General features: G+C 30.3%; 2 protein-coding genes and 1 pseudogene across 3 annotated transcripts; 2 read left to right on the plus strand and 1 right to left on the minus strand.

Moving 5' to 3' along the window:
* Window positions 1-21,558: 21,558 nt before the first annotated feature.
* LOC127266501 (uncharacterized) lies at window positions 21,559-22,826 on the minus strand. Its single transcript, XM_051296758.1, has 4 exons — window positions 22,113-22,826; window positions 21,851-21,940; window positions 21,710-21,778; window positions 21,559-21,636 (listed from the first exon to the last, which is right to left on the minus strand). The coding sequence occupies exons 1-4, from the start codon at window positions 22,824-22,826 to the stop codon at window positions 21,559-21,561; spliced, it is 951 nt and encodes a 316-aa protein (XP_051152715.1).
* A 10,181-nt stretch (window positions 22,827-33,007) lies between these two features.
* On the plus strand, window positions 33,008-45,653 carry LOC127266632 (protein NRT1/ PTR FAMILY 5.2-like). Of its 2 annotated transcripts, XM_051296953.1 has the most exons (4): window positions 33,008-33,257; window positions 39,593-39,810; window positions 43,486-44,048; window positions 44,588-45,653. In XM_051296953.1, exons 1-4 carry the CDS (start codon window positions 33,101-33,103, stop codon window positions 45,447-45,449), a joined length of 1,800 nt encoding a protein of 599 aa, XP_051152910.1. In that variant the 5' UTR covers window positions 33,008-33,100; the 3' UTR covers window positions 45,450-45,653. The 2 variants fall into 2 exon arrangements, with proteins under 2 accessions (XP_051152910.1, XP_051152911.1); XM_051296954.1 differs by lacking the exon at window positions 39,593-39,810 and having other exon boundaries at window positions 33,142-33,257.
* A 2,692-nt stretch (window positions 45,654-48,345) lies between these two features.
* On the plus strand, window positions 48,346-49,524 carry LOC127266502 (uncharacterized; annotated as a pseudogene).
* Window positions 49,525-61,359: the final 11,835 nt, after the last annotated feature.

Genomic DNA, 61,359 nt, shown 5'->3' on the forward strand with positions numbered 1-61,359 from the left:
TTTTTTATTTTTTACATGTTACAGTAATTATGCAGTATATCGAAACTTGAGGTCGACACTAAAAGAAAAAGTTGACAGACTAATGCTTAACATATGTTCTAGGGTCCTTTTATGTCTTTTTCACAAAAGATTGTTTAGTCATGAAAAGTCAAACTTTGAAGGAGACTATAAAGAAGATAAAATGAAGTTACAGTTTTATTAAGGCGCAATTAATTCCCTAAAAATGGACAGTCAAACAAGGCACAAAACCAACATATGATGAGTGTTTGAATATGAACTGTGGGAAATAGTCTATGAAGAGTAGAAAACTATTTTTTATTTTCTCTCTATCTTTTGTTTTTCATACTCCGCATGTTCAAGAAGATTTTGAGTGTTCATGACAATTTGAAACTCAACTGATAGAGGATTTAGTTCTGCGACCAAAGAAGAAAATGAACATATGAACACACTTACCCTCAACTAGAGAGGAGGTTTGCTAGTGTTTAATTGTGATTGCTAGTTTCTTGTGGATGAATATCTCCAAAGAGGACTGTAGGAGGGGATTGTTGATACTTGATATTTCTTGAATTGTAGAGTCAATTATATACTTGGTGATAGATTTATTAGACATCTCCTGAAATTGAATCCGTAGATGTAAGTTGTTATACAGAACTAAATCATGATTAGCTATAGACAAGTCTTGTTTGCACACACACAACTGTTTTAACCATGAAACAATTGCGAGTTTTTCAAAAGTGCAAACCCTTTGTGGTTTGTTAACTCCGCGGCCATTTAATTCGAAAGAATTAACCTCTTAAGCAATTTTGTATTTTATTTATATCTAACAAAAAATATTACATTAAATATAAGTTTCATTTCATATAACATAACATCAAATATACTCATTTTTTAATTTTTCATAAATTTTATCTAAATAAAGACAATATTTAAAATATCTTACACCAACTTTCAATTGAAACAAAAACAATGGAATATTAATATTGTGGATTTTGTTTTGTTACCTTGAATAGTAACAGAAAATAATATGTAGCATTTTCTATAAATATTATATACACAAAATCATAGTAAAAATCATAGTAATATAATATTTTCATCAAATTTCTATATTCAATTTTTAATTTTCATAAAATTTAAATTTTAGGATATAGGTATGCAATATTATCTATTTTTCTTGTAATACAAGCTGAGTTAAAATAAATTTCAGCTTATATGTTGTAATGAAACAAATGCAAACGGATTTCAAATATAAAAAATTTTGATCAATTTATTTTCTTGTAATATTTTAAGTAAATTTTAACTTATATCTTTAATGAAATAAATACAATCTGATTTCAAAGATAAAAATTTTCAACTAGTTTATTTTCGTTATAAAATGAGCAAAGTTGATGTAAATTTCTTCAACTTATATGTTTTAATGAAACAAATATAAATTGATCTCAAAGATGAAAATTTTCAATCAACATATTTTTCTTGTATATGAGTTGTGTTAAAGTAAATTTCAACTTATATGTATATATATATGTATGTATATTTTCCAGTGAAAAAAAATACAAACTAATGTTATAAAGATGAAAATTTCAATCGATTTATTTTTCTTGTAATATGAGCCGAGTTAAAGTAAATTCAATATATATATTATAATGAAACAAATATAAATTGATCTCAAAGATGAAAAATTCCAATCGATTTATTTTTCTTGTAATATGAGTCGAGTTAAAGTAAATTTCAATATATATGTTATAATGAAACAAATATAAATTGATCTCAAAGATTAAAAATTCCAATTGATTTATTTTCTGGTAATATGAGCCCGAATTAAATCAAATCTCAAGTTACATTTTAATGAAATAAATACAAAATGATCTCAAAGATGAAAAATTCTAGATCTCCTTATTTTTCATATGATATGAGCCCGAATTAAAACAAATTTCAACTTATATATTGTAATAAAATAAATACAAATTGAAATTTTCCAACCATTTGACTCATTACCAGCTGCAATAAATAATAATGGAAAATAAAATCCCAAATCCGTACAAATACACCCATAAGCATTTTAAATTAACTTTTCGAAGAGATAATACTCCATATTTTACATGTGCAAATTGTTAAATGCTTTAGAAAATCGAGAGAATATCACACTCAAACATATATGTGTGTATATATATATATTATGTGTATGTATGTGACATCAAATATCTTAATTTAAATACTCCTTCCGTCATTCAAATATATGACTTTTCTTTTTGGGTTATCATCGAAAAATATTCTCGTTTCTTTTTTAAGTAAAAAATCATTACACTTTTGTATTTTTTTTACTATAAAAGGAAAAGATAACAATTATTACTCACTTTTATTAAAACTCGTGCCGGTCAAGTGAGCACACATTTGCATGACGGAGGGAGTACAATAATAAACTGCAACATTTGTAATTGTGACTCGAGATATTCATCAATAATTAGGTTGATGTGACCTCGATAAGTTTTGTTTGGGATATGAGAATACACAAAAATAAATAACATAGGGATATCTTTTGATAGACTTGACCATATTTTTAATGAAAGCTGCACAAATATTATTAAGAAAAAATTATTGGTTACATGTTCACGAAAGAACATTTATATATATATATATATATATTGATGTATTTGACTCTGTGATGAGGTATTTTGGAAGTTTTTGGACTTTATTAATTTGATTTATTAAAATAAATAAAGAAATACTGAACATGATAGTTACATAAAAACTGAAGTAATAATTACTACTCTTTCCGTCTAATTTAAATTATTCTTTTTACTATTTTGTCTCTCCCATTTCAAAGTATTCATTTTTTATTTTTTAAAAAAAAATCATACACTAATATTAAAATACCGTTAACTTTTTTATTTAAATTACAAACATACTATTATACATACAATTACTTTATAAAGTTAAAGAACGAAAATATTAAAAACTCTTACACACATTCACTAACCAATAAAATATTATTATTTTTTAATTTACTATAAAATCTCAAAAACTTCGTAGAATTAGAATAGAGAAAGTATAATATATCGAGAGAGATAGACTAGGGAATAACGTTATTTAGCATGATATAAATGCATTTTATAATAATAATAATAATAATAATAATAATAAATCAATCATATCATATCGGATGCAAGTATAAAACAAAATAACAATATAAAATTTTGGTATATAGTTATATAATTCCAACTTTTTTTAATCAGTTTTTCAATTTTTTAAAAATTGGGTCATTTAATCTTACATTTCTATCTCTTTCTTAAATAAACAAATAAATATTATTATAAATCTAAAGTTTCTTATACTTTATAAACTACTTTACATTAATTAGGTATAAATTTATATTATTTATTTTTTTTTCTATTATACATATATAATATACTTTATTTAAGAGTATTTCTTAAAAACATTTAAAATGTAATTTTCAATTTATTTTAATCAAATAAATGTTACACTATAATTCAGCTTACAACCAAACATTTCTCGATTGCAAAACCTTTCGATTTGGAATGATTTTTTCAATAATTTGAATAAAATTAAATAACAATCCTATAGATTACATGAAAATAGACTTTATAAATATAATTCCATTTCACTTTAGGGCTTGTTTTGTACATGGATATTATTATCATTTATTATTATTATGAACCAACATAACTTTCATGATTCTCATAAGTCTGGATAGATAGATGCATAAATACATGTATCGGGCTCCTTCTGGTGATGATTGGAGCTCTCCTGATTAGTTGTAGTCAATACATTGTAATATACATTTAAGGGTGTGTTGGTTTGCGAGTTTGGATTTTGAGTTGGGGATTTAAATAGTAAAAATTTTGAATTTGAATATTTGTATGATGTGATATAAATAGGTGTTGATGTGATATTTTGAATATAAAATTAATTTTTAGTATAATATAAAAAAAAATAGATATTTGATTTGATGTTTTTGGGGAAAAAAATAGGATGAATAGTGGATTTAAAATTCAATCCCCCAAACAAATACGAGAATTGTGATATTAGAGATGGCACTTCGGGCCAGCCCGGTTTTTTGTGTCGGGCCAGCCCGATCCAATTCTAACCCATATTGGGCCAATGACGGTGATAATTAAACCCACAATCAAATATAGATAAAACAACAATTTTACCATCAAGTCATAGTTCTAATTTTATCATTAGTTTATTAGTTAATATACATATAAATATTTTAATTTTTAAATATTAATGTTACAAATCCGGGCCGGGTCAGACACAATCCGACTTTCATAAGCTCGGACACAGTCCGGTTCATTAGCATATTAGGCCAGGCACAACCCGGAGATTTTTTAGCCTAGTTTTTTAGACTCAAGCACAATTTTATTTTGTGCCAGATTCGGATCGGGTCCTCGAACCGTGCTTATATTTGTCAGCTCTAGCTCTAGGTGATATATATTGTATGAATTATTATCATGTACAGTTAGTTCATATATTATATTAACATAAATTAAATGTTATCTTTTAGTATTGTGCTAAAAATGTGATATACAATGAAATGAATGGTGATATATATTGTATAGATTATTATGGTATATTGTCAATTCATGTGATACATTTATATTATATAATTAATAATAACTGTGTATATTATTTGTCTATTTGTTATATGTTACATATATATATATATATTTGATGTGTTGTCAGCGTAGTAACAAATGATATTTCTCAACCTTAACCGTCCCAATTATACATATTGTTAGAAAAATCTTTTTCCTATTTTGACATACCATACAAAAATGCCCCAAGTTGTTTGATTGTCACAATAACATAGGAACAACAAAGGAAATCACAATAACATAGGAACAACAAATGAAGCTATACAATATAAAATATCGTAAATAACTTAGCACTTCTTTTCTTATTGATTCCAAATGCGGCGGCCTTCCAAGGCCAAGAACTTGGAGGTAATATGAGGGAAAAAAATCTATTTAATAGAAAACTACAGATTCTACGAGAATTTTTTGAACATAATAATAAATAAGTAAATAATTTTTCAACCATCCATTTTATAATTTTTCAGAAACAAATTGTTATTGATTTTTATAAAAAAACAAAAAACAAAAAAAAAAGGCTATAAAATAAAAAAAATTATCAATTACTTTTTATTGAAAAAAATAATATTTAAGATATTTGACTTTTTTATCTGTATAAAAATTACATAATTAGATTAACATTTACCATCAAATATAAATTTTGAACAAATAAGGTGTTTTGTGCGTACTTTAATTTAACATAAAAGTTTCACGTAATAAATAAAATATAAGATGATCCCTTTAGTCAATGACACAATATTTTAGGTATTGTAATTTAATAGGTTAATTATAGTAGTTATAATATTATTTTATTATTTTTTATATAAGTGGTGGGGTTAATATTTAAAAATAAAAATTAATATATATAATTGAAAAAAAAAAGGTGTTTAAATATTTTGAACACTATATCTTAATAAAAAATATATATAATATTGATATCATTTTGTAGATAATAAAATTTTATATAATATAAAAAAATATATTTATCAATTTATAATTAACATAAATTAATTTTATAAAAAAATGAGATGTTTTAAATATAGATAAAAATATTTGTTTGTTGAAAAGAGAGATGAAAATAAGAGTTTTGAATAGATTTCATGTGTAAGGAGGTTTGAAATTTAATTAAACTAACTTATATTTGTTAGGTATGTTATGTATGTTTAATAAATTTACCAAAAACAAAGTATAAAAAATATGTTATATATATATATATATCTCATTATCACTTTTGTCTTTTTATCTCGCTGGCAAAATATATCTTACATGTTCGCAAAAATCGTCATTTATGTCATTTGATCGCGCGTGGCCGCACGTGACTGCGTGGTGTGAACGTCACCAACGGTCAAATGATAAAAATCACGACTTTTGCAAATCTTTAAGATATATTTTGCCAGAGAGATAAATAAATGACAAATTATAAGTGGGTATAACTGACTGAAAAGAAAAAAAGATCATCTGTTGTAAGACGGATGGAGTATAATTTACCCAAATATTAAATAAGAGAAATTTGCAATAAATATCTCGTATCTATGGTCCATTATCACTCTTATTCTTTATTGTCACCTTGGCCAACTATATCCTATATGTGTCATTTTTCGCAATTTTTGTCCTTGTAGCACTATCCCACTCGTACCGACACTGTTTTGACCTTGACGTGCCGCTAGATGAAAAAAATCGAAAAGGTGACATATGTAGAATATATTTTGCCATGATAAAAATTAAGATATATCCTACAAACGTTACTTTCTCGCGATTTTTATCTTCGAGCTCAAACCTATGATTTTATGAATGCCAATACAAGTTTGTAAGTTTCAAACATAAATCTCATTGTTTATTAACTTTTTCCCTCTAAAACATATCAAATTTGATATATATTTTTTTATTTTTATATTAAACCAAAAATTAATTTTAAGTTTAAATATTATACCTATACATATTTATATCAGTTTAAATAATTATTAATTCAAACTTTTTCTTTATCTAAACTTTCTCAAATTAAATTTTTTTCAAACTAAACCCAAATAAACACACCCGATCAAAACCTCAAACTTAATTCCCAAAACTAAAGCCAACAACTATTTTATTTTATTTTATTTATATACAATAATTCAAGACACTTCTTATAAAGAAATATTAATAAAAAAAAAAATTACTTACCAAAAAGTAGATAATGCGGGAGATGAAAAAAAGAAAAGAGCATCCGCGACATAGACACCCAAGACAGGGGTCATATATATAATGGTGCCAAGCCAATTGGTGACATTGTTGGCGGAGGTAACTGTGCCCTGCTACAGTTTCGCCGTCAAGTATAGAAATAGATTGCTCGAAATTAATTTCGTATGGGATTATCTACAAGGATATGATGTTAGTTTGTTATGTTGGCAGTTAGTTAGTTAATGTGTTTCAATGGTTGTTAGAAAAAGTTGTTGTAGACTAGAGTTTGATGCCTTTTAGTTCTTTACATAACAAGTGTAAAACTATCTTTCTTCAGGATGAATCGATAAATTAAAAAAAGCTGTTGCCACTTTCAGTTGGAAGAAAATAGGTCATGATGCCATCTTTCTATATGTTTGTATATGTTGTCATAATAATGCAGTTTACATTTTGCTATGCTATTGCTGTAGTAATGTTTATCTGGTAGCACTCACTCATGAAGCAAAGTGAAGTGAAGCGTCGCCGCCATTCTTTACTCCACCTCCACCAGAATGAATATTGCATTGTTATTCACAAACTGCCGATATTGTGACTGGCTGCAAGAAGCTTTCCAAATATTCCATCCAACTGAGAAAGAGGAAGCTTTATGTTTATGTTTTGTTTTGTTTTCCCACAGCACTGCAGCAAGCATATTCATCATGTATTTGTTTTATGACATTCGTTCATTCATTCATTACTTACTGCTTATGAGTGAGTGAGTGAGCGAGTGCCTCCGGATCCTCATATATCTCATAAATGATTAATTAGAACAAGCATACAGATACATACATACATAAGTCAAGGCCTAAGTACTTATGGACAATCCAATCCAATCCAATCCACAAATGGTACGTACAAGAAACAAAATCAGATCAGATTAGATTGGCATTGGGCTCCCTTGTTGTGATGTTGGAAGTAAAGGCTCATTCAAACTTGGTGATTACTGAGTCAACCTGAAATTCTGCAGTAGTCAAGTTATTTCCTTCTTTTTAGTGAAGTAGTTAAGTTGTGGAACAACGTAGTTATTTATAATTTCTCTAATTCTTGCATTTTGGTTTTTCATAGCAGCAACGATAAAAGCAGTTCATTTCTCTCATTTGTGATTCAATAAAGATAATTAACCTACAGATTTATCGTTCTCTTTTCCTTGAATGTGTCTAGCTAGATTATATTTTCCAACAAAAGTGGTATCAGAGCCAGGTTCTTTGAGCTAAACTTTCTATTCATCTTCTTCTGTTTTCTCATTTCATTTCGCAATGGCTACAAATTTCAGTTCTATTAGCATGTCCCAACCACAAATACCCATCTTCAAGGGAGATTCATATGAATTTTGGAGCATTAGAATGAAGACACTGTTTCGATCGCAAGATCTGTGGGACTTCGTTGAAACTGGAGTTTCAGAAACGAGCAATGATGAAACTCGTCAAAAGGAAAATCAGAAGCGTTATGCGAAGGCGCTTTTCTTCATCCAACAAGCAGTGGATGAGTCAATCTTCTCAAGGATTGCTGCAGCCACCACAGCAAACTAGGCACGGACAATCTTGAAGACTGAATACCAGGGATCGACTAAGGTAATTACTGTTAAACTACAGTCACTTCGTAGAGACTTTGAGACGTCTTGTATGAAAGGCAGTGAGTCCGTACAAGATTATTTGGGAAGGGTCTCAGCCATTGTTAGCCAAATGAAAGCATATGGTGAACAGATTGTGGAAGAAACAGTTGTTGCTAAAGTTCTCAGAAGCTTACCCCCTAAATTTGACCATGTTGTGGCTGCAATTGAGGAGTCCAACGATCTCTCTAAGTTTTCTTTTGATGAGCTCATGGGCTCTTTACAATCTCATGAAGCTCGAATCAATAGAAGTTCCACAAAAGAACAAGAGAATGTTTTTCAGATAAAGGAGGAGAACGATGTCTCGAGTCAACAAGGCCGGGGCAAAAGAGGTGGATTTCGAGGCCGGGGCAGAGGTCGTGGGCGAAATTCGTCTCTGCATTGTTCATACTGCAATAAATATGGACACACTGATAAATTTTGTTGGTCAAAACCAGAAGAAGCGAAATATGCAGAAGAAGAAGAGCATGAGGATTTTCTGTTCATGACCGTGACAAAGATTGAGGAAGCTGCAAGTAATTTTTGGTTTGTGGATAGCGGCTATTCTCATCATATCACAGGGGATAAATTGAAGTTTCTGGTTCTTGATGAGTCAATTAGATCTCATGTTCGATTAGGCGATGACAAGGAACTCCCTATCGAAGGTGAAGGAACTGCTGTAGTTTTCATGAACAACAAAAAAAAGGTTTATAAAGGATGTTCATTATGCTCCAGGATTGGCTCACAATCTGTTAAGTGTTGGGCAATTGATAGAATCTGGGTATTCGGTTGAATTCAAGGACGCCAAATGCATAATTAAAAGCAAAGGTACTGATGCAGTTTCAGCATGTGCTTATATGGCAACCAATAGGATGTTTCCTCTTGATTTTTCCTCCAATATAGTTTTTATTAAACAAGACTTTGGAAGAAAGTGAATTGTGGCACTTACGATATGGTCATCTAAATTACAATGGCCTGCAGCTATTAAAATCAAAAGAAATGGTTGCAAATCTACCATCTATAGTGCCTTTGAAACAAGTGTGCAAGGGATGTGTTCTAGGCAAGCAAGCAAAAAAAGCCTTTCTAGTAGGAAAAGCTAGGCGTGCTACAACCGTGTTAGAGCTAGTGCATGCGGACTTGTGCGGTCCTATGAAAGCCGAGTCATTAGGGGGAAGCAGATATTTTCTCCTATTTACAGATGATTGTAGTAGAACGAGTTGGGTATATTTTTTACAGCTCAAGTCTGAGACCTTCGAGCATTTCAAAAAATTTAAGGCGTTGGTGGAAAAGCAAAGCAGAAAGTTTTTGAAATCTCTTAGAACCGAGCGCGGCGGAGAGTTTACTTCTAAAGATTTTGAAGCATACTATGAGGAGCATGGAATCAAGCGGGAACTAACAGCTCCTTATACTCCAGAACAAAATGGAGTGGCCAAACGAAAGAATCCTACCGTGATTGAGATGGCTCGTTCAATGATGAAATCGAAAGAATTGCCAGATACTTTTTGGGCTGAAGGAGTCGCTACTGCCGTTTATCTCCTCAATATATCTCCTACGAAGGCAGTGTGGAATCAAACTCCATATGAAGCATGGTATGGAAACAAACCATCAGTGAGTCATTTAAGGGTTTTTGGTTGCATCTGTTATGCTTTGTGCACACCTCAAAAACATAAATGGGAAGAGAAATCACAGATGTATATCTTTACTGGATATAGCTCACAGTCTAAAGCATATAGACTCTATAATCCTACAACTGAAAAGTTTGTCGTGAGCAGAGATGTAGTGTTTGATGAACCAGCCTGTTGGGATTGGGAAGTTAATATTCAGACTTCAAGTGGTCATGGCATACCTGGAGATGAAAAAAATGCAGAAGACACTTCACTAACTAAGTTACAAAACTCAACATCAGTGGCTGAAGGTTCATCACCAAGCTCAACTACTTCATTCGATGAGTCTTCTCCATTATGCAGAAGTGAACGTAGTCGAATTCCTGGAGATAAAAAAAAATGCAGAGGATACTTCACTCACTAAGTTACAAAACTCAGCACCAGTAGCTGAAGGTTCATCACCAAGCTCAGCTATTTCATCTGATAAGTCTTCCCCACTACGCAGAAGTGAACGTGGTCGAATTCCTCGACGCCGTTTTGAGATTGAAGGTGAGTATACATCACTATTTGCTGGAGATCCAAATTTTGTTACAGAGGCACTAGCATATCAAGAATTGAGGAATGCAATGGAAGATGAATTGGAAGCAATTGAAAGGAATCACACTTGGGAAGTAGCTGACCTTCCAGAGGGTAAAAACGCCATTGGTTTGAAATGGGTATTCAAGACAAAATTTCAAGATGATGGTAGCATTCAAAAACACAAAGCCAGGTTAGTGGTGAGAGGCTTTGCACAACAAGAAGGAATAGATTATGAAAAAACTTTTTCGCCGATTGCACGGTTTGAAACTGTACGGATGATCTTGGCATTGGCAGCTCAAAAGGAATGGAAGGTTTTTCATTTTGATGTAAAATCAGCTTTTCTAAATGGTGATCTAAATGAGGAAGTGTATGTGTCTATGCCTCCGGGTTTCGACGACTCGAGTTATCCGAATAAAGTTCTTCGACTTCGGAAAGCACTCTATGGACTGAAACAAGCTCCAAGAGCTTGGTACAGTAAGATCGATGATTTCTTTCATCGACAAGGATTTGAAAGAAGCATGCATGAACCAACACTCTATATAAAAACTCAAGGTACTTGTGGTCTTATGATAGTGAGCTTATATGTTGATGATATGATTTATGCTGGTTCATCCTCTCATCTTATATCTGAATTTAAGAAGTCTATGATGAACATGTTTGACATGACGGATTTAGGGGAGCTCAATTATTTTTTGGGACTTGAGATTGTGCAAACAGGTGCTGGAATATTTATGTGTCAAAAGAAGTATGTTGCAGATACACTAGAGAAATTCAACATGACTAGCTGTAATTCTGCCGCTACTCCGATGAACCTAAATGAAAAACTTATATCAAAGGATGGAACGGGCCTTGTTGATGGCAGTTTGTTCAGGAGCTTAATTGGACGATTACTTTATGTAACACATTCCCGTCCCGACATTAGTTTCTCTGTTGGTGTTCTATCTCGATTCATGCACAATCCAACCAAGCATCACCTTGGAGCAGCAAAGCGGATTCTTCGTTACTTGGCAGGAACAAAGAATTTTGGGATTTGGTATTGCAAGACAAAAGAATTCAAACTAAAGGGATTTACCGATAGCGACTGGGCCGGTGCCGTGGAAGATCGAAGAAGCACATCAGGGCATTGTTTTATCCTTGGAGCCGATGCCATCTCGTGGAATTCAAATAAACAGCCCACTGTGGCATTATCATCCACCGAGGCAGAATACATAGCAGCGACAGCATATGCCTGTCAAGCAGTGTGGCTACGAAGAATCTTGGGAGACTTGAGGGAAGACCAAGGGGAACCTACTGAAATATACTGTGACAGCAAGTCAGCAGTAATGCTTGCTAGGAACCCGGTATATCACAGTCGGACTAAGCACATCGAAATTAAACATCGCTATATCCGTGAGTTGTTGGCTAATGGAGAGGTAAAGCTAGAAAGTTGTGGAACAAAAGAGCAGATCGCTGACTTGATGACAAAAAGTTTACCACAGAAAAAACATGCAGCTTTGTGCCTCGAGTTAGGTGTTTGCGAGTTTGAATGAAGGGGGCATGTTGGAAATAAAGACTCATTCAAACTTGGTGAGTCAACCTGATATTCTGCAATAGTTAAGTTATTTCCTCTTTTTAGTGAAGTAGTTAAGTTGTGGAACAACGTAGTTATTTATAATTTCTTTAATTCTTGCATTTTGTTTTTTTCATAGCAGCAACGATAAAAGCAGTTCCTTTCTCTCATTTGTGATTCAATAAAGATAATTAACCTGCAGAGTTATCGTTCTCTTTTCCTTGAATGTGTTTAGCTCGATTATATTTTCCAACAGTGGTTCTACATCCCAATTCCAATCCGAATCCCAATCCCATCTCCATCTGATCAAGAAAGTTGGTGAGTCGAAGGTGCTTAGCAGCCCACTGTTGGGGAGTTTCTGCTCTTTGGCTTCTACTTCCCTCTTCAAGGCTGCCAATTGCTCCCTGTATTCGTTTTCCATCCCTTCAACCATAGCCTTCCTCTTCCCTTAGCGCTTCCACTTTCGCCTCTGTATCTTCCATTTTCTGCTTTCTTCAGTTGGCCTTGTCTGATTCCAACTGCACTTGAACCCTTTTGAGTCTCCACGCAGCTTCTTTCCTGTGGGCCGCCACTGCTCGCTGCGCTTCATCTAACTCTCTACAGCACTTTCTTCTATCTGGAGCTTGCAGCCACCGACGGAATGGGAATGGACGGCGAAAGGCTCAAGGTCACAGATGGTGATGGGGAACTCACCAGCCAAGACGGAAGGACTAAGGAGGAGGAGAACCCGATGCTTCATCAAGATATCCATTGCTTGTGATGTATATTGTCTTTCTGGATGAGAATAGGCTTAGATCGTTGATGTTTTTCTTAGATTGGGGTTTGGTTCGCATGATTGTTGTGTTTTCTGTGGATGTTGTTTTTCGTTTGGGTAACCTGAGTCCAAGATAGTTGCTTTCGATATATAAAATATCCTTAAAGTTTTCTGGTTGATTTGTATGTTTCTTGTGAATATAAAGCTTTTCGATCTTGAATGTACAATAACAAGTGGTATCAGAGTTTTTGAAGCCTGTTGTGTTTACTGGAAAGTCTAAAATCGAGTTTTAATGGTGAGCAATTTGTTCTCATTGTAAAAACTAAGAGGTTCTTTGTAAATAGACTCAAAAGTGTTTTTTCGAAATCTTGTTTGGGAGCACTGTTAAGTGAAGCCTGGTTTATAGTGGCGTTTTTCACCTCCGTTAAGTTTGTTTTTCCTTGTCAAGGTCTGAAATAAGCCTTGTAGGAAATTAAAATTTGAAATCATCATTACATGGTTCATTTGTATGGTTTTTTTTTAGTTGTACCATCCAAATTTTACTAATTTGTGTCTTAAGTGTGCAGTGAACAAGGTTTTGACAAGTGGAGTTGCTTGGATTACGAAAATAAAGTCAAAGGATTGTTCGGAGCAAGGAGCCGGGTAAATTTTCGTTTTAAATTTCAGCAGTAGACGTGGTGTTGTGTGTTGTGTATGTTTTGTGGTTGATATGTGACTTGTTGTGGCTGTTGTGTGATTTGTTGTCAAGTCTTGTTTGATCAGTTAGAAAATTGTTTTTTCTGTTGGAAATATTAACTGCTCAAGAAGATGGTTTCGAAAGGAACTGACTCTCGGATTGGTTGATATTAATAAATTTGCGTTGTGATTAGTTCAAATTTTGTTTTAGGTGTGTAGAAATCCGAATCTGCTTGTTCCTTAATCAGTCTGTGTATGACTGGGGCTGTTTATGTGAAAATACAGTGTGGTTTTCTTTTAAATTCTTAAAATGGAAAATCAAACTTATTTTAATATACAACCCTTCGATAGAAAAACCGATTTTTTTATTTGGAAACAAAAAATAAGAAGTGTCTTTCTAACTTAAAGATCAATAAAAGCCGTTGAACTTGATCAAGCAGCTGATCTTCTTCCTGCTAAGAGGAATGAGTTTGATGAACTTGCATCATCATGCATTATTTTGAACTTAACTGACCATGTAATTAATAAGAACGGGTTTATGAATCAACTAAGGACCTGTGGGACAAATCAAACAATATGTTTACTGAAACTTCTCTCCGAAATAGGATACATCTTTTAGTAGTGTTTTTTAGCTACAAATTAGACCTTTCAAAGACAATAGATGAAAATTGAGATGTTTTTACCAAATTAATTCAAGACATGAAACTGACAAGGGATAAAAACATAGATAATTAAAGCTCTATAGTTTTGTTAAATGTTATTCCTAGTTTATATTCAGATTTAAATCAGCAATAAAATATGGTAGGAATGTAATTACACTTGATGCGGTTATAAATGATCTAAAAAGTAAAGAAGTAGACTTGCAACTTTATAAAACTAGTAAACAACCACATTGTGAAGTCATACATGTTAGGGGTAGATCTGACTCTTCTTTCAATAATAATAAGCAAGGGAATAGTTCCTATAATAGTCAAAATTGAACGGCTAATTTTTTTTTTTCTTTTTTATTTCTTACGTTCTTTTCTTCTCTTCTTCCTCGTGGCATTTTTTTCCTTCTGCTCAAGGTAATGAGTTCGTTTGTTTATCAGGTTTATGTTTATTTATATATATATATAAGGGTAAACTGTTTTTTGGTCCCTTAACTGAACCTTCTTATCGTTTTAGTCTCATAAGTGGAGCCTATCGCAAACTAGTCCCATAAGTGAAAATTTTTCGTTGTTTTAGTCCTCCGGCACCGGAGACGTCCGGGTGGCTCGTCGGAGGCTACGTGTCTGCCAAGTCACTTGACGGACATGTGGATTTTTTTTTTTTTTCATTTTTTAAAATTTATTTTAAATTTTATTTTTCTTTTTTAATTTTTTTTATTTGGTTCAATTGAAAAAAATTAAAAAAATAAAAAATAAAATAAAATCCACGTGTCTGCCTGGTGTCGCTGACCGGCGGGACACATAGCTTCCGGCGAGCCACGCGGGCGTCTCCGGCTCCGGTGGACTAAAACAATGATAATTTTTCACTTATGGGACTAGTTTGCGACAGGCTCCACTTACGAAACTAAAATGATAAGAGGGTCCAATTACGGAACTAAAAAAACAGTTTAACCTATATATATAATTATATATATTAAATTATCTTATTACTATTATCGGTATTATTATAACTATTAATAATAATATCATCCTTATCTATATTATTATTATTATTTATTTATCTTTATATTTTATTATATATATTATTATATATTATATTGTATATTTGTCCATATTGATATTTATTCGTTTAGCCGTCTTTTCAAACATAATTAATATACAAAATAAGAATAAAAATTATTCCATAATGTTAATTTTTTGATCCCAAAATAATATAAAAAATATTTATTTGCTATAACAATATTATTTTATACACTCCGAAATCGGGGCACTACAATTCACTCCTTAAAAATATTTTGTCTCCAAAATCTAAACTCAATGGCATAATAGCGCTATTTAATTAAACAACTGTGGGTATGTTTTGAACATCTCTGTTCTACTTCCCACGTGGCCTCTTCCACTCTTGGGACCACATTACTTTCACCATATGAATATCTCGGTTCCTTATGGTTCGAACCTTTGTGTCCATGATCCAAAGAGGTCTTTCCTCATACGAAAGATCCTCATTTAGCTCTAGCTCATCCGGAAATAAAATATGAGAAGGATCTACGATATACCTACGTAATTGTGATACATGGAACACATTATTAATTCGTTCTATAAAATCTGTGTCAACCGATAAGCCCAATCCCCAATTTGGTCGATAATTTCATAGGGTCCAACATAAAGAAGACTCAATTTTCCTTTAATTCTAAACCTTCTAATACATTTCATTGGAGATACTTTCAACAGGAAAAAATCTCCACTTTGAAAGTGACCCTCACGTCGGGCTTTATCGGCATAACTCTTTTGGCAATCTTGAGTTGCCTTCATCTTCTCTCTGAAAACTCGAATCTTATTTTTTGATTCTTCAATCATTGGACAAGCTCTTAGCATATCTTCCAGAATACGGATAGTTCTCTCGATTGACCATAAGTCATTGGATGGAATGTAGTACTTATATGCAATTGAGTACCAAAGGCTTCATGCAATTTTTGCCAAAATCAAGATTGAAAACGTGGATCACGATCCGATATGATCACCTCAAGAATATCGTGTCATTTAACCACATGATGAACATATAATTTGGCCAACTTCTGCATAGTCCAAGTCATACGTATTGGGATGAATACTGCTGACTTGGTCAATTTATCTATAATCACCCAAATTGCATTTGTTCCCGATTTCTCTCTTGGAACTCCTGTTACAAAATCTATTGCAAAAGAATCACATTTCCAAAGTAGAACGTCTAAAGGTTGTAGTAACCCCATTAATCTATGATATTCTGCTTTCACCTTTTGACAATTTATACATTGAGCAACGAATTTGGGTGTATTCTTCTTCATGCCCTTCCACAAAAATGTTGGCGTAATTGTACAGCCACACCCACAGCCACAGCCCCTTGTGGATGTGGTGTCGGTCTCAGTCTCAGAGCTAGCAGAGTCCTGTAGAGAGTTAGACGAAGGGCAATGAGCAGTGACGGCCCACAGGAAAGAAGTTTCGTGGAGACTCAAAAGGGTTTGAGTGCAGTTGGAATTAGACAAGGCCAACGGAAGAAAACATAAAATGGAAGATACAAAGGTGAAAGTGAAAGCCCGAAGGGAAGAGGAAAAGGCTATGGCAATTGGCAGCCTTGAGGAGGGAAGCAGAAGCCAAAGAGCAGAAACTCGCCCAACAATGGGCTGCCAAGCACCTTCGACTCACCAACTTTCTTGACCATATGGATTTGGGAATGGGATTGGGATTGGGATGCAGAACCACAACAACAGAGACCAATGCCAATCAAATCTAATCTGATTTTGTTGTACGTACTATTTGTGGATTGGATTCAGTCCGCTTAGGACTTAGGACTTGACTTATGTATGTATATATGTACGTCTGTTTGCTTGTGCTAATTAATCATTTATGAGATAGATACATGTGGAGGCACTAACTCACTCACTCACTCGGAAGTAGTAAGTGATCTAAAAATTAAGTTGATCTATATTTTACATAATTCATTCTATATGATTTCTTCTTTTGAGTTTTCATTTCATCTCAATTTCTCCCTCATATATGTTACTATATATAATTTAAATTTTCATTATGTATTCTAAAAATCATCGTAAGTGGATGTACAAAACATTTGATCCAAATACATGAGATTGTGTCTAGAATTTCAAACAAAAATTTTACAGTTCGGGAATGAGCTTCACAACGGAAAAAATGAATAAAGGGTGATACAATACTTGGTAAATATAAATTAATTGTCAGATATAGTAATGGTTGATCTTTTAATGAGAGATTTCAACATAAATTATCAAATATGAGTTTTTCATGGCCAAGTCCTACAAATTTCACTGCCAATAATAAGGTACTAGTTAATGAAGATCTTGAAAGAAGTATACACATTCAATCTCATAGTGACTCAGGGCCTTCAAATTTGAAAACTAATCCTGAGATATCCATTAAACATGAAGAATTCAAAAATATAGATATGACAGGTAGATTCATCAATATGCTCAAAGATGCTGACAAACTACTTTATACAGATTATAATGGAGAAACGCAACTATCTATTGTTACAAAATTGATGTACTTTAAGATCACCATAATATCTCAAAGTCAACATATAATGATATATGCAAGGTATTTGGATGGACATTTCCCGAGGTCATCAAATGCATACCGATTTCTATCAATCAAAAAAGTTAACAGAAAATATAGAGTTACTTACTATTAAAATATTATTGTCCACAAGGATGCATGAAATTTTGGAATGATTTGGGTTTACAAGAGTGCAAGTTCTGTGACGGGTCACATTAGAAGCATGATTGATGGTGAAAGAATGTTGCTACATCACAAATGAGATATTTTCCATTAAAAGAAAAATTGAACATTTTGTACGAGTTTGTTGATACGGAAAAAGTTATGATGTGCCACTATCTTTATCAAAGCGAAGTTGGGTCGGGTCGATAAGCCATCCATCAATGCAGAGGCATAGAAATATTTTGATTGTACATACCCCAATTTTATATGAGATTCATAGAATATTCGGTTAGAATTTTGCACATATGGTTTTGCACCTTACAGAGCGTATGGGACAATGTATTCATGTTGGCTGGTCATTCTTATCCATATAATTTTCCACCGAGGACATATATGAGGAAAAAGTATATGTTCTTATCCATAATTATTCTAGGACCGAGTAATCCAAAGAAGTTGATTAACGTAAACTTACAACTATTGGTGTAAAAGTTGTTGCCTTTGTGGACAGATGGACATCAATTTCAGATGCATGCAGAACTCTTATGGAGAGTAAGCGACCTACCTTCCTACGGAATGGTTTCAAGATGGAGCATGGAAAGAATGTTATGTTGTCCGTTATGCATGGATGAAAAACTAGCCTTTCACTTGACCTATGGGAGAGACGTATACTACTTTGATGGTCACTATCGTTTCTTACTGCAAAATCATTCTCTTTGTCAAGGTAGATGAAGTTTCATTAGGGAAAAAATTATGAACAATGTAGCTCGTGCAAGACTCAATGGTCATACACTATATGAATGGGGTTTCTAAAATGACTTCAGTAGTGGTCAACCCAAATTGTCCAGAGCACGCAGGTTTTGGGGAGCATCATAAATGGAGAAAACAATCTATCTTATGGGATCTTCCTTATTGGGAAGACCTTCGCATACTCCATAATTTGGATGTCATGCTTGTGGAATAAATATTTTTGAAAATATCATACACACCATACTGGACTTGTTCACTATCGTTAGATATATCCTTTTGAAAGGTAAAATCAAAATACTAATGTTGGAGTTGTTGATAATAGAACATAGATTATATTAAATAATTTTGAGTTAGTTTCTAATTGTAGTACGTATGTCATTCACTCGTCAATATTATTCATTATATTTTTAAAATATGGATTCTAACAAAATGTAAATATGTTTTACTTTATAGTTCAATTTCAGATTTGATTGAAAATATATGAAGTAATTATGTTCTTGATAGTAAAAAAAGACAAATAGTTTGAAGTATTTATGGTATAATCTAATATTGAGTTTGTTTTATTAACACCTCCCTCTGTCCCATTTAAATTGTCCACTTTAGGTTAGGTACGGAGTTTTAGGTATTGAATAATTAATAAGTAATTAAGAAATGTATTAGTAAAAATAATTATGCATGATTTAATAAAAAAATAATTATAAATTAAGAGGGGGTGTATTCAATTGGAATTTTAATGGATTTTTAAAAATCTATGAATTTATGTGGATTTAGAAAATCCATAGAATTTATATTGAGTTTGATAGATTTTAATAATTGATTTAGATTGATTTTTATAGATTTAATTGAATTTTTTTTATTTATATGAATTTCGTAGGATTAAATAATATTTTATATATATATATGATTATATAAATTTATATCAAACAAAAGTTTTATAAATATAATATATTTATAATTGAAGTTACTTTATTATACTTTTATAAAATAAATAAAGAATATATAATTATTAATAATAGAGAAATATTATAACATATACTCCTTCAATTCCTTAACAAACTATTCATTTTCCATTTTAGTCCATGTCATAAAAAAATATTCATATCATTTTTAAGTAATTATACTATCTACCTAACATTACAAATACGGGGTATTCGCAATTCCCGTCCCTATATTTAACCGTCTTTTCAATTTGTATCCCTATAAAATTAATTTCGTAAAAATTGTCCCTCTTTTTTGCTAATCTGCGCAAAATCTAGTCTAACCACTAATTAGAAGAATATTAAGGGTAATTGAAGAATGCCGTTGACGGAGTAAGCATGTGCCACCCACGTGACCCCGTATTAGACCGAACCGGTTCTCATTCCCGATTCGGTTCGAACCGCTCCATATCTTCTCCAGACCGATCTCATTCCATTTCTCAAGAAATCCGCGGATTGTAGAGTCCCCAGTCGAGGATATTCCAAAGTTGGTGTGTAGATGTGGATATGAGCTCCCATTGCTTACTTCATGGAGCACAAGCAATCTAGGTAGGAGATACAGAGCTTGTCCTAACTATGCGGTAATTTTCATTTGTGTTTTTTTTAAAAGAAATTATTATTAATTTTGTTCTTCATTATGAAAATATTTTAATTGATTTTAATTTTGTAGAAACGTGAAAATTACTGTAGTATGTTTGAATGGTGGGATGAGGAACCCACAGATAGATATAAGGAAGTGATCAATGCATTGGTGTCTAAAATTCATCGGCTCGACAATATTCAGAAGCGAAAGAACGTCATCGACGTGGATGACGATGTTGTTGAAGTTGAAGTGCAAGAAAACCAATTGATGAAGAAGCTAAATCTATTGGAAGAATAAGTTAAAATGATGAAACGCCAGAATAACAAACCTCCGTCGGTGCACGTTGGCTATGTTAAACAGCATAGCGGTTTAATATTACTTAATATGGGGGTTATTGCGCTCATTTTTCTGGTATTCGGCTTTATGGCGATAGTCAACACCACCTCACCTCCGAAATTGGCTATCGCCAAAGGGTAATATTAGTGATAATGTGTTGTGTGATCCAGGTGTTGAATTGTTGTTGTTATATCGTAAGTTGAAATGTTGATGTATTGTGTCGGTCTATTGTGTTATTGTAATATTTTTTGCTTGAAACTCAGCTTTGGATTCTCGTGTTGGAAGGAGCATTGCTTGTTATTGTATGAAGAAATGTTGTAGTCGTAATATATTTTGCATCTTTAAGTTTGATCATGATCAATTCGTTTGTATGGAATGTGATTACAAATTGGAGCAGCTTGTGTTGTGTATAGGGGGACCTATGTTCATTTGGTATGGAATGTCAAGAATTATGCAACAATTGATGAACTTGTGTGCATTGCCAAGAAAAAATAAAATTTACTTAAAAGTACATCACATAAACAAATGTCAATACCTAAATCCCCAAATATTTCAAATTGCATATCACATTGAAATACCAACAATCGATAACGTTCCCCATGAAAACATAATTCCCAAGAGTTTTCAAACATATTGATTCACAAGATGAAATGCAAATTAAGGGCAGTAAAATTTTATTAGGTGCATGAAGTTTCTACTTCTTCTTTTTGGTGGGTTTATCTTGCTTTCTTGGATTGGCTCTCTTTTTATCATTTGAGGCACCTCCTGCCCTTGTTTTTTATGTTGGCTGGATGTGTGCTTCGATTGGTGCCACGATTGTCGTGCGGCCACCATCTACTATATTGGAAACACACGATTGCAGGTTGGATAAGCTAATGAATGTGTTTCCTCCTTTAACAATAACAAGTGTATGAAAGGTGTTGGAAGTCGAAGGCATCTACAAAATAAAGAGAGTTCATTTAGCACCAGAGTTGTAATAAAAATTGTATCTAACATTCCCAATAAATGTTACTGTACTTTAATTGAAGCCATTTTTTTCCTTGGACTGGTGCGGATTTTCGCATTTGAAGGAGCAGTGGTGGTAGCCTAGAAACACAAACAGTAGACCAGACAGTGAACTTGTGAAATGAAAGTATATATAAGCAGACCATACAGTTACCTGAGTTGGTGTTTTTCGCTTCCTTGGCCTAGTGCATGATCTTGTTGTTGATGGAGCATCACCAATATCCTGTAAACATTGAAAGCAAAAACGACGGTTATCAAGTGAAATGGAATTGAATTGAAGTTTTACAAAGCATACCATTGTGAGATTATCCGACTCCCTAATAGAAGGCTGCGAGGATGCGTCAAAGCACACTGTGTTTTGAACATCTCCTCCCAAATCTTCATCCTGAGCATTTTCCAGTGGCTCACTAATAAAAGCTCGTTTTAGGCAAGTTATGGAGTTGTGCTCAAAATCTTGACACGTTTTGCACCTAATTTTTTCTAGGTGCACCCTTGAGTTTATATGGATTTTTTAATTTTGGAGAGGGTTCATTGGGTTCTCTGCGTCGCATGGTTACTGGTCTTCCAACATTTTTCTTTTCAACCGGTGGGAGAGGTGCTTCCTTGACTGTTTTTTCCCATAAATCAAGTCCACTCAAAGGTAAGATTGGATAAGCATATGACTTCTTGTATGTAGATACAAAATAGCATTTATGGACATAAGCCAATGGATCTTCTCCTCTACACCAAATTACAGATACTGCATGCTTACATGGGATGTCTGTTAAGTCCCATTTTCTGCAACTACATGTTCTATCCTTCACATTAACTGTATATTGGTCAAAAGATCCAGTAATCTGAAAATTCCAATCATCACTTCTCATTGGAATGAATTCAGAAGCCTCATCCATCATTTTCTTCATTATTTTCATTATTTTCGGACAAAGTGTATCGTCCCATTTTTCAGCTTTCTCCCGATTCAACTGCATCCTCACCATCAACAAGTTTCTTATCTTCTCTAACATGGAAATAATTGGCTTATCTCTCGCTTCCATAATGAAACTGTTGAAAGACTCACATGTATTGTTAAGAAGCATGTCGCATCTAGGATACACACTAAAGTGTGACCTAGACCAATGATCTGGACTCTTATTTGCTAACCAATTAAACACATCTTCAGAAGCCTTTTTCATTTCCTCCATCCTTCGTTTAAACTCCGGAATTGTGGTAGCTTTAGCTGCTGCCCATAACAGCCTCTTCACTGCAATGTCTGTATACCCATCACGCTTCATGTTTGTAAGTTAATGTCTCACACAGAACCGATTCTCAGCCTGGGGCAGAATGGATTCAAAAGCAAGAATCAGTCCCTTTTGCTTATCACTCATGGACGTCCAATTATTTCCATCTTCAATATCAAAATCCTTCTTCAATCGCTCTAAGAACCACAACCAACTATCTTTGTTCTCAACCTCAACCACAACGTATGCTATAGGAAAAATATTGGCATCAATATCCACAGCACTTAACAACTACCCTCCAAAGCTATCCTTAAGCCAACAACCATCCACACCCACCACCGGCCTACAGCCTTCAAGTAAGCCTCTCTTGCATGCAGAAAAACAAACATATATCCTTTGAAACCGTTGTAATCCGGACTATTCATCATCTATAAGTTTCAAAGACAGAAAGTGCCTGGATTACATCTCTCAACCTCATTACAGTAATCCCACAACAAGCCATATTGCTCCACATTAGACCCGTGCAACAAGTCCAAAGCTTTCCTCCTATCTCTATATGCCTTCGACATCGAGACCTTACACCTCAATGTTCTACATATTTCATCCCTAAAAGCACCATGATCCAACTTCGGATTCTCCTTTAGCTTTTTCATAAATGTCTTCCCAATCCAGGAAGACTTAATACTTGTGTTGTCATAAGTGCATCCACATTTGCTATGAACTTCATTCATGCTACGCAACTGCCATGCTTCATCACCCTGCACCTTGGACACGAGCACGAACCACCCACACCCCTGTTTTTTGCATGTGGCTCTCAACCTACTCTTGTCAATCTTTGGAAATTTCACAATCATCCCCCTCCTAAAACAATGGCTTTCAATGGCAAACTTAGCCTCAGCCCTCGACTTAAACAACAACCCCAATTTCAGCTCTGGATTTTCACCACCAGTGTTTGAATTATATATTTCAAACTGGTTTGTCCCTTCCTCTTCACTTCCATCACTTTCCATCCCACTATTTAACTCACTATCACTACCCATGACATCTGCCTCACCATCCTCTTTTTGCAAAGTGTTCAAAACATCTTCAGCAACTGTGGAATCATCCATAATAGATTTTTCTTTCATCCTACCTTCAGTGTCAACCCCGAGTACCCCACTCTTTAACTCAACTTCATTATCTGAGTCATCAAAATCAGAATCATTTTCTTCCATTTCACCTTCTACACAATCACTAGCCCGAGGAATTTCACCACCTAAATCTTTTATTCCACTAATTAGATTGGACTGAGGATCTTGGCTAAGCCCGATATCCAGATGTTCTAAGTATATTTCGAGTTCATAATTATCTGGAATATGTTTTGTCATCCACAATATATCCTTATCATTTTCCAAACACTTGCATTGTCTATCAAAGTTTTTATTGTACTTCAACCAAAATCTAACACTATTTGCGTCTTTATATCCCAATTCCTCTGCATATCCCCACATTTCCAACACACTTAATTTATCCATATCAACAAAATCAAAATAATCATGTTCTCCCCCTAAATATTCCCTACGAGGCTTATGCCTCATCACCCCGCCAAAATAAATTTTCAAAGTAGCAGAAGAATCTTCATTGAACATCGCCCCTACATTTTAGTAATGCTAAGTGGTTTAACATAACGTAGTATATTCATTCAAACCAGTAGAACAAAAGAACATAAATCAACACGTAACCACAATGTTATTTACTGGACATAAATCAATTTCTAGCACAATAGAATCTCTTTTTTTTTTACCTTATTTTATTGAAATTAAAGCCTTTCATAGATGACATCATATAAATTAACCACAATCCTACCACAGACTGAAAATATTACAATACGTAAACCTTAAACATATTTCAAATTAAGGGATTTCAACTTACTGTAATTGGGGGTGAAATCAAGAGCCTTGCTTGCTTCTACGCACCATTGTCAACCACACACTAGAATCTACGCCTCAACGAAGGAATTGAACAAACGAACTCCTGAACTAACTCCCCCTTGAATCTAGCTCGACTAGGGATGACAATGATTGATGGGAATTAGGGTTTTGCAATTATAAATATGAGCGGAGTATCGGTGGGGAAAATGGGGTGGCGATGCTCGAAGGACCTACGGCTTCTCGTGACTGGATTGAGAATGGGGGAATGAGATCGGTCTGGAGAAGATATGGAGCAGTTTGAACCGAACCGGGATTGAACCGAACCGGGTCTAATGAGAACCGGTTCGGTCTAATGTAGGGTCACGTGGGTGGCACGTGCTTACTCCGTCAACGGCGTTCTTCAATTACCCTTAATATTCTTCTAATTAGCGTTTAGACTAGATTTTGCGCAGATTAGCAAAAAAGAGGGACATTTTTTACGAAATTAATTTTATAGGGACACAAAATGAAAAGACGCTTAAATATAGGGACGGAAGTTGCAAATACCCTTTACAAATACCTTTACAACTTACAATATTTTATACAAATGTCATTACTTTTATATCATACTAGTAAGGTTATTTTAGTTATTGTTACTTTATTCCTACTACATATCAATATAATACTAATATACTTTAAAATCTTTGCAAAAAGCAAACGAATATCAACTTAAGGGACAAAGGGAGTATAACACTACTACACTGTATATGATTAATTTTATAACTTTTAGTATTATATTATCATTCAATATATCAAATTATTTTCATATTTTTTATCAGTTAATATTATTAATTATATACTCCTTCCGCCCCATTTTTCTGGTGCGGAGTTTAAGAAAAATTGTGTTAGATAGCTAATTAGTTTGATTAGTTTATTTAATTTTATATTATATTGTTATTGTAATTATTTTTATTAGTAAAATATTAGAATAAAAATTGAAATAATTTATTATTATTATTTTTTATGATGAATATTTATATTTTGAAATTAATTTTGGACAAAAAACTATTGTATCAAGAACAATAATTATATATAACAAAAAAACCAATAAAATAATAATTTAAATATAATTAAACAATAAAAATAATATAATTATAAATTTTTAATTTGAATAATATTTTACATAAAATTATTCCACAAGTAAATACGAAAAATAAAATATAAATTGAATTTAGTTATTGATACTGATAAATGCATTTATGGATTTAGTCAGTCTCACAAAATATTAAAAACAATCAATAACTAACAATAAAAATACAAGAAAATTTTAAACACTAAAAGCTGGTAACCTTTGTTTTTTTATTTATTATTGTTTTTGAAAAATAAAAAATAAAAAATCACATCTCATTATTTACTAATTCTTCTATCCAAAATATTAAATCAAACAACCTAACAAAATTTGTTTGAGACACTTTAAGGTTAATCTTATTTAAAAAATACAATATGTACACATCAACATAATATATAATCTACAAGCTTATAAAAATTTAATAATATGAAAAAAAATAAAATTATATTGTCATCACACTTCTCACCGTTATATATACAAATTGTATTGATTATAGATCAATATGTGCAATTAGATAATAAAAAAATAAATTGACTTTAATAATTTAAAAATAATTAATAAAATAAAAAATTATATATAAAAAATTTAAAATAAACAGTATATCAAATTTGTCAAATTTGATTGCTGATACGAATTTTTTGTCATGACATACTAAATTTTATATTGCATATCGTATGCCATATAAAAAATTATAGTTTGATATTTTACCATTCGATATCATATTCATAATTTAGTATAGCCGAATTTATTACTCTTAACTAATTTTCCAAAACCAAATCAAATAGAATTTTTTTTTATATATTACATTAAAAAACAATTAAAGATTTTAAATATTACAACAATATCTATTTATATTTATATTAAATATTTATTTTAATTTTTATTATTCAAATTTCTAATTCAACTCTCAAATTTTCTCAAATTTACAATCAAATATAAAATAAAGCTAGACATATTGATAATTTAACTAAATTTAATTAAATTTTTAATTTTAATTAATATTATATTAAAAAAGTGAACTAATTTTATAAGACAAGTTAAAAAGAAAAAAATATATCAATGCTGTAGAAATGAGTGCGTAATTTATTTGGTAAAAGTAATTAGATTAATTAATATTTTAATTTTATTTTATGCTATTAATTATTATTCCCTCCGTCCCAAACACTTTGCAATATTTTAGTTTTGGTATATCTCAAACACCCTGCAACATTTCCAAAATAGAAAATAATTAATTATATTTAATTTATATCCCACACTTTGTCCCCTCACATCATCCAAATAAAAAAAGAAATAAAATATACATTTCTCTTTCCATCAAATCACCTAATTTCTTAATTATCCTACTTAATACTATCCACCTAAAAACTCGTGTTAAAAACAAATATTGCACCTAGTTTGGAATGGAAGGAATACTAAGTAAAGAAAATGGACTAATTTGGCGGGATAGCCAAAAATGAAAAAGTGAACCAATTTGGTGGGATAGAGGGAGTAATTTTTTACATAAAGACTAAATATGTATATAAATAAAATGAGAAAAATATAATTTACCATTTTAAAAAATTAAAATAAGAAAGTAATTAAATATAAACTAACGATTCAACGATATATATTATATCTTATATATATATATATATGAGATTGTGCGAATCTGCCACATGAATTGTCTTTTATGTCTTTCTCGCGAAATGACTTGTTAGCCCTTCACAATCACCCACCCTTTCTTTGTCTTGCTGCCACCGCTGTGCCAATGGCGCGTTACTCCTCCTCCACCAACCATCCATTTGTTTTTGTCCATTTTCCAAACGACTCTCTTGTGTCTCCTCCTTGCCCAATCGATTCTTCATCGACTTTCTTCTTTTTTCGAAATTTACTAAAAAGATCATTTCGTTGTCATTTGCATATTTTAAATTTTTTGGAATAGAATATGTATGTCTTCCTATTTTACTTAGGGTGCGTTTGACAATTAGCAAATAATTTTTAGTTGTTAGCTTATTCAATTAGCTATTAGTTGTTAGTTGATTTAATTAGCTGGTTTGACTAGCTGATTCAATCAGCCATTTGTATTAAAGTGTTTGGTAAAATAACTGTTTGACATTAGCTGTTTATATATAAAATTACTATTAAGGACATTGATATACTATTTTTTAAAATATTTAATTTTGTTCATTTTGGTTTGAAATTTATGAGAATTTTTGTTATTAATTATTGAAAATTATAAAAATATTAGAAAATATTTATTTTTATTTTTATTATTTAGATTTGAGAAAATTATTTTTACTAAAAAAATAATAATTTTTTATTGAAATTATATAAAATATAAAATAATAAATCTTTCGTATATATATTTTTATTATGTTAAATTATTGTTTTAATATATATAAATAAATTAATAACTTTTTTTTATTTGATTTAGTTTAAAAAATTTATATATTTTACAAATAAAATAATTTATGTGTAATAATTAATAATAGTAATTATTTTAAATTTACAAAAATAAAAATATAATTTAATATTAAATATATTAAAAATAATTAATAAATACAGCTATAAAAATATATTTATATGTAAAAAAAAAAATTAAGTTTTAAGGGTAAATAAGGAATAATCAAAATTAAAATGAAAAATTCTTTCAAAATGCTGGGTAAATGAGGTTTTCAGAAATTAGGTTTTTAATCCAAAAACTATTTCAAAAAGCTAATTTATCAAACACCTAAATTAGTTTTTTAACTGGTCAAACAACTAAAAGTTGTTAATAAGCTAAAAGCTCTGTTTCCCAAACACCCTCTTAAGCTGAAATCATTTTATGGAAATGAGCGTCTATGGTTTAGGCTTAGATTTCTCTACTTTCAATCTCCCTTCCAGCCACTAGCATTTCTGGTCTCTCCAAGTACAGTAAGTGACCTAAAATTTGCATCACGTTTTAAGTTAAATGTTAAGGTTGTTTTACTTTGATTTTGTTGCAATCGAACTTGTTTACTTGTTTTACATGTGTATGTATATGTTTTATACGAAATTATTTTTATTGTACACACCGTCGCGGCATCGCGCGCGCCGGGTTCTAGTATAAATATATATGTCACTGTCACCGATAATATAGTGTATTTGATCATTGAAAATAAGAACGACACCGGAATAACAATATATTGCATTCGATAATTAAAAAGAAAAAACTACAATAATACATATTTATTATTATAATAATATTTTTTTAATATTATATTTATAATATAAAAATATATATTTTTTCAAAAGAATTTGATAATAATTTATTAATATATTTTAGTTTTAAAGTAATGTATTATTTTTATTAAAAAAATATAATAATATTAATAAGTATTATCATACTATATTATTTATCACGTATACAACAACAACAATAACAACAACAACAATAATAATAATTTTAACAATCCATCAAAATCTCTACTTATCATGAGAGATTTGATGTTATACAAAATTTTCATAATTTTTCATCAAAATCCAATATAAAGTTTATGATTTGTTGAATACTTCAAATTTTAAAAGATTTTTAAAAGACTTGATTGAATACCTCCAAGAATGAATACCTCCAAATTTTAAAAGACTTTTAAAAGTTGATATTGTATACACCAAAATTTTAAAAGTTCAACAAAATCTTACCAAGTCTGGATTGAATACACTCATTTAATAAGATTAAAATGACTAAATAGATTAATTAAAATAAAAAAATTATAAATTATATATTTTAAAGTGTGATTAAAATATATAATTATATTTCAAAGAAAAAAAATACAAATTATGTGAGACAGATAAAAATAAAAAAAAATAAACAAATTAAGTTATATAGAAAGAATATTTTATTATTGAACTAATTTAAGCGATTAAATTTCAACAATATTTTTCTAGATAGGAACCTCAGTATGAATTTGAAATTTATAATTTATTTTTAAATAAAGTTAGTAAGCTAGTAAGAAAAAATTAAGGCTACACTAAAAAAGAAAATAATGCATGTGGATTGAATATAAAATTTAGGAGAGAATGAATGAATAATGGAGTTCTAAAGAATATCACTATATGGTTGCTTGACAGCAGTTGCAAATCAATATCATGGAGCTGCTCAATCTTTTGGTCATATATGTTTGAAAGATTATGGTAACATTTAATTTAATATAGTTTATAACTATAATGTTCAAATTTCATATGTATTTGACAAAGATTTTATGATATTTATTTTGCATATCGACAAATTAGAATACACACAAATGAAAATAAAAATAAAGGTTAAATGAAAATTTAATTCGTGGTTTCATAAACTCTGCGTCTAATCCCATCGGCGGTCCTTATTATCGATATTTGACCTAAATGGCGAATAAATTTTAGAATGTCAATTTCTAAACCCCGAAAATTAAAAATATATTCTATTTTGTTATATTTAGTTTTTAAAAAATAGTACATATACTCCAAAATAGTTATTTTATCAGGTTTTAAGAGCTTATTTTTATTAATTTTTTTAGGCTAAATATAAGAAAAATAAATATATTTTTATTTTCGGGGTTTAGAAATTGAGATTCTAAAATTTATTCGCCATTTAGGTCAAATATCGATAATAAGGACCGCCGATGGGATTAGACGTAGAGTTTATGAAACCATAAGAGAATTTAACGCAGTTTTAGAAGTACGAAATATTTGACGCAATTTCGTGAAACAACAGGTGAATTTTGTGTAATTTAGCCAAAAATAAATAACAAAGTACCTATTAAGATGTTGCAACTTTGAAGTATAATTATTTTTAAAACATATACTTTTCATATTAAAAATAGAATACTCCATCCGTCCTATAACAAGTATCCATTTTTTCATTTTAGTCTGTCCCATAACAAAGTATCCATTTCTTTTTTTAGTAACTGTACTATCTACTTAACATTACAAATACCCTTAAAACTTACAATATAACACAAATGTCATTACATTTATATCACATATACTAATAAGGTTATTTTAGTCATTTCTACTTTATTCCTATTATATCCCAATATAATATTAATATTTTTAAAACTACGTGTGTAAAAGCAAATGAATATTTACTTACAGGAGGGAGGAAGGGAGTATAATAATTTGTAAATTTTTAATTCCAGAAAGAGCTACAAAATTAATTTAAATATAATTTTCTTTTATTTTGCTATTTTAAGAAATAATATTTGATTTAATTTGAAAATTAAAACATGATTATATGAATATTAAATTTTATTATTTTAAAATAAAATTATATGAAAAGTAATTCAATTGTTTTTTATATTTTTGTATTTTTTTTTATTTTTTATTTTTTGTCGTGGAAAGCTCAACAATATTGTTAAAATTTTTGAAACAACAAATTGTCATGGTCTTTTCTGACAATCGGTAATTAATCCTTATCAACACTACTATTGCTAAGGCTATCTCCAACCCATTAACTTCATTTATCCAATTTTAACTCCAAATATGTAGTTGCTACAGTAATTTTATTCAAATCATAACTCTATTTTTCACTATTATTCTTTAAATATTTAATTTTTCCTATTATTTTAAATAATTTTTTTATTTTTATAATTTAAAATAAAATTTTAAAATTTTTAAAAATAAAAATTTAATTTAAAAATCAAATTTATAATTTTAAAAATTAAAAAAAATAAATAAATAAAACAATGCCAAAAATTAGCGTTGCTACAGTACAACACCAACCCAGCGCCACTATTGGCGCTGAGTTGGAGATGGCCTAACAAGATGGAATCAGTTCCATGATCTTTCTGCAACAATTTTCTAGAAGTGAGCTTTTTGAAAAATTTGGTAATAATAAAAAGTTTATCTAGGATTGTTCCTCGCGATAATTTTTACATAGAACGAAATTCTTTGTCAAACCTAATCTAAACTCTAGTCTAAATTATAGTGACAGTCTAATGCTTTGTCTAGTTACTAGCCTCTACGGAGAGCCTGCAGAATGATGACACATGAGGTAAGATAGGTGGGGGAGGTTTCGGCTGGTGGTGTACTTTTTAAAAAATAAAATAAAATATTATTTTTAGTTATTACTCATAATATTCTATAATATTTAAATTTCAATTAATTTAAAAAATTATATCAATACATCGGTTTTTCAAATAAAATAATATTTTTATTAACTTAATCATTACAAAATTTAAACTTCAAAACAAACACACAACTTAAAAATTTTTACTTTAAAATCTTTATAAATTCAAATTCAAAATTCAATCCTCCAAACAAACACACCCATTTAATATGAAATTTAGCGAGAGAAAAAATAAATATGTAATTCGATTTATTTTAAAAAGAAATTATTGTATAGATGAAAATTGCCAATTTTTTTTTAAAAAGATACGTTAAGCCAAATCCAGGTCATTTGCGTAGCTCTCTTCAATCAAACTGGTTGGGGAGTTTGTCGAAATTTGAAATTTTACTAATCACTATTTTTTTTAAAAAAAAAAATTATTAAATTAAATATTTATGTTTTATTTTTTATATTTTATTAAAAATTAACTTTATATTCAAAATATTCCCTCCATTTCGGTGCAAAATTGACATTTACTTTTTGCATGTAAATTTTTTAATATTAGTATTATAATGAATTGTAGTGAAAAAGACACCTATTAGTATTGTGTAATATAAAAGTAATGGTATTTGTGTAATATAGTGTAAGTTGGAAGGGTATTTATTATGTTAGGTAAGTAGTACAATGACTAAATTAGGAAATGATAACCTTATTTTGGGACGGATAAAAATAAAAAATGACAACCTTTCAATGGGACAGAGTGAGTATCACATAACACTTATTCATATCACGTCGTACAAGTATACTCCCTCCGTCCCGGAACTAAATATCCATTTCCTTTTTGCACGTAATTTTAGAAATATTAGTATTATATTGAGATATAGTAGGAATAGAGTAGAAATGACTAAAATAACCTTATTAGTATGTGTGATATAAATGTAATGACATTTATTTAATATATTGTAAGTTGTAAGGGTATTTGTTATAATGTTAGGTAGATAGTACAGTTACTAAAAAAAAATGAATATTTTGTTATGGGACGTACTAAAATGAAAAAATTGATACTTTGTTGTGGAACATATGGAGTTTTAATTTAAAATTTTTACTATTAAAATTCAAACCCAAAACCAAACCCCCCTAACCAAAGACACCCTTAAATCTCTCTCTCTCTCTCTCTATATATATATATATATATATAGATCTATATATCTGTGTGAGATGCGAAGGAAGACAGAGAAACAGCAAAGAAGAGCTGTAAATTTGGTAGAAAGAAAATAATTAAGCAGCCATGAATGGAAGTAGAAATAATAACCGTAATGGTGTGCCGATTGAAGAAGAAGAAGGAGAAAAGAGATTATACACAGAAGATGGGACTGTGGATCTCAGAGGCAAACCTGTTCTTCGATCCAACACTGGTCGATGGAAGGCTTGTTCTTTCATCGTCGGTATGTATACATATGATATGGATTCTAATTTATTTCTTTTTCTTTTTTTCACAATTTTTAAAATTTTTATTATAGTTTTTTTTGGCAAAATTGTCCATAACTCTCATGTGGTTTCGAAACTCTACATTAAAAATGGCATGGTTCTCCCTAATTATACTTTAAAAAATATTACATAAAACCACTTTGTGGTTTCGAAACTCAGCATAAATCTCCATTTTACTTTAAAAAATTGCATGACGCTCACTTATACTTTCAAAAATATTGCATAAAACTCCCCTGCCATGCAAAACATATAGATAGGAAATCATCTTGTTATCACATGAGGAAAGTTTCATGGTTGTGGAGTTTCATGCAACGTTTTTTAAAATATAAGGAGTTCCATGCAATTTTTAAAGAAGAGGGGGAATTTACGTTGAGTTTCGAAACCACAAGGGAGTTATGGACAATTTTGTCTAATTTTTTAAAATAAACTTATTATAGTAAGATTAATGGCGTGGTTATAAAAAAACAAAAAAACCAAAAAAAAAATAAAAAATAAAAAAGGAACAAAACAGAAGAAGTTTTAGCTTTCTTCACACATTAATTTTTTTAATAATATAAACTTTTATAAATATTATCAGAAAATACAATATATATCATTTATATTTTATTTACTCTAAAATTAACAATTTAACATAATATATATATAAATATTTTTACAATACAATTCATGGTATCTAACATACAAAATACATTTATTTTAAATATATATACTTATACAACACAAAATAAAAAATGGTATGTTTATTTGTATTTGGTTTTTGGGTTCTAAGACCACGAGCATTGGGAGGTTTGTCTCTTTTGTAATTTTTATTATGTATTTTTTCAAAAAAAATTAATATATTATATATAATTATTAATTTTATATTATTTATATGATTTCTATATTTTACATAAAAATTATTCTTTTAAATTAAAACACAAAATAAAACACATCGGGAGATCTCTACTATATCCCAAAGTTAGCAAAAATATGATAAATAATTGAATGAGTTTTTTTGAGTTTGTGTGCACAAAATTGTTTCCACTCCCTCAAAAAATTTCTTTATATATGTATATATAATAATAATATTTAATTAATTAATAAAAATCTAAAAAATAATTTTTATTATTTTTATTTTATATATAAATTAATTATACGTATAATAGCATATTTATAATTTATGTAAAAAATAAAAATATTTTAGTATTAATATATAAGTACTTATAAAAGATAATAAAAATAGAGAAATATTTTTTATATTTTTATATCATATAATATTTTATTTTCTATTAAATGACATTTATTGATATTTTTTATTTTGCGTTTAGTTTTTAAAAATAAATAATTTTGATTTAAATATGACTATATGTATTATTTGTTCTTGTTGAGTTTGTCTAATGTATTATGATTTTTTTTATTTGAGTTGAAGTCATTTGTCTGATTTTAAGCAAAAGTGGGATACACTTTTCTATGAAGTTTGAATTTTAAATTTAAATACATTTTTACTATAATATTTTATAAACATAATATATATATTTATTAAAAATTATTATATAGTAAAATAAATGAAAAATATTGCAAAGAGAACAATCCCCCCCATTTTAATTTTCTTGATTTACTTCGATCCATGAACATTTAGGGTTGGCACAGGTGAATTTTGTTTTAAATTTTGTAATATAATTTTAATAAACCTAAAAACTATTACTAGTTTGGATTTATTTATTTTAAATAAAAGAGCTCGAAATGTTTAGAATATTAGGATACTAACAATAATATTGTGCTTAGTGCCCAACTACTGAATATGGGACATGGGACCATGCTTGATTCTCTTCACAAAAATTCTACTAACTTTTAATATTCAAATTTTTTAAAAAAAATAAAAATAATTTTTAAATACAACTTATAAAATATTATTTTCAGAAAAGATAAATACATGCTAGAAGTAATTTAAGTAAGTATATAACAAAGAGGATATTATTTGGTAATTTGGCAATAGATTTATGTTTCGATTTTCATTGAAGCAGCTTATGACTTTCTTTTGGTTTTAATTTCGATTTGAATCTTAAATTCTTTATTAAACAATTTATTTCTTCATCAAGAATCCCATTATTGATCGAATCGGCAAGCTATAAGTAATGCAACTGTGAATCTCATGGAGAATTCGATCCACCGAGCCGGATCCGGTGTATCATAAGGGATTTTTTTTTTTTTTTTCTTCTTTATGTAATACATAATCATATGTTAAAACTTCTTACATTTTTTATACGCATAATTTATAACAATACAATGATATATATGTATATATTTTATAAATTTAAAATTATGTAATAATATTGTGCTTAGTGCCCAACTACGGAATATGGGGAAATGGGGCCATGCTTAATTGCCTTCACAAAAATTCTATCACTTCAATTAATATTCTTTTTAAAAAATAAATAAATAACTAAAATGATATATATATATATTTATAAATTCTAAAATTATACAACTTTTAATATATATGAAGATTTGATTGAGATATGTGTTTGATTGTGATTTTAATTTGAATCATCATTATTCATTCGACAAGTTTTTAATAAAAATATTTTATTTTTTCACAAAATATCACGTCAAAATATTAATTAAATAAAAACTTAAATTAAAATTTCAATAAATTACAAACTAAAATCAAACAAACCAAATTTTCTTAAAGTATAAGTTAAACATATATATATATATATATTCAGTTATAATTTAAATTTCAAACATGTGCTCATGCATGTCCTACTACCTTTATTTTAGTGGGTTTCTAGGTCTAACATTCAATCATGGTTACTTTTCTTAGGTCAACATTCAATCATAGTTATTCGCAATCAAATTATAGTAAATCATTTGTTGTTGTACCCAAATTTTACAATAATTATATTTCATTCATGGTTAATCAAACTATAGTAATTAATTTAATTTGTTATTGTAGCCAATTAACGGTTATCATAATTTCAATCCCAATATATACTTTATTGAAATTTAGATGAAAAACTTGTTATTAAAATCGAACAAAAAAGATTGACTAAATATTGACTTATATGGAATCGAACCAAAGAAGAAAACACAAAAAAAAATACAAATATTTTAGGTTCAGCCCCTGAAACACCCTTATAGTTAGAAAGGGACGTTGGTGTAGTCTAATAGTCAAGAACGGTCCCAAAATTCACTTAATCGAACAGATCTTAACTGAATCGATCGATCACTCACTATCGCAATAATATATCACGAATCTACGTTAATTTCTCACCTTTCATACTAATAAGTCTTGCATATTACAATCTTTATAAGAATCACACATGGAATTCCTATCGAGCTACCCACTTTAACGAATAGATAAAGAAGACGAATTGCAAGAGAGAGCGCCATATAGAGAGAGAAGAGTCTGGAATGATTGAGTAGCAATAAAAGGCCTTTACGTTTGATAAATCAACAAGTTTTTCTAATCACATAGTTTAATAGAATTTGCCTTAAAAAATCACGGAAAGTGATCTATTTATGATATAAGTTATTGTAGTAACAATTTCTCTCTAAAACTTTTTGATAAATCTAGGGAAGCTAACATGTTTATGACTTTATCAAGAAGAGTTCAATTCATCCTTTCAGTCATCTCATTTTATTGGGATTAATACGAGATTGTTTTATGCCTAGTTATGTCACATTCAATACACAAAGAATTTATCAATTAGTACAAAATTCTAGTTCATTATCGGTCTTAAGTATTTGATTTTACGCCCACTTTGGTTTTCTATTTAAATTTTCTAATTTTAAGAACATGAAATACATCATATTTTTTTTATTAAAATAATCCATTTTTTTTAAAAAGTATTAATCGTAGAAAAAAAATATCTATTTCCACCGCATGTAAGTTCACTAGAAGGATCCCACATATCCGCATACATATATTCAAGAATTCTAGAAGATTTAAGCACATTAAGGGATGAAAAATTTCGAAGTTGGATTCTATGTTGTTTACCAAACACACAATCATCACAAAAAAAGTAGACACAGACAACTTTTAATAAAAGTAGAGTGAGCTGACCTTCAATTTAAGACAGCCTATATTTTAAAATTTTAACCTACTATTATAAAATATATTAAATTCTATTTTTTCTTTTATCATTTTTTTTATAATTATCCAATTCAATTTTAATTTTAAAATTAAAATTTAAATCAGATATTTTATCAATATGTGTATCTCTTCTTTCTAACCACACCTATGTATGGTCTCAAATCACAAATCATATCGTTGCTTACCACCCAGACCAAACCTGCCTCGCCTCGCCCCCTTTTTTTCCCTCCTCAAATTCCTTTCGCTTTTTGAATCTCCGGTCACTACCGTGAAGCATCTCCGGTTTCCGCATTCCATCTTTTAGCCGACGCTGGTGTCTGTCCACCATCTCTGGTGATATTATTTTAAAAATACATTTATTGTATATTTATAGAGTCTACAATTTAATTTTTTACTCAGAGCCCTTAAAAAGTTCGAGACAGTCCTGAGCATGGATAATACTTTATCTTTACCAAAACAACAACTTTTGCTTAAGATTTCCAAACCTTTGTTACTAACACGACCTAGTCATTTATGCACAAGATTGTTTTATTATTACACATGGAATTAGAAACACTTTTAACATATATAAGTGACTTCACTTTGGTAATATATAAGCTACTTTTCCTTTAAGCCGTAAACACAATTATAGAGTTTTTATAAATTTTTATTACACCATTACCCTAATTTTCCTCAAGTCTTATTTCTTCTAAACCAACACAAGAGAACAAATTATTACACAAATCACGCACATGTCTCACATTGTTCAAAGTTAACACAAAACTTGAACTAAATGTCAATTTAACAGTATTTATGTCTTCAATTTTGCAAACTCTATCATTTGGCATACAAACATTATTATTTTTTAATATTTTATAATATGAAAGTGTCATATATAGATACATGCTGTGTCAATTAGCCAATCATTTTTACAAACAATGTTCAAATGAGAACATTTAAATATTACCATAAAAATATCACTAAAAATTAATTTTCTTAGGTAAAATTTACATGTTCTAGGGACTGCCTTTTATTATTATTGTTATCACTTAAAATTGACTTATTTTAAAATTATTTTACATAATGACCATTTTAATTGCATGCAAAACACGTTCTGTCTTAGTTTCTAAACTTAGATCTACACCTTATTCTATTTTTTTATTATTATTATTTTTTCTTTTATTATTTTGAAAGTTGCTATTTTAACTTGATTTGCATTGTTTTTTTTACGGGGTGATTGACCCTTAGTATACATAAACTTATCCGAAAACTTATGAGATTTATTAATAGCTAAGTCTAATTTTTTACTTTGTAGACTATTCCTAACAATATTCAATGTTATATTATCTCTTCAATACCTAATTGCATATTTCATATCAAAATAATTGTTAGAGATGATATTTAGTAGAATAAGTAGACTATATACGTCTATAGTAGTATCACTGGTGAGTTTTATGTCTTGAATAAGCTTTTTAAAAATATCCAAATTTTATACAAATCAAGTTTAAAACTGAAATATTTTTCAAGTAAATACAATTTATTTGACAAAGAAGTTTCAGTATATAATTCTTCTAACTTATTCCATAACTCGTTTATAGCTTTGATCTCACCAACTTTTGTAACGATTGAATCAGACAAATTAAGAATTATGTACACCAACCATCAAATCGTGACTATATATAACAACAAGAATATCATGATTTGACCATTCCAATTGTTTATTACTTTCCCGAATAACAAACTATATCGATGTAACAGTAATTTGATTAGGGTGAGGCATGAATGTAATAATAATATTAACACATGAAAAATTGATTTCTTTCACTGCCTAATTTTTATCATTTACTTTAATATTTTCATTCAAAAATACCATATTTACCATAAATTTTATTTCAAATATTACCTCCAACAAATGTTTCTAACTAAAAAATGTTAAAACAAATAAAAGCACAAAAAATGCGAATAAAATTTAAACAATTGTTTCACCCTCTAAAATACGTGTAAGGGTATTAGGTTTGGCTGGGAGTTTACACAGTGCGCACTTTCGGGTAGCAGCCGTGGGTTCCCACGACATCACAAAAAAAAAAAAAAACGTGTAAGGGGATAGTTTAAAATTCGATAAATCAATATTTAAAGTTTCATTTAGCAGTTGTTAAAACACCTTAAGCACATTATTTATTGAATGATTGAGTTCTTTTGTAAGAAATAATTAAGCATTGTTTGGAACAATAAACTCAGTGTATGAAGTGTTCGAACGAATGGCGTACTTTGGAATATCGAGCAATTTATTCATATACTTGACGACGAAGCTACGCCAGGGCACAGTCAGATCAGCCAATAATGTCACCAATTGGCTCGGTACCAATTGGATCACTCCCATCTTGGGTGCATACGTTGGCGATGCACTTTTGGGTCGTTATTGGACTTTTTTGATTGCCACCGCTATCTACTTTTCGGTACGCAATTTATTTATTTATTTTTTGAATAAGAAGATTCTTGAATTATGACTTTACAAAAATAAAATAAAATAAAATCAATACATAGGTAGCATTGACAATCAAGCTAACCATATTCTACATCTTAGTTGAAATAAAGATCTTTTATGTTTTATTATTGGCTTCAAAGGTTGTTCTTTTGTATTGTTTTCCAATATTTATTACACCTTCCGCCATTGAAATATATGTCACAAAATTTAATAAAATTAATAAATGCTATTTTATCTTTTATAGTAAAATTTTTTTAAAAATAGTATAAGTTATTATTAAAATCAGAATATGAGAATATTGTTTTTTTGATAATTCAGAATAAATATGAGTATAAATTTAGATGACGCGAGAATATTATTTAAAATTCGTGTTTTGCTTAGATGTGTTTTAGAAGTAATGATATGGTATTTGAGAGAGTTTTTAGGATGATAAAAGGTTGAACAAAATCTAAGTATTTAATGTCATATAAATATATGTTATATCTGATGTTTTCTATAGAAAATGGATTTTTTTTTAATATATTTTTTTAAAAGAAAATTATGTATTTAATATAATAATCTTTTAAAAGAAAAAAAAAATTTCCATCCCGAACCAATAGATTCATTTTTTTTTTTACAATAGATTTAAAAATAATAATATTTTATTGGTGTGTAAAAATGATCAAGATTATTTTAATATTTTTTTCTTTTAAAAGTATAAATGAAATATTTTTTTTTTAAAAAAAAAGAAAGTTAGAGGCTTTTTTGGGTATGTAGAAATGATTATTTTTAGTATAAATAGAAATAAATACTTTTGATTGAAACAATTGAATATATATTGTTAATAAATAATGATATATTTTAAAAAGAAAAAAGATAAATGAAAACATACGCTAACAAAGCCATTAAATTAATACTAAACTGCAAATTGAATCCTGAATATATATATTACATATATAACGAGATATGTAATAATATATTTATACAATTCTCTCTGTCCCACGTAATATATTTTGTACATTATATAAATGAGGAGTGACATAATTAGTAAATAATTTAAAAAATATATTAGTAAAAGTAATTATAATATATAAGTAATTATACATTAAAATATTTAAAATATAATTAAATTTTGTAATTTTTCTCTCTAAAAAAAATGAGATAGAAAAAATATGAGATGAACTAAAATGATAACATAAATAAAAGATTTGGGACATGAAAGTATATATTAAAATAGAATAGATCGGTCTGATAGAATCATTATTGAATTATACTGAATAACTTAATATAATACGTTAATTTTTACCCTTCAATTTTATAATTAATATAATTAAAAATAATTGTAATTTAAGACATTTAGCATCAGGTGCTAAATTTAAATTCAATACTTGTTCCATGCTGATACTAAAATTTAGACAAAGATATTTCATATGTGATGCCATAGCAATTTTGTGCCAACTACTATTAACTTATTGATGTTCCACAAAATTTGAGTTTGGATTTGGGATTCAAAAATAGTGAATACTTATTGCATAAAACACTTATATACTCTTTTCGTCCCAAACACCCAGCAACATTTTCAAAATAGGAAATAATTAATTATATTTAATTTTTACCCCACACTTTATCATATCGCATCATCCAAATAAAAAAACTAAAATATATATTTCTCTCTCCATCACATCACCTAATTTCTAAATTATCTTACTTAATACTACCCATCTAAAAACACGTGTCAAAAATAAATGTTGCACCTTGTTTGGGACGGAGGGAGTATTATTTATGGCATAAAATTTTCATATATTAGCATAAAGTTTGCATAAAATACTAATTTAATCCAAAAACAACAACGACTAAGAGTCATGTGTCTCTTATCGGAGCGCCCTTTGTAGACATACATGAGTCTAAATTTTTATTAGACATAATTAAAGTAACAAACCGTCAACATTATGTGTATATATATTATTTTTATTATTAACAAATCATAGTTATATTAAAAATGTCACGGTGTTTAATTCTATATAATATAATTAACATCATCCGAAGTAGGCATGTGACTTTTAGAAAATTATATATATAAAGAAATAAAAAGAAGGAATCACAAAATTTCTTCAAAAAGATTAGGAAAATTAGCTCTCGACATTATTTATTTTATTTTTTATCAATAAAAAAGTTTTTTATTTTTTAAATATTTTACAATGCTTATTACTCCCTCGATCCCAAAAGTATAGTCTTAGTGTGTTGGACACAAGATTTAAGGAATATTGATATTATATTGGTAGTTGGTAAAAAGTAAAAATAAATGACTTTTTTGCCCTTGTGAGTATATTAGTGTAAAAAGTAGTGACAATTGTGTAATAATAATAAAAAAGTATAAATATTTTTATAGTGATATGATTACTTATGAAAATGAAACTATTATTTTGAGACAGACAAAAATAATAAACAAGACTATTACTATTTAATGTAATGTCATGCATATAAATAGGTGTGTGATTTTGAATAAATAAATAAAAAGGTTAAATAATAATCTTTTTATTTTAATTTTAAAAATATTTTTTTATTAAATTTAATATATACTCCATCTTTCAAGGTTCTTATGCCACTTTGTGTAGATATAGAGATTAAAAAATAATAGTCGCTATGTCTGACAAATTTATTTTTATTTTTCTTTTTCGTCAAGTCCGTTAAATTAATCCAATTACTATATTTGAAAAAGTACAAAAAAATTAATATTTAATTATTATACTTTATCCAACATTTATTTACAAGAAATATCTCTTATTATTAACTAAATTTTCAAAAATATTCTAAACTATCATTTTATTTTATTAGTTTATATTTTCAATAAAATATTCATTTTTCTTAATATTCACGCTAATTTCAAATAAGTTAATTTTTTGTCAACGAAGAGAATATTATTTTAATATAAAAATTGGATAAATAAAAGGTAAAGTAAAAATATTATGAAACTTTTATTAAGAAAATGATAAAAAAATAATAGAGTAAATCGAAAAAATAGTAGCAAGTTAGTTATCATTTGTTAAAAGTATAAATAATAAAACTATGAGTAAATAAGCTATTCATTACGAATAGACTATACATTAGTTTAGCGGACAATTAGAAAAAAACTAATGGAGGTAAATATTATTTTAATATTATATATTTTATAATATGTATATTATTTTTTTATGAAATTTTTGGGTCATGCACCACAAAGACATTGATTTTTTAGTAAAATGTAAGAATATATTATTCATTAATCAATATTATATTGAGAATATATAAAAATATAGATTGTGTGTCAATTTAGATATTGATTTTTTTGTAAAATGTAAGAATATATTATTCATTAATAAATATTATACTGAGAATATATAAAAATATAGATTGTGTGTCAATTTAGCATGTATTGTGTTGATTTTTACAACGTGCTATTAATTTGTATTTTAAAAAGTATGTTATTTTTTATTTACATTACATGTTGAATTCAATTATAATATTGTTGTATGAACTATTGTCATATGATGTCAATTCATATGTTGCATTTGTATTAAATTAACCTATATCACATATTGTCGATTTATGCTTCATATGCTGCGAGATTATATTTCTTATATTATAAACACTGAAAATCTGATAATTGGTTTTCTCATTATAAAAATAGGGAATGTCCCTTCTAACCCTTTCAGTATCAATCCACCCGTTGAAACCAAGTTCATGTCCAGACCCAAATGGTGTTCATTGCCAGAAGCCAACTACATTACAAATAGTTGTATTCTTTGTTGCCCTATACATCATAGCACTCGGAAATGGTGGAACGAAGCCCAATATTTCGACCATTGGCGCGGATCAATTCGACGAGTTCGACCCTAAAGAAAAAATCCAAAAACTTTCCTTCTTCAATTGGTGGGCGTTTAGCATACTCTTTGGTGCATTATTTGCCACTACTGTGCTTATCTATATTCAGGATAACGTGGGATGGGCGCTTGGGTATGGAATCCCAACCATTGGACTAGCAATATCGATATTGATATTTTTGGCTGGGACACCCTTCTATCGGCACAAGGTGCCGATGGGAAGCTCGTTGACGACAATAATTAAGGTCATTGTGGCTTCGATTAGCAAGTGGAAGGTGGAGATTCCGACGGATGCCAAAGAACTCTATGAGCTTGATCCTATAGAGTACGGTGAAGGAAAGCACATGATTGATTCTACAAATAGCATGAGGTTGGTGTTTACTTTCAAAATGAATTTGATTTATTGTGTTATCGAATAAATAATATTGCTCATTTAAATTTGAAATTCAAATAAAAAATATCTAATTAATATTTTTTATTTAAAAAAAATTATAATTCCATATGTCCTATGAATTCCCATCATTTTATCTATATATGTATATTTTTTCATGTAGGTTTTTGGGAATTTTTCAATCGTAAAAATATATATCTTGAAATTCATTTTTGCTAGATTTACATTGAGCGGTGAGATAATCCATCTAATGAGCTTTAAAAATTATTTTATATTGTTCTATGGAAGAAATTAGTTATCATATCATAGCGTATCATATGCGACTTTATTTAGTTCGAATAATCATTTGACCCAGGTTACATATACATTTTTAAAAGTTTTGGCTGGAGTTATTCTAGTAATAAAATTTAAAAATATCATATCAAAATGCTCAATTTTTTTACTAGTTTTAACTTTTTGTTTTATTTTTTATTTTTCTAAAACTTCAAAATTCTTATCTAAACAAACTATATACGTAGGTTCCTCAACAAAGCATGTGTAAGAACAAGCTCTAGCAAGCCATGGCTACTTTCCTCAGTCACACAAGTAGAAGAAACCAAGCAGATACTCCGAATGATCCCGATCCTCATCGTCACCTTCATCCCGAGCACGATGGTCGCACAAATCGGGACACTTTTCATCAAACAAGGCACCACTCTAAACCGCCACATCGGCGCCTTCAAGATCCCTCCGGCTAGCTTAGGCCTATTCGTCACAATCTCGATGCTCGTATCTCTCGTGGTGTATGACCGTGTCTTCGTAAAAATCATAAGGAAAAGGACGAGAAACCCTAGAGGTATTACTCTCCTCCAACGAATGGGGATCGGTATGATCCTCCACATCATCATCATGGTTATCGCTTCCCTAACCGAACGATATAGAATCCATGTTGCCCGGAAAAATGGCCTAGTCGAGAATGGGGGCCAAGTCCCTTTATCTGTATTCATTATATTGCCTCAATTCATACTCATGGGCGTTGCGGATGCATTCTTGGAGGTGGCGAAGCTCGAGTTCTTCTACGACCAAGCGCCCGAGAGCATGAAGAGTTTAGGGGCATCGTATTCTTTGACAAGTCTTGGAGCCGGGAACTTCATAAGCAGCCTGTTTCTGACCATTGTCTCGAATGTCACAAGTGGGAACGGGCACGAGGGATGGATTCGGAACAACCTGAACGCCTCGCATTTGGATTACTATTACGCCTTCTTTGCCATCTTGAACTGCATTAATTTTGTCTTGTTTCTTGTTGTGGTGAGATTTTATGTCTATAGAGCCGAAGTTTCGGATTCCATGAAAGTGCTTGCGGAAGAGCTGACGGTTCGAAAAACAGAAGGCGGGCAATGAGGAAATTATCTCAAACTAGAGGAAATTTGATGTTATTCGAACTAAAACTTTTTTCTGTTAAGTAAAGATCTATGAAGGATGTTCGTGTCCATTTTTTTTTTTTTGAAGTATCGAATGGCTTGTTTCAATTTCATCGAAGTAATGAACGTCATTACACTTGGAAAAAAAATCTAATCTCAACTTGAACTGAAATGATATAATGCAAAGAGCAAGGATGGTTTTCCTGTGCTTTCCTTTTTTTTTTTTTTTCTATTTAATTTATATTTTTCGAAAAAATCAAATGAGCAGATGTAAGAACAACCTAATTCTAATAAAGTTTTGGATAAACTATAATTAAAAGGTAGAAGTGCTTCTAATCTATTTATACTTTAAAAAATTTGCATCATATTCATAGTGATTTAAAAATTGTACTCCGCTTCTAAGAGTTAGTCATTGTATTTAAAAATAAAAATATCCTTATATCTGTATAATTTTTTATAATATAATTATATTAGTATTATAAGAAACTAACATAAGTATTTTTATTATTTTTCTTTATTTGTCCTATATTTTGATATAATAATTAATATTTAAAACAAATAAAATAGTAAATGTGATCTTAAAGCTTAGATTAGGTTATTTTTTAAAACATTAGACATTATTTATAGTTTAAAAAATCTGCACGATATTCACCATAACATTAGACAAGACCGTATTAGAAATATTATATAGAATTTCGTAAAAATGGTATAAGATTTGTTGAAAAATAAAAATAAATAAATAAATAATATAGACTTTAATCATAAAAAATTTTATTTTGAACTTTTAATAAACTAATTTAGTGTATACAGTTAAAGAAGATATAATATATACAAAATATCACATCTACCTGCTTTCTAGCCTAATGGGTGCCTAGAATTTGATGGCATTTTTTGTATGTACAAAACATCACATTCAAACAATTTCAATACAATTTTCTTGCCATTATTCTGTGATTGTAAAATATACAATACAAATTCACCAACGAAATGCAATAACCTTACAGCATCTTGAATCCCGTAGCTCTCCTTTTCGTCAAATTACTAGAAAAAAGTCATATTGTTGCGGTTGAAATTGTTGCAGAATCTATCTATTTCGACAATATTTCAAAATTATTGCGGAATTGCCAGATCATTTCCAACACGTTTATGCCAATTTCTAGATATATATATATACAGTGTTACTCTATACCCCAACTCTATTTTTGGAGTGAAGTTTTTGTGGTGTTTTTTATATTTTTGATATTTTTTGGGTGTATTGTATAATTTTAATTCTTTTAGTAGATGATATATAATTTTATATTTTAAAAAGTTGTATGTGTTGAAAGGTGACTTGGATTTAGCGGTCTACCCGACCCAAAACTATGATTTCAATTGACAGAGTTCCTTTTGGGCTTATCCTAATTAATAAGAAATAGGCTTAGGGTATTTTGGGGTACTTATAAATAGATAACTATGGTTTTTAGTCGGACTACATAATTGTAAATCTCTGAATCAGTATAATAAAATCTCTCCGGTTCCTGCCCGTGGACGTAGGTTGACATACCGTCACCGAACCACGTACAACTTCTGTATTCTTTATTTGCTTTCTTTCTCGTTTTCTGATAATAATATGTAATTTTACTTTTGTTTTTGACAAATAATGTATAATTTTATATTTAAAATTGATATATAACTTTACTATTTTAAAAGTGATATAATTTTTATTTTTTTAAAAATAATGTTTAATTTAATTTTTTAAAAGTGATATGTAATTTTATTTTTTAAAAGTGATGTATAATTTTATTTTTTTGAAAGTGATATATAATTTTATTTTTTAAATTAACGCGTAATTTTTCTTTGTAAAAAATTATGTTTAATTTTTTATTTTAAGATTAATTATTTTATATAGTTTCCACAAAAAAATCTATAATATGTATGTATAATTATTAAAAATTGATACGTGTGTATTTAAATTTAAATTTATTTAAACTGAAAATAATATATGTTATAAAATTATTTAACAAATAAAATTAAAATACAAAAATATGTTGCATAGGATGCAAATTAAATAAAATATTACATTGATAGAATTCAAATTACATAAAACAAATTGCATAAAAAAAACAAATTATATTGGTAAAATACAATTACATAAAATATTGAAATACACTGATCTAATACGGAGGAATATCTTCCTTTCCATCACTACCAATATCACTGAAATATTGAAAAAACATATTCGAAGAAGACTCTGGATTTGATCCCTGAAATTCTATTGTTCTTTTACGTAAAATTTATCTTTCTTGAGCCAGTAATAAGCACGCTAAGCAAAATCAGAAATAATACTAAGTCCATATTCATAATTTTTTCCTCGCATGTCATTCTCTTCAATGCTAATTTCTCTCGTTCCAGTTGCAAAAATTTTTGTCCGTGCAAATTTGATATTTGTAGTATTTTCATAACCATTGAATTTTGGATATCTATTATTATATATTATAAATTTTAAAAATTCTTGTATGTGCAAAAATTCAATTATTATATATTATAAATTATTAAAATTCATTTATCCATGTCAAAGCAATCATGAGCATTTGTTTGGATTCCATCTTCTCCAGTCAATTATTATATATTATAAATTATAAAAATCTGCTCATCCATATCCGAGCAATCATGATCGTTCGTTTGGATTTCATCTTCATTTCATCCGTTGGATGGATATCTATATTATCCAAATAATTCTCATATTTAATTTTTATCTAAAATTTCCATTCTATAAATTATTGGGCATTCAACGAAGGTTTATTCATCAAACTTATATTCACTTATCAAAATAATATTATTTCTTTAGTATGAGTAACTCTTCATTGTAAGATGATAAAGAAGTGAGTAGAATTTTCATGGAGTCCTTTCAAGAGGATGAAGCAGCAATCTCCATATTGATGCAAAATAATGCTTATTTGGAACAGTTAGTCAATCTCTCTCAATCAACCCATCGAGACTCTATCCCAGGTCATCGAGTAATTAATCGTGATCATGAAAGTTCAGATCGTAATTTATATAATGATTATTTTTCAAATAATCATTTATATAATGAACAAATGTTTCGTCGAAGATTTCAAATGTCTCGAAGTCTGTTTCTTCGTATTGTTGATGCAGTTAAAGATCATGATCCTTATTTTCAACAACGGAGAGATGGTCTTGGTAGACTTGGCTTGTCAACCTTACAAAAGGTAACTGTTGTTTTTCAGGTGTTAGCATATGGTGTATCTGCAGATTCAATAAATGAGTACATTAAAATTGGTGAATCAACAACAATTGAAAGTGTTAAGAGATTTTTTCGTGCCGTTGTTGAAAATTTTTCAACTGAATATCTTCGACATCCTAATGCTAATGATATTGCAAGGTTGCTTCATATTGGAGAATCTCGTGGTTTTCCAGGTATGTTGGACAGTTTAGATTGTATGCATTGGAAATTGAGAAATTGTCCTACGGCTTTCACAGGTCAATATGCAGGTCGTAGTGGATCACCAACTATTATTCTCGAAGTTGTGGCTGATTATGATATTTGGATTTGGCATGCATATTTTGGTATGTCAGGTGCCAATAATGACATTAATGTTTTAGAATCCTAGCACTTGTTTTCAAATCTTGATCTAGGTATTGCTCATCCCACACATTATACCCTTCAAGGGAAAGAATACAATATGGGGTATTATCTAACTGATGGTATTTACCCTAAGTGGGCTACTCTTGTGCAAACTATTCGTGATCCACGATGTAAAAAAAAAAAAAAAAACTTTTTGCACAGAAACAAGAGTTCTTGTAGAAAAGATGTTGAGCGTGCTTTCGGAGTTCTACAATCACGTTGGCATATAATTGCTGGAGCTGTTTGATTTTGGTAAAAAAAATATTCTGCATGATATTATCACTGCTTGCATTATTATGCATCATATCATATGATAATAGAAGATGAACGAGATCTCAGTGTACCTATTAGAGAAGTTTTAGAAACACCACCCCCATCAGTGGAAATGGCAACAAATGAAACCATCCAACTTCAACAATTTCTTGCATGACATAGACAAATTAGAGACAAAGATGCTCATTTTGCACTCCGTAATTATTTAATAGAGCATATATGAGAGCAATATAGTAACTCCACTGAATAAGTATGTCGTATTTTATTTGAACTATTATTGTAATGTATGTTTTTGTAATAAATTGTTATGAAATAATAATATTACGTTATCTTTTTTTAATTATTATATCATATTTGTCTTGATAGCATTTAATTATTTATTTAAAATTATTTTATTTGTAATAGTAATTAATTATAAATGTTAATTTTCATATATGTAATTTTTAAATAAAATATAAATTATATGTGTATGGATCTAATGTATACATAAATTAAAATTGGGGTGTAATTTATAAATATGAAAAGTTATATAAAATAATATAAAAAAGGAATATATAGGAAATATACTTTTTAGAGTAAAAATTGAAGTTTATGGTTGGAGTAAAATGAGTAAAATTACTGTAGATCAACTGCATTTTTACTGTAGCATCTGCAAAAATAGAGTTGAGGGTTGGAGATGGCCTCACGGATGTAGTTCTGCACCGAACTTTTCGTGTGAATTACGATTGTCCAGAAAACTACAATGAATTGTTACAGAAAGTAATTTTTACTTGTCCCGGATTTTTGCAACAATACATATTCATTGTCTCGATTTTTTGCAACAAAATAATTTTTACTTGTCGCAGATTTTTGCAACAATATAAATATTCATTGTCACGGCATTTTACAACAATGAAATAGTAATTGTTGAAATGTTTTCACAACTTTCCGCAACGATGTAACTATTAATTGTCGCAACCTATTCACATCTTTATGTAGCAATGTAATTGTAACGATTTTTTTTACAATTATTAAGAATTATTTTTTGCGCTTTTATGGTATAGAAATATAAAATATTTTAGAGCAATCAAATGAAAAATAATATAATCAAATTATTATTGTTGTCAATCCTAAAATACATTTTTTAAAAAATTAAAATAATACAAAATCTTAATAATATTGCGTCGGTGGAATTGTTTCATCATCGTTTTAGAAAATAAATATCTAATCAAATACGTAGCGGAAGCAGATAGCGAAATTTAAACAAACCTCCAGCCATTGCTAAAAATTAAATTTGTTCTTGAGATCTTCTTCTTCAAGAATAGTAGATTGGAACCGTGGGAAGATGGTGTTGCCAAACTCTGGAACCCTTGGGAGGATGTTGCCAAACTTTGGAATCCTGTAAAGATGTTGCCAGATCCTGGAACCCTAGGATGACGTTGCCAAACCCTGGCTCTCAAATAGCGATGGTATATTCTAATTTTATGGGAGTAGATTTAGTAACCCGTATGTGAGAGTATTTATAATAAAAAAGAGAAACTGTCCATCACGATTTTTCTGCTACTTCTCACGTATATTTTGAATGTGATAGACTTAATGGGAGAAAAGTGGGCCACAATTTAAGGTCAGTTTAATTATATAAGATAATTAAAAATAATCAAAATTAAAATATGATTAATTAATTAATTAAACTAACATTCTCCCACTTGGCCGACTCAAACCATCACAACATAACGAGAAACCTTACATACGAATTATGGCGGTAGGTGTTCTATAAACGAATGTTACCTTCCATGTATCACGATATGTCAAGCATCTCAAACTAAATTCACAACTTAATGAATTAATCTTATATTTATTCTGGGTTAAACTTAAGCGAGTTTTCTCAATAATAAACAAATATGTGCACAATAACGCGAGAAAACATCAAACTGAATAATAGTCTCAAATAACAATGTGTGCAAATAAACTACATTGTGGAATCAAGTCCCATACTTGCTACTTGATTCCTGAAATTCTTTAGTGGCATGCCTTTAGTCAAGGGATCAACAAGCATCAACTCTGTACTAACGTGTTCAATGACCACTTTATTTTCCTTGACACGTTCTCTTAAGGCTAAATACTCGATGTCGATGTGTTTACTTCGACTCCCACTCTTATTGTTTTTAGCCATAAACACAGAAGCAGAGTTGTCACAATATAACTTAATTGGTCTGGAAATAGAGTCAACAATTCTAAGCTCGGATATGAAACTATTCAACCATACACCATGAGAGCTAGCCTCGAAACATGAAACAAACTCAGCCTCCATAGTGGAAGTAGCAGTGATAGACTGCTTCGCACTTCTCCAAGAGATAGCTCCACCAGCCAACATGAACTCATAACCCGATGTGGATTTCCGAGTGTCAATGCAGCCAGCGTAGTCCGAATCGAAGTAGCCAATCACTTCCAGGACATCAGTTTGTCTATACATGAGTATAAAATCCTTCGTACCTTGAATGTACCTCATCATTTCTTTGCAGCTTTCCAGTGATCAACACCTGGATTACTCTGATATCTTCCTAATACTCCAACAACATATGCTATGTTAGGCCTGGTGCAAACCTGAACATACATAAGACTTTCTACTGCTGAAGCATAGGGGATATTTCTCATGAGTTCCCTTTCAAAGTCATATTTCGGACACTGACTCAAATTGAGCCTGTCACCCTTCACAATGGGAGCTACACTCGGTGAACAATCTTTCATATTAAATCTTTCTAGAACTTTCTTGATATAGGCTTCTTGAGACAAACCCAAAATGCCTCGATTTCTATCTCTATGGATCTTAATTCCAATGACATAAGATGCCTCTCCCTTATATTTCATATCAAAGTTCCTTGAGAGAAATTGTTTCACCTCATATAACATCCCTTTATCATTAGTTGCAAGCAAAATGTCATCCACGTACAACACAAGGAAGCAAATATGACTCCCACTAACCTTCTGGTATATACAGTGATCCATGACGTTTTCTTCAAAGCCGAATGAAGAGATAACATCATGAAATTTGAAATACCATTGACGGGAGGCTTGCTTCAATCCATAAATGGATTTATTAAGCTTACAAACTAAATTTTCTCCACCACTAGAGGTAAATCCTTCAGGTTGTTTCATATAAATATTTTCCTCTAGATCACCATTCAGGAATGCTGTTTTCACGTCCATTTGATGTAACTCAAAATCAAACTGAGCTACTAATGTCATGTTCACACGGAGGGAATCTTTCTTAGATAACGGAGAAAATGTCTCGGTGAAATCGATTCCTTCCTTTGAGTGAATCCTTTAGCAACAAGTCTTGCTTTATGTCTTTTGATGTTGCCATCAGAGTCTATTTTGGTTTTGAAGACCCATCTGCATCCGATGGCTTTTACACCATCAAGCAACTCGACAAGATCCCATACCTTGTTTGATGCCATAGAGTCCATCTCGTCTTTCATAGCACCATGCCATAAATCGGATTCTTTAGAATTCATGGCTTGTGAAAACATTTCAGGATCATTTGCGGCTTCTATATCGTAATCCGGTTCTTGAAGATACACCATAAAGTCACTAGAAATAGCTGATTTTCTGACTTGTGTAGATCTTCTCAATGTTGTCTCATAATTATCATGAAGAACTTGCTGACCAACTGATTCAACATCATGTTGTTTAACATTTTCTTTATGTTCCTCATTAACAACTTGATCTGCATGATCATTTTCATCAGTTTGTGGAACTTCATTAGTTAATCGTCTAACACACGTTGAAACTTGAGGAACGTGGAAGACAATCAATCTATCACTCGATTCAGTAGGTTGATCTTTATAGTGATCTCTTTTAGAATAAGTATCTTGAAAATGATCACTCCCACTAACCAAGTCATTCTCGAGAAATTTCGCATTTCTCGTTTCCACAATTCTAGTGCTATGAGATGGACAATAGAATCTATATCCTTTGGACTTTTTCGGCATATCCAATGAAATACCCATTAATAGTCCTCGGATCTAGCTTTTTTTTTGTGGATTATAAATTCTCACCTCAGACGGGCATCCCTAAACACGTATATATCGCAAACTCGGCTTCCAACCCTTGAATAATTCAAAAGGTGTCCATGAGACAGCCTTGGTTGGTACCCGGTTCAATACATACGTAACCGTCTTTAGTGCTTCAGTCCACAAGAACTGAGGAAGTTTCACATTACTCCTCATACTCCTCAGCATGTCCATTAATGTTCGATTTTTTTGCTCTGAACACCATATTGGTCCGGAGAACCAGGCATAGTGTATTGGACAACAATCTCATTCTCTTGAAGAAACCTAGCAAATGGACCGACAGCTTGTCCATTTTATGTGTATCTGCCATAGTACTCACCACCTCTATCAGATCTGACGTTTTTGATTTGTTTTCTACATTGTTTCTCTACTTCAGCCTTGAAAACTTTAAAGGCTTCTAAAGCTTCATCCTTAGAATGAAGTAAGTAAAGATACATGTACCGTGAATAATCATCAATAAAGGTGATGAAGTATATCAGACCACTTGTATCCATGTCTGGACAACAAATGTCTTTATGAATAATTTCCAAAAGATTCAAACTCTTTTGTGCACCCTTTATGGACTTGTTAGTTTGCTTGTCTTTAATGCAATTCACACAAGTCTCAAAATCATTGTAATCCAAGGTACCAAGTATCCCTTCAGTCACTAATCTCTTAATTCTGTCAATTGGGATATATCCCAATCGATGATGCCATAACATATATGAGTTCTCATTCATAACACATCGCTTTAAACCAGCTGTGACATGCAGTGAATCAAAAGTAGTGTCATTTTTTCAATTTAATCAAATAAAGACCATCATTAATTTCACCACAACCAACGGTTATAGATTCAAAATCCAAAACAAAACTAGAATCCATGAAGTGAAACGGAAAACCCAAACATGATAGTCTCGATACAGAAATTAAATTTTTGGAAAAACTAGGAACATAAAAAGTCTTTTCCAAATTCAAAACAAAACCACTACTAAGCACTAAACTACACGTCCCAATGGCTTCCACAGGCGAATGCATCTGACTACCGGAATAGATGAATTGTTCACTTCTCATTGGTTTCCTTAGGCTTTCCATACCCTGCAAGGTATTGGAAACATGGATTGTAGAACCAGAATCAATCCACCATGTGTTATAATAAATATTAACCATATTGGATTCATAACAAACAAATGCAGAAGGGATGCCTTTCTTTTCAAGCCAGGTTTTGAACTTAATGCAGTCTTTTTTCATGTGTCCTTTCCTTTTACAGAAAAAATACGTAGACTCCTTCTCTATAACCCGCTCAGCTAGCACATGTTCCTTCCCCTTTGTATCATGCTTTCTCTTCTTGCCATGGACCGTTAGGTTCACTTTCTTACCTTCCTCCATCAACAGTCTCTCCTCCTCTTGAACACATATAGTCTTCAATTCATTAATGGACCATTTATCTTTATGTGTGTTGTAGGATATCTTAAATGGACCGTACTGATGAGGTAAAGTGCAAAAAATGTAATCGACATGAAAGGACTCAGACATGGTCACCTCTAAGCTTCTCAGTTGCGCCGCAATGTCCCGTATGCGCATTATGTGCTTGTGCACACCCCTCACACCCGTGAATCTCATGGTGGAGAACTGAATGATCAATGCGCTGGCAAGAGCCTTATCAGACTTGATGAATTGCTTCTCAATAGCCTTCAAAAGCTCTCTGACATTATCATGTTGATCGATAGACGCACGGATACCAGCAGAGATCTTAGTCTTTATGAGCATCATGGAAAGACGGTTAGATCTCTTCCATCGCTCATAAAGATCCACATCATCTGGCTCGCTGGTTTCAATAATAACCGGTGGCTCGTCTTTTCGTATAGCATAATCAATGTCTATCCAGCCTATATGAAGGAGAATCCTCTCCTTCTAGATTTTGTAATTATCACCAGTCAATTCGGGAATATCACATTTAATGTCAGAGAAATTCATAGGATTAAATGCTGCAAAATTAAACATACATGCTCATCAATAAACTAGACAAATAAATTACATGTTCTACCAATGTAAACACGTTAAGACATGAATCTAAAGACATAATACTTGCTTGTGGGCTAAAGTTTTACTCAATTAGATTCAAACAAAAACTTTACAATAAAACTATCAAATTGCGTTCCTTTTCTCAATTCTTGTGGGTAGATTAAGAAATACAACTCGATATTTTATCCTAATTACTCATACAAATATAACAAGACTCCTGTGGATAGATCTCATCACATCGTACATGATAATTACAATCGATGTCTATTAATGTGATTTCAAATAAATCATAAATAAAATTTTCAATTAATTGAGGATGTTGTGGCTATTTCTCAATTAAATAAAATTTAAAACAAATCACAAACATCATGAATATATAAAATTGGCTCAATAAGGGTCTTAACAATCTGAAAGATGATCAATGCACTAAAAATTGTCTCAATAAGGATTTTAACAATCTGTTTTATAATAAAATAAGTAGACCCTTTTATTTACTTATTTATTTATGCAGTGCCCTCAAATAAATAAATAAAGTAATCAATTAATCAGCATGCAATTGCACACACGTGCGTACAGATGTTATACGATGCTATATTAATTAAAGAATCTAGCCAAGAATTTAATCATCTATAAGATGCTATAATTAGAAACTTGCATACAAATTATATGATTTGAGTTCAAATCATAGTCTAGACGCGTTAATGGATTTGGAACAGACCCACTTTCTTAATTAACTCTATACACAAAGTCAATTGCAACAAGGGAGTCTAAATCATTTATACCAGTGAATTTAAATCTCCAGCGCACTAACAAATATTTAAACGATTGTTCACCTAATTCAACATGCAATTTCACATATTGCGTACATAATAGAAATTAATTTCATTAAAAGAATTTCAAAAATAAAATTCAAAATTTTCCCAAAAATATAATGAAATTTTCTCAAATCGCAAGATCGGATCTTGATCAAGAAAATATCGCAAATCAATTGTTGAAAATAAAAAACCAAAATATTTCCAAATAAGAAATTAAAGCGAATCTTGATCAAGAATTTGGTGAGAAGAAAATTCAAAGTAAGGCAGAGGCAAAATAGGCTCTGATACCGAATCTTAGAAAATAAATATCTAATCAAATATATTAGAGGAAGCAGATAGCGAAATTTAAACAAACCTCCGGTCATTACTAAAAATTAAATTTGTTCTTGAGATCTTCTTCTTCAAGAATAGTAGATTGGAACCGTGGGAAGATGGTGTTGCCAAACTTTGGAACCCTTGGGAGGATGTTGCTAAACTTTGAAACCCTGTGAAGATGTTGCCAGATCCTGGAACCACGCTGCCAAACCCTGGCTCTCAAATAGCGATGGTGTATTCTAATTTTCTGAGAGTAAGTTTAGTAACCCGTATGTGAGAGTATTTATAATGAAAAAAGAGAAACTGTCCATCACGATTTTCTGCCACTTCTCACGTATATTTTGAATGTGATAGACTTAATGGGAGAAAAGTGGGCCACAACAATTTAATGTCACTTTAATTATATAAGATAATTAAAAAATAATCAAAATTTAAATATGATTAATTAATTAATTAAACTAACACATCGTCCTTGTAGTCATTATTATCCTCCTTCTCATTTTGGTGGTATCTTCCACCACCATTGGCATCAGCACTCTGACTCCCACTTCTATCCTCACGCACTCGACAAAAATTAAATGGACCTTCTAGTTGAGGATAATATGGTTCCCGTTCGTTAGAAGTAGAATTATTGATGTTTTAAAGAACATGATGCGTCGAAATGATTTTCATCACCTGAAAATAATTATATTATTATTATTCAAAATTTAAAAATAAAACTATATCTATGATATTAACAGAATATATGCAAACCTCGTCCAATTTTTGATTGGTTGTTTACAAATGGTCTTTAACTTTTAAATATTCTTTTATTGAAACTATTCTAGAATACGGTCCCGACGAAGAATGCTGTGAACATGAAGAAAGCCAAATTACATTAATTTAGATTTAAATATACCTTAAACATTTGAAACCACAAATCTCTTTGGCTATCAGGAACTTATTTTATATACATCCAAGGTTCAGGAAAATTTGATCGGAATATATTGCCTACATTTCGAACCAAACCTGAAATCGAACTATGAAATGCCTTTATACCTCTGGTTAGAAATTATCTTTAAAACCTTTAGATTAAAAAATAATATTTAAAAACTATAAATAATGAATATTATATATGCTAATTATAAAAAAAGTCACTCAAAATTATTTGAAGTGATCCCCGTTAGATTATTAGCAATTTCGTCATCCGTAGTTTGATTTTCGCCGGAATTTTTACTTGCATTTCGGACTCCAGCATATAATATGGGGAATAGTGGTGGTTGATTATCCATGTAGAAAATATAATGAAAATTCGCGTTTTGAACATTTTTCACTAATAGTGGGTGAAAATGAAGAAAGGATTTTAAAATTTTAAGGGAACGATAGAAAATGAAATAAAATAGGATGGATAGCCACGCGTGTGTATAAATTAATTGGAGGTCAATTAAAAAAAATGTAAAATTATATATATATTTAACTATAATTAAATTTATCTTATTATTCTAGTTGTTATGAATTACCCATAATAATATTATATAATTTAAGTCATGCAATTTTTTAGATACAATTGAATATTTTAAATATAGTATATGCACAAGTGTAATATATGCTAATTATGATTTACCATAATATTATTATGAACTAAAAATTAATTATTACACTAATATGTTTTACTTCCATAAATTAGTTCTATTATTGTATATTATGTTATTAAAAATTATTGAGGTATGTTCTATATAAGATAGTAATATATACTCCCTCCGTCCATTAAAATTAGCACATTTGGGTTGGGCATGGAGTTTAAGAAAAATAAATATTTTATTGAAAAAATGATAGTTAGTGTAGACAAAAAATTGTGTTACTTTTAATAAACACAAAATTTGTACAAATTATATTTGATTTGGATTTAAATAAAGTCTTATTCTTTATATGGGTCCTTTGATTCTACTTCCGGGCCGATTTGTTTTCCAACTTGATTTTCGATGGCTTCTTTGATCCGAAGAGATTTGGTCTTCGGTTTGATTTTTCCGGACTTTGGAGGGCTTTGGTCTCCGTGCAGGCGATTTAATCGTCGACTTTGGATTTGATGTCCTCTTTGAACGATCCGAGGCTTTGATATTTGATTCGGCTTTGTCGCCTTTTGGAGAGCTTTGGTCTCTGTGTAGGCGATTTGATCATCGGCTTTGGATTTGGTGTCTTCTTTAGACGATCTGTAGCTTTGATCTTTTGTTTGGCTTTGCCGCGTTTGGAGGACTTTGGTCTCCGTGTTAACGATTTGATCATCGGCTTTGGATTTGATGTCTTTTTTAGAAGATCTGAGGCTTTGATTTTTGCTTTGGCTTTGCCGCTTTTGGAGGACTTTGGTGTCCGTGTTGGCGATTTGATCGTCGGTTTTGGATTTGATATCCTATTTGGACGATTCGAGGCTTTGATCTTTGATTTGGCTTTGCCGCCTTTTGGAGAGCTTCGGTCTCCATGTGGGCAATTCGATCATCAGCTTTGGATTTGTTGTCTTCTTTGGGCGATCCACGGCTTCGAACTTTGATTTGCCTTGCTGCCTTTTGGAGGGCTTTGGATTTGATGTCGTTTTTGGACGATCCGTGACTTTGATCTTTGGTTTGCCTTTTCCGCCTTTCGAAGAGCTTTGGCCTCCATGTGGCGATTTGATCATTGACTTTGGACTTGATGTCTTCTTTGGACATTCCATAGCTTTGATCTTTGGTTTGCCTTTGTCGCTTTTGGAGGACTTTGGTCTCCGTGTGGGCGATTTGATCATCGGCTTTGGATTTAATGTCTTCTTTAGACGATCCGTGGCTTTGATCTTTTGTTTGGCTTTGCCGGTTTTTGGAGGGCTTTGGTCTCCGTGCGGGCGATTCGATCGTTGGCTTTGGATTTGATGTCTTCTTTGGATGATCCGCGGCTTTGATCTTTGGTTTGACTTTGCCGCCTTTCGGAGGGCTTTAGTCTCCGTGGGGGCGATTTGATCGTTGGCTTTGGATTTTATGTCTTCTTTGGACGATCCGTGACTTTGATCTTTGGTTTAGCTTTTCCGCCTTTCGGAGGGCTTTGGTGAAGAACGCGATGAACACCTCGAAGCTTTGGGATGAACTTTGGATGCTCTTCCTTGGCTTTGATGGATTCTTCAACGGCTTTTGGAGCTTTGATCCTTGAAGAGGTGGATTTGGTGCTCCATAACACTTTTGGCGGCGTGTCCCTTTGACTTTTGGATCGAAGAGGGCCAAGTTGATGCTTTGGTGAAGAACGCGATGAACACCTTGAAGCTTTGGGATGAACTTTGGATGCTCTTCCTTGGCTTTGATGGATTCTTCAATGACTTTTGGAGCTTTGATCCTTGAAGAGGTGGATTTGGTGCTCCATAACACTTTTGGCGGCGTGTCCCTTTGACTTTTGAATCGAAGAGGGCCTAGTTGATGTTTTGTTGAAGAACGCGATGAACATCTTGAAGTTTTGAGAGGAACTTTGAAGACCTTTCCTTGGCTTTGACGAATTCTTCAACGGCTTTGGGAGCTTTGATCCTTCCTCCAGCTTGGGCATACGACGAAGAATGTTTAACTCCATCGATTCATGAACCAATATTGGATCATTTGTCCAAATCAGTGACTTTCGACAAAGAACGTCTCGAAGGACACGAAGAACATGAAGAACAATACATAAAGAGTCTAGAAACTTACCTATTTGCTTGATGAATCCTCGATGTAACTTCGGTGTCTCAAATGAATTGGCCATGACTCCTATTTATAGGGGAGGGGTGACCTCGGCTTCCTTTTTGAATGATGCCATGTGGCGCGTCCTGATTGGCCAACAGGAAAATTTATAATTTTTCATTTTCCATCAGATGATGTTTTCCATTCTTGACATTTTTAATTGTGCATCTTTCTTTCTTGCCAAGATCTTTATATCATTTCATTTTTCAGAAGATATTAATTTATATACTTCCTTTATTGATAAAATTAATTTATTCTACCGCCAAATTTATTATGGCTCTATTTATGCACGTAATATTTGTACGATATCTTCTATTTTAAGAAGATTTTTGCATTAATGGTTAATATTTATTGTAAAAAAAATTAATATATATGCATAATTAAACACCACATATTTATTTTATTTGAATTTTATTTTCTTCCAAAATATCTGATATTTATTTTAATTTAGACGTTTAATTTTTAATGCCTACCGTTAGTTGGTAATATTTTTGAAAATTTAGTTAGAAATTAAAATAAATGAAGAGACAGAATATAATAAAGTTAGCGATATTTGTTGTAAATAAGTGTTGAATGTAGGATAATAATTAAATGTTGATTCGTTGACCTGCCAAAATTAGTAATGAGATAAATTTAACGAACGGACTAAAGAGAAAAATAAGAATAAATTTGACGAACGGAGGGAGGAAGTATATTTTTTAAGTAATATTATCCGCAATATATCCATATTTATAATTTTCATAAATTTCCGCAAGTATATAATTTATCATTAAACAAAATATAGTAACTAGTTCTATATTATGAACAATATTTATTTACCATTTATTCTTATTTATTACTTTTGTAATAATAGTAAAATAATAATATGATCAACCATACATTCCTATTTATTATTATCATAGATTGTGTAATTCTTTAATATATTTTATTAACAAAAAGAAGACTTAGTAACTAGTATAAAAGAAAATAAAATTATGAATCATATTTTTTATTTATTACTTCCTTAATTTTGTATATTTAGAAGATATATTGTTAATTATTTATAATTTTTTTTTCTTTTACTCAATAGCATATAGAGAAATAATTAATCACATATAATTGTATT

The sequence above is a fragment of the Andrographis paniculata genome, unplaced genomic scaffold (assembly GCF_009805555.1).
Source record: "Andrographis paniculata isolate CXL003 unplaced genomic scaffold, ASM980555v1 Contig76END, whole genome shotgun sequence".
Lineage (NCBI taxonomy): Eukaryota > Viridiplantae > Streptophyta > Magnoliopsida > Lamiales > Acanthaceae > Andrographis > Andrographis paniculata.

Coding starts and splice junctions, on each gene's coding strand:
- LOC127266632 (XM_051296953.1), top strand. CDS start 33,101: ATGAATGGAAGTAGAAATAATAACCGTAATGGTGTGCCGATTGAAGAA. Junction 39,811..43,485: donor CCACCGCTATCTACTTTTCG/GTACGCAATTTA, acceptor TTATAAAAATAG/GGAATGTCCCTTCTAACCCT. Junction 44,049..44,587: donor GATTCTACAAATAGCATGAG/GTTGGTGTTTAC, acceptor CTATATACGTAG/GTTCCTCAACAAAGCATGTG.
- LOC127266501 (XM_051296758.1), bottom strand. CDS start 22,826: ATGAAGCGTGATGGGTATACAGACATTGCAGTGAAGAGGCTGTTATGG. Junction 21,941..22,112: donor AGAAAAATGTTGGAAGACCA/GTAACCATGCGA, acceptor GAAAATGCTCAG/GATGAAGATTTGGGAGGAGA. Junction 21,779..21,850: donor AGTCGGATAATCTCACAATG/GTATGCTTTGTA, acceptor CAATGTTTACAG/GATATTGGTGATGCTCCATC.